The sequence below is a fragment of the Adiantum capillus-veneris genome, chromosome 24, assembly GCF_014529385.1.
Source record: "Adiantum capillus-veneris isolate H3 chromosome 24, ASM1452938v2, whole genome shotgun sequence".
In the NCBI taxonomy this organism is placed as follows: Eukaryota; Viridiplantae; Streptophyta; class Polypodiopsida; order Polypodiales; family Pteridaceae; genus Adiantum; species Adiantum capillus-veneris.
Window position 1 is genome coordinate 74,125,056 of NC_140954.1, and position 72,089 is coordinate 74,197,144.

At 42.1% G+C, this 72,089-nt stretch overlaps 1 protein-coding gene across 2 annotated transcripts; it reads left to right on the forward strand.

Moving 5' to 3' along the window:
* Window positions 1–23,025: 23,025 nt before the first annotated feature.
* On the forward strand, window positions 23,026–49,302 carry LOC147426591 (chromatin remodeling protein EBS-like). Of its 2 annotated transcripts, none has more exons than XM_086498434.1 (5): window positions 23,026–23,409; window positions 24,390–24,732; window positions 24,829–24,897; window positions 47,838–48,069; window positions 49,103–49,302. In XM_086498434.1, the coding sequence occupies exons 1-5, from the start codon at window positions 23,337–23,339 to the stop codon at window positions 49,133–49,135; spliced, it is 750 nt and encodes a 249-aa protein (XP_086354560.1). In that variant the 5' UTR covers window positions 23,026–23,336; the 3' UTR covers window positions 49,136–49,302. The 2 variants fall into 2 exon arrangements, with proteins under 2 accessions (XP_086354560.1, XP_086354561.1); XM_086498435.1 differs by having other exon boundaries at window positions 23,028–23,409; window positions 49,099–49,302.
* The last annotated feature ends 22,787 nt before the right edge of the window (window positions 49,303–72,089 follow it).

The window sequence follows — 72,089 nt, forward strand, 5'->3', positions numbered from 1 at the left end:
GCTAACTAGTGATCCATACCCAGTAGCGAATGTGTCTCCAATGGCACATGCTTATTCTTTTGCACAAGATGAGTATCCACGCATCGCGAGGTTCTTGATTAGCATGCTTGCACAAGAGGATGATGAAGAGGAACTAATAGAGACCGAGGAAGACTATGGCCTCACGGACAACGATTTTATTTATCTAGATGATGAGGATAGAGGCCTAGCCTTAGGGTGGCCACCCGGTTTATATAATATCCTCTTTCCTTGATTCTAAAAGGGGTGACAGATAGGTAGGTTAGGGGTCTAGATTGTGTTTTGAGTTTGTTTTTTAGGAGTTTTAATTTTTCACACTGACATGCCTCCTAGAGGTATAGTGCCTGTTTTTGGATGTGTTAGGTAGGACTTATATGGATCTCCATCCACATGGCTGAGGACATCTGCTTCAACGAAATGAGCCACTCCATACCTCCAGGTGTACTACTTTTCATGATTCATGTTGGTGGATATGTGTAATTGCTAATAATGATTTTTCATTCTTTGTTTGAGTGCAATAGTTATGATTGTTATCTGCCATTATAGATGTATAAATTTGTCTTTGCTTAAGTTGATTGAACTCCAGTTTAATCTTATGGATGAGCCTGGAGATTAGGAGACCGTGCCTTTAGGTTAACTCATTTACTTGACCACTAGGCCTAGCTAATAAAATTATCCGAGTATTTGAGACCTTAGGAATGTTTTAGGCAGAGAAAGGCTTGCTCACTCAAACAACAAAAAACACTAGTGTGAATACCAAGGAAATGGAAGCAAAAAAAAAAAAACATAAGTGCCACAAATAAAAAATCTTACGCTGGAAGAGAAATCCTGGCTTGAATTGGTACTTCACTCCATGTATTGTCTATGGTACTAGAGCCCTAGAGGTTCCCAGTGTGGGCGCTTTTCCTTGAGAAGCAAAAAACCCCGGACATACAAAATAAGCACACACGTCACATGATTGTGACCCGAAGTAAAAAAGTATTAAAAAATAATAATAATAATAATAATAAATTAAAAGACTTCCATTGAGCTTACAGTTAACATTTCAAGCTTTTGTTTGCAGTTGTGAGACCGAGTTGGCTAATCAAAGCTGAAAAGCATAATTAGGGAATCTTGCATTTAGATAATCTTCTTAGCTTAGCTAGTACTAGAGTAGTTGTTTTAACCTTAGTCATAGCTAACTAATTGATAGACTCACCCATAAGCTCAAAACTCTTGATTAATTAATTTACTCAAAGTGCAATTTATTTGTCCTTAATGGCAGTCCAACATTTCATAAATCTTGCATTTACTCATTTCCACATGTACTTTACATTCCCCTCATGATTTATGGCAATATAATTCCGCTTGCTAAAACAGTGACTTTGCCTTGCAGATTCAAATCTAGATGCTCTACAACATGGACATACCAAGCTTCAACTCAATAGCTTCCGAGGACGGAATCTACATCAGGAAGGGGGGCAATGTTAACCCTCGTGGCTCACGGACACCCTATCGCCTACGACAGACACTGTAACCATATATTTATTTAAGTAGAGTCAGGCACCGGGCTTGTCGGTCCAATAGGGAAAGGTAGAGTGATCGCCGATGAGAGGCGCACTCTAACACGAACATGCTAGGGTTAGTTGGCTAAGCATGGGCGCCCAAGTGTCAATGGGGTGAGCTCACATAAAAGCCAATTAAACCTAAAATTGAGTCATTCTCTCATTGTGCAATAGAAGCTGCTCTTGCTCCATCTCCACCTTCTCCTTCACCATCTCCTTGTGTGTGTGCGTGTGAGAGAGAGAGAGAGAGAGAGAGAGAGAGAGAGAGTGTGTGAGAGTGTGTGTGCGATCGAGCGTTGCGGCGGCACGACGGCGGCGAGGCGGTTGAGCGCGGCGTAGCGGCGTCTCCCTCTTCTTCGCGGCGAGGAATCCTCTACGGCAGGAGCATAAGGCGGTGAGTGACACACCATTGCCCTCTTTGAGCTTACTAGTTAAACTAGTTGTGTGCTTGGAGCCGTCTGCGGCTCGTACACGGTGTATCGGCAAGTCCCTTGCTTCGACAGTGCGGCAAGGAGCGCACAATACATCATAGTGGCCACGGATTACATGACCAAATGGATGGAAGCAAAAGCCACAACGAAAGCAAACGCTAGAACCACGGCACAATTCTTATATGAATATGTGTTTACACGTTATGCCCTTCCAATCGAGCTGGTGAGCGATAGAGGGACACACTTTGTAAATGAAGTTATCGAACATCTCTTAAATGAGTTTATGGTAATTCATCGCAAATCTGCACCCTACCATCCACAAGCCAATGGCCAAGCAAAAGCGAACAACAAAATATTATGCACAGTTCTTACGAAACTGGTTAGTGAAACAAGAACGGACTGGGATCAAATGCTATATTCAGCATTGTGGGCTTATCGAGTTGCATATAAAACAACACTCAATGCTACACCATTTAATATGGTATATGGGTTAAATGCAATATTGCCTATTGAATTTTTGATTCCCACACTAAGGGTAGCCAAACAGTTGGACTGGACGGAGCATGAGCTTTCAGAACGGTTAGAGGACCTTGAAAAATTAGATGAGTTACGACTCAATGCTGTAGCAGCCATTTATGCAAAAAAAAGACAACATAAAGAGTTTTTTGACAAACGTGTCAAAAACAAGGACTTTAAAACGGGTGACTATGTCTTAGTATACACCCTTAAACAGCATGCCAAGAAGCTAAAGAAAAGAGGAATGGGGCCTTATTTGATCCAAGAAATATCGTCCAGCGAAGCAGTAAAACTGTCGACACTAGATGGAAAAGAAATGCTGAATTGGATTAGTGGGTGTCGTTTGAAAAAGTATCATCTACCTTTAACTCCGGGAATGTTGTTTCAATTGCATTATGGAAAAGCCTATAGACAGGAACAACAACGAATTCAGGACCAAGCACAACAAGAAGCCAAGGAACGCATTGCTAAGCGAAAGCAGTTTCTAAGGACAATAAACATGGTCACACCAATGATGACTGACGAATATCCTCTCTCGACATTAGGAACAATCGAAGTGGATATACAAAGCGAAGAATTAGCAAAGACAATAACAGACTTTATGGCTCAGGACGAAAGCACTATTGACAACTTGGAAAATACGTGGTGTAGTCCTTACATAAAAGCTTATGCAGGCACAGAACAAGTTGAAATCTATGCATTGCTTGACATTGGGGCAAAATTGAGTGTCATCAGCTTTGAGCTCTTTCAGAACTTGGACCAATGAAGAAATTCCCAGAGACACACAGGTTGAAAGTAGCATCGGGTGATGAGGTGACCACGTTGTGGTCTATTATGTTACCAATCACAATGCAGGGACACACGTACACTAGCAAGTTCCATGTACTGCCACCAATTAGATTAGCAACGCTGTGTATCTTAGCAGTGTCATGGATGAAAGCTAACAGGGTATTCATTGATTTGGATACTAATGAGGCACTGTTCAGAAATGAAAACTTTTAAGAACCCTTCTTATCATATAATAAATACACGTCAATGTGGAGACAGGAGTCAATACATCCGCAAAGCATTGACCAACAAAAAACAAAGTTTACATGTCAAGAAATGTATTATAAAAAATCAACAATCATGCAGGGAACCAGGCAAGTTTGGGTACGACGTACAGATCTGGCCGAGGCACAATTTCATCAAGGGCGGAAATATCAAGTTTGGCTTAAGCAAGACAGCTTAATTCCTGTAAAAAAGTGGACAGAAGAACAGACAAAACACCCAAAGCCAGCAAAGCTTCAAAGAACAATTATCAAACAGTCGAATCCGCAACAGACTATATTGGTATGGCATCCAAAATTACCAATTCAGAATGAGCCAAAAACACAGGTATGGATACCGAAGAAAACCAACGATCAGTTGTCTACAACTGTCAATGACAAGCTAGGTCATACAACCAGCACGCGGAAACACACAACGTCCACAACAACAACCACGAGGATCTGTACAACCAAAGTCATCAAATGGAAACGAAAAAATGTTCAGCAAGAACATGCAACAAAGAATACAACAATATCGACTTCAACGGAGCCACAAACACAAATTCAAAAACCGTGGAAAACCATCAAACAAAGAGCGGCAGATTTACAACTTCTTCTCGCAAAGAAAATCTGCCAGCCAGCTCAGGCTACCACAGGAAACCTCAACGACAAATGCCAATAAGCGAATCACTTATACCTTCCTCTTACACCGCATAAATTTTTTCTAAATGCATTGACTGTGCATGCATATAGGGCTACATTACAAGGCCTGCATTAGCACGAGTTCACGCCCATGCACAACACATACCCTTGATGATACCCTGTCATCCGGGAGGACTCCAACTAGGAGGGAGGGAGGCATTCCAAATGCGGACTCACGTCATATATTAGAGGGCAATGTTTGTGATTAATTTTTCAACCATTTTTGCATTTTATTGTGTGAATTTTGGGAAAAGAATATGCCCTCGTAATTAATCAGAATTGGGGACCCAATGATCATATATGAGCCCCTAGGGATGTGTATATACTATAAAGCGAGTCAAAACCGGCCAAAAATCGTCGAAAAACAGTAAAAAATAGGCCAAGGTTGACGATTAAAAGTGAGAATGTACATAGACGAGAGAAAAGTGAGCTACAAAGTGTTTTGCTTTTCATTGATATTTTTATAGGTTAGAATTGCTATTTTCAGGTTATTTTGGGATTTATTTGCTTTATTTTAGCCATTTTCTAGAAAAAAAAATATAGAAAAAAATCCATAATCCAGATGGAAACACAACAGAAGAGACGCCTGATCAGAGCAAAGTAAAGAAGACACAGAAAAAATAGGGACTGCGAAGGTGACACGGCAAAATGACCACCGTCATGACGGGACCTCCAAAAGGAGAAATTTGCAAAAAACTGTAGAACTAGAGCAAACGAGGTCTAAATCAGGAAATTTGCGAGCCTAAACCGCATCTCGCAAAAAGTTATGGCCACAAGTAAAAGATGGGAAAATTTCGTCTCGGAGTCTCGATTACATATAGAGGGGCTAGGCTAGAAATCTCTCATTTGAGTCATTTTCCATTGTGAGAGAGAGAGAGAGAGATCCCTACAGCAGTTGAGACTTCGAGGAGCTCATCCATCGCGCACGGTCACTAGATCGACATCAGATATGAGAGGTATGCTCGTCAACACTGACTCTAAGTGTTGTTTACTTCAGTTAGTCGCAAAACCTCGCCAGCACCACCATCACAACCTGTGCACACATACAGTAGACCGGTTGTTAGGAAGACCTAGAGGCCACCAAATGGAACCAAAATTGAAAGGCACAATGCCTATAGCTTAGGGATCAAGCCAATGACCTCGGAAAGCGTGAAGGAAGCCGCCCAGAAAACACTAATTTCACAAGGCCTGCAGAAGGGCAGCTAACCCAAAGTGATCGAAAATGAGCCAAAACTCATAGGCAGCAAGCCAATAACCTCGACAAACCAATTGAATGGTTAGACCATGAAAAAGTTCTTCAAAACAGAGCTTAAAGTCCCTATCTGACGAAAACTGCGCAAAGCGTCACGATACTCTAACGGGCCGACCAAGTGACCAAATGACACCAAATTTGACAGGGTACATCCAAAAGAGGTCAACTACGAGTTGGAATGTGTCCACTCAAGAAAAAGCTCTTTCACTAGGGCAAACGCCAGCAACAGGCCAAAAAGACTTCCAAATGGTCGTTCTTGGTGATGTAAGCACCAAAAGAACAACCGACTGCTTTGATGGAAGGTCAAAAGGAAATTAACACTAAATTGGTAACCTAACAGGACATAAAAGTGTCCTTTCAGGGTTTTGAAAAAAACCTCCAAAACCATAGTAGATCCACTCATTTTGTAAAATCCTTTCATGAGGTTATAGTTAAAGGCCTACTACACATGGAAAAAATAAGAAAGTTGTAAAATTTCTCATCTTTTGGTCACACCAAGCCTCCAAAGTTGATGGACCAGTACATTTTCATCAAAACAGTCATTTCTTACGTTTTGTTGCATCAAAATAAGATTAGGGATTTTTGTAGGACTTGAGATAAATTCCCTAGTTAACTTCAATGGGTTGGTGATCAGAACATATGATTGCTTCTCACTCACTATTTTTTGTTTTGCCAAAAGAAATAGGTACAAAAAAGTTGGATTTTTACCATTTTGCAAACCTATCATCAAAGTTTCTATAGCCACGCTCAATACAAATAATATATGCATGTTTTCTTAGTTCCCTATTGTCCTTTAGGTTTATAAGGAGCCATGGAGCATGTCAAAAGAATAATACATCTCTTACCAAGGGGAATCTTGGGGACAAAGATGAAGTGCTAAATACAGCAAACATAAAAAAACTGGGTTCAACATTATGAGTTGTAGAATCCCATAGAAACTATTCAATATCTAGCCAAATTTGATCCTTATGACTAGATATGGTTACTACCTACAAAATGCATGTAGTTGTCACAAGAAACTAACAATATTGAAAAAGTTATACTTGTATACTAGAATGTTTCGTTTTCTTCTATAATTGTAAAAATCAACCATCGTTGTCTACTATGCAAAATAGGGTATTAGGTGCCCCAAAACTCAAGGAATATTAGCTTTATGTTACAATATGCGACATAGAAAATCAAAACTGCATTTGGATATCATGAAAGCCACCAAAAAAATCATAGAAGAGCTAAAATTGGCTAAAAAACAGGATTTGACAATTTTTGTAATTTGGTCATAACTTACAACTTTAACATTTATTTCTCCCTAGAAGCATCAGGACATGTTGAGGACTACTAAAGATAGTTCTCTAGCATTATAGACCTCACAAACATGAATTCTAGAGTGGTATAGTTGCAAAAAGTTGAAAAAAGCCAAAAATAGGACCCGTTTTTTCACACAATTTAGGTTGTGAAATGTTGTGCAAGGACAAGGTTAAAGATGGAATTGATATTCCAAAAAAATGTCGAGTTTTTTTCAGCTTATGAGACAACTTTCTAGACATATAGAACCTCAAAATCCATTTTGAAACTCTTGACATAATTCAAGGAAAATGGTCACTTAACAGGACATAAAAGTGTCCCAGGTCATAAAAGTGTCCCATTACCAACTTAGTGTTAAAGTCAGCCTGAGTCATACGATGACCAAAAAGAATGGCGACCATCACCTAAGTGGTCTACTCCAACTCCAGAAACAGCTAAGTGCTGCAAACAGGGAGTACACTTTTCCAAATTGATTAAAACTTAATGTGTGTGTCTAGGAGAGCCTACTAACACCATTGTGGTCAACTAACATCAAAAAACTTGTAAAAATGACTAGATGTCGAGTCTATCACGATAGACTAGCTCATACACTTAGACAAGTAAAATTTTGATTGTGACTTCATAAAGGGTACTAACAAGGAATAATGACCCCAAATATCAAATCAAAGTGCAAAATTGCTCTCTTGACCAAGTAACCGAGTCTATCGCGATAGACAAACTATTTTTATCTTTGGGGGGAGGCTTTTCAAAATTTTCACAAGGATAGACTTGGGGAAGCATATGGAGGCAGTACACCAAATTTTGAGACAAGATGGACTCGTATGGCAAGCCAAGATAGACTTGACAACAACTGAGAGTCAGAACAACACACCTCAATGGACAGTTAAAATTCACATGTGAGAGGTCAAGAAACCTTACATCAACTAGGAGAAGGCAGACAGATGATTACAGAGCCAAAATATAACAAAACAACACTTAGTCTATCACGATAGACTAAGCAGAATGACAAAGAGGCATCTAATCAAAAATTGGAATCAACAATTGGCTTCAGCATGATGCAAGAGGACTACCCACTAAGTTTGAGCCCAAAACAACACAAAATGAGGGAGATAGACCAACATCTCCTTGGAGGGAATCTGAAAAAATGGAAGTTGATCCAAAAAGGGGACACTTGACATCCACTTGAGATGGAAATGGGATCATATAATGTACAAGACATGAGGAACCAACTGGTAAAGTAACATGTGGAAAATATATCTCCTTTCAAAAGATAGCCTGTCTATCGCGATAGACTGGGCAGAAGTTGCAAATGAGCTGATTTTCAGTTTGTGACTATAGGGTGACCTTACATGCCCTATGCACATACACCACACAAAATTTCAAGGCATTTGGACTTGTTCTCCTTCATCAACAACATTAATTTGAAGCCGTCAGAGTCAGACAATGAAAGAGCTTGTCTATCTACTTAATCATGCTCACCTAGATGTATGATTAAGTGGTAATAAATTTAGAAAAGAAGTACTATGTTTGTACATCAAAGTTACTTGTGAATACAGGATCCATGGACCCTTCTCCGGGAAAAAGAAAAGACAAGAACCTGGCAACGGAAGGTGCAATACCCTATGCACTTCTACCCAATTCATTAAAGCCAACAGCCACATGGATACCTGCAGACGTGCAACAGGCAGCAACCTTCCAAATCTACCAAGGTTCCTATGTGGATGACAAAGGAAATTTAGTGGATACAGTAATGATCCCCAAGGAGGCAGAAAATTACCTGAAAAGATCCCCGCAAAGGTCATGGCTGAAAAAAGTTGGCTTGTGGAACTTTGTTTCACTACCACCAGTGAGGATAGACTTCAAGAGGGTACAACAGCTAATTAAGACTATCCAAGAAGACGGAACTTGTAGGGTTGCAGGCATGGATAATGAGGTGATGGAGATTCAGATCACCAAGGAAATCATCCAAGAAGCATTAAAATTGTCTGATCAGGGAGCCAACATGAGAGAAAGAAGGAAGAATCTCACAGTCTACCTGCAAAGATCCAAACTGCCTTCTTTTGAACTCATAGCAAACCCGTAAGTAAGAGAACTGACACAGGTATACAATCAATTTTTGTTGAGCTAGAGCAAGAGACCGCCTAGATACACTACACCACACGGGGTCATCTCAACAACAATGACCTGGGCTATGGGAATGACACAAGAGTTCTATATAGATCATGCATCATATCTGTTTGAGGAAGTGACAAAGCTACGGCAGGACAAGCCAAATTACATTGCAAGAGGAGAAGTCCTCACCAGAATAATATATCAAGCCATAGGCGCGACAAATCAGCTACCACCTGCTCCTCATCAAAACGACTGGCTGGTGTTAAGAGAGAATATTGAAGACAGATCACAAAGGTGAGTACCGGCCTCTACTAACACCATTGGAGGATGCAGGCTGGAAAGAGTCACCAGAAGTACACAGGAAAAGATGGAAGAAGAAAGAAAAGCTGAAGAAGATTTGAGACTAAAGAAGCGGAAAGCGGAAATGGAAAACAACACCAAATTGCAGAAGGTAGCAAAAATGGAAAGAATGCTAGCTAGAAGGCTTTGTACTCGAGAGATCTCTACAAGGCGATGTAGGCGCCACTTGGAGACCCTCTAGTAGCACTTACACATTGAGAACAAAGAATAAACACAATCCAGCTTTTGAGTTGGACTGGTTTGAGAGGTACATCCAAGAGAGGAATGCTATGGATGAACCAGAACTGCTACTTGAAGACAAGGATCTCCAAACCTTGAGAGATCAGTTGAGGCCAACTTCACGAGATCAGGAACACCACCTCTATCTCCAAGGCCAGAGACAAGTGAAAGGCAATCAACCCCACCTGTTGACTCTCCTCCTCATTCAAAGAGCTCACATCGTGATGAGAGGGTTCCTACACCACCCAATGAAGAAGAAGAAAGGACAGATGGCCACCCAAACACTGGAACAATATCAAACATTGATAAAGGCAAGCACATAGAGGTAGATCTGACAAGAGAAAAAGCTTCCTCCTCGCAAGAAATTGAGTTGGAAGCTACTATAAACCTGGATTTTTACAATCATTGGAGACTCTACTAAACCAAACGAGACTGCACAGTCAGTTGTTAGCCGATCAGAACAGGGCAAACAAAAGGAAATTAGAAACAGCCCATCAAGAAGTTCTGAAGTTGCAGGAGCAAAGGGATGACAACCTTAAATTGATCAGCATTAAAGATGCTGAGATCTTGGGGCTCAAAAGCAGAGTAAACCTCCTCAAGGAAAATTTACAGGAGTTAGAAAATTTCATTGCCATTTGTGAAGATACAATCAATGTATTTCTTGAAGACGTCAATGACAAAGATGAACAAATCCAAAGGTTGGTGACAGAAAAGCAAGATGCCCTGGAGACAGTCAAAAGTTTGCAAGTCGTAATCGATGACTTACAAATTGAAGCGAAGGATTTGAGAGCAGTAAACAGACATACATGCAAGGGAGATAGAAAGAGCAAAGAAACAAAAAACGTTGCTACCAGCAACACCGGTGGTCCAACCGCAAGAAGAAGTGGCGGCATTGAAGAGAGAGCTAGAATTGGAAAGAAAACAATGATTAATGATAGCCGAAAGTGCGCTTAGAGTTGAGGATCAATTGCAAAGGCAAATCTCGAACTTACAAAGTGAACAACAACAAGGACCAACTCATGACAGTGAAATAGAAAGCATTGTTTCCAAGTCCCTCAGGGAAGAAAATGAAAATTTGCACATCAGGGTAAAAGAGTTAGAAGAGTCTGTAGCCCAAAAGGAGATGGAATTTCAATTACTCCAAATCAATAATCGAGCAATGGCTGCACAAATAGCAAGTCTCCAAACTGCAAGGCAACACCAAGGGCAGGTATTGGTGCACCTGGAGCAAGCAACCACGGATTTGGCTGGACTCGTAGAACTATATGGGGGTGATGATGACTATGAGGAAGAATCAGAGGAACATGGGGCCCCAGATACACAGACTGATCAACCTGGCTCCAATAACCAAGAAGAAGACGAAGATTCAGTCACAAAATTTGAAGAGCAAAAGCTGGCCGAACAAATGGAAAAGCAATCATAGATGATATGGTACAAGGCCATGCAACTAGAGAAGGAGATGCTACAAGCGCTCTCCAGATCAGGCAAGACAACAGTAGCAGAGCTACGGGAAGAGTGGAATGCCCCGATGTTACCCTGTGCTCTGCTGAAATATGAAACACTGACACATCAACGACAGCTCGCAAAGGAAGAACAAGTGCCAGTATTTGAAGGAGAATTACAGGATCGGGAACAGCAAAGTAGAATAGTAGATAGCCAGCCAAAGTGGAGGCGTCAATGGCTTTTGGATCATCCTAACAACCTGATCCACTTAGTCAATGCACCACCTGGGCTAAGAAATGATAGGACTTTTTGCCCAACGCCCCGAACTTATACTTACAACCAACATAAAGCCTTACAAAGCAGAAATCCTACATGGCTGAACTATCCAGAAGAAGAGAGAATATCTGGTTCTTACATGGTGAAAACCCTTCAGGGCGCCATCGCAGAATTCGGAGGCTCTCCCGACCTATCCTGCAAGATGCTTTGTAAAATAGCTCGGACTTTTTTGGCCTGTCTCACAGTGTTCTCAGAAAGCTGGAGTTCAGAGTACATGAATACAGAAAGAAGCATATCAGAGCTATCATATGATCTAAGTGGGCCACCTACAGAGCCAGTTTTGTATGCCTACTTCAGAAGGCTCATGTTTTTGCCCAACTACCATCTCCAAACTTTCGAAGAAGCATTTTACACCGGCTTCTTCATGTATAAATCAAAAGTTTTTGGCCCATTAATAGCGAGCGAATCTATGCGATATGATGCGTTTCTACATCAAATAAACCAGGAAGAAAGACAACGACATTGAAAACAAAGACACTCATGTCGTGGTAGACATGAACTAAGAGGGGGGGAGTGTTGGAGCCCAACTTGTCCAACTGTTGTAATGAGCCCACCTTGTAAAGCCTATCAAATTCCCATTTTATGTCAAAGACGTCTTATCATTTTGATCCACTTGTCTGGGTTATGTAAAGATTAATCAGTCAGTCAGAACCCAGATGTGTTTCCACTTTGTAATTATGATGAATAGAACCCCATGTACATTTTTGAGCTAAGGTGACTAAAGTATAAAAGTCACCTTAGAACCATTTTTGAATAATTAATCCTGTGTCGTACGAGTCTGAGAGAGAGAGAGAGAGTGTGTGTCTTGTCCTCTTCGCTACGCTCATCTCCCTCACCGGATTCACAACGCAACCACACCATCGCGGTAGCCTCTCCGAGAGCTACGCGCCCACGCCACGCATTCACATTTTCGAGCTGTTCACGAGCGATCTTTCCTCGAGCTTGTTTTGCTTGTAAGTAGCACAAACAGTGTCTGTTTTCAACAATCAAGTACTTTATGGAATGAGTGAGAGATTAGCTACACATAGATACTCATAGACTTAGGTTTCGCACACTTTTAGATTATGACCTATGAGTCTATCGCGACTGTATTCGAGATAACTAGGGTTAAAATCTGGTGAGATTAGACTTATAGGTAAGTATATCCTATTGAGAGGATGGTGCCTAGCAAGTTTGATGCGATTCTAAGTTCATTTGATGTGTAAACGGTGTTGTGAGCGTTTAGGGATAGAGTGGGTTGCATTCAACAAGGGTTAATGATTGATGCATAATAGAAGTGATTATGTGTAGATTGGTCTCAGCCTAACAATCCAACGAGATTGCCTCTGTGCACCTACGGGTTAGTTGTGTCATCGGATGATAAGTATGTTGTCTGTGTCGTGCTTGTGAGCATGAACAGGGGAGTAGTTTGCCCTAAAATTGTGTGTGTGTGTGTGTATGTGTGTGTGTGTGTGTGTGTGTGTGTGTGTGAGAGAGAGAGAGAGAGAGAGAGAGAGAGAGAGAGAGAGAGAGAGAGAGAGAGATCTCAACTTATGCGTGTCGTCTCTGTATCATTTCAATTTAACAAATGCTTCAACTCTTTGAATCATCACATATTTTTTTTATGACATTAGAATATTCTATAACTTATTTATTGGCATTAAAAGTTTCATAAACTCTTTACCTATCCATTTGTAACCCTCCCCTTCTATCTCTGCATAGCGACGACGAGAGAGGATGCTTACAGCCCAACATATCAACAAAGAGTGACGGCCTTGTGTGTGTCTTCCTTGATTGGGTGATGTGCCTCTCTCTCTCTGCCCAAGCCCTTAAGACCTTCTTGCACCTGCCCTTTGTAGCCAAAATGGCCTTAACTTTGTTGATGTATATGAAATTTACATCCCCCCCCCCGTTGAGATGTCGAGCTCTACACCTTGAGATGGCATCCACTACGGGTCTTGGCCGCTTACGGCATTTACTCACTGGCGCGTTAGGTGACCGACACGGAGGATCTCTGCCAGTGATTCTACAGCTGGACTACACTTATAGTGCCAGCCTAGTACGCTTCTAGCGAGTTCACACTTAGTGACCGCATGTACATATGTGCTACTTTTCAACTTTAGCACTTAGTCATTTTGTACTCTCTTTTCTGTGAAGAAGAAGAAGAAGCTTTCCATCTCTGTGTGCTTTGTGCTTGTCTTGTGTATCTCTCTTGCATCCTCATTCTTTACATGGTATCAGAGCCTGGTGCAGGCAAGAGAGGCTAAGAGAGCAAGAGATTCACAATCCCTTCGTTCGCAATCCACGACCAGATACCAAGTTTCTGAACAGGTCTCCAAAGTGCAGTACCCAGAGATTTACTGTACAAGTACAGTGGTTGTATATACGTTTGATTGTGGACACTCGTTGAGTGTAGGAAGCGTTATAGGTACCACGATAGCAGGTTCAGCAGATTTGCAGGTTTTTGCAGATTGCAGCTATTTTGTCTTAGTGCTTCAAGATGTCTAACGGTTTCAGTCAGATTGTTACTGAGAAGCTTGAGAAAAATAACTACCTTGCATGGAAGTTCAGAATAACAAATTTCCTAAAAGGAAAAGGTTATTGGGACTATGTAGAAGGAGACAATGAAAAAGAACCAAAGATTCCTGAGGCAAATGCTACAACATAACAAAGGAAAGCTTTGAGGGACTGGCAACAAGGCCAGAGCAAAGTGATGTATTGGCTTTCTATGAGCATCACAAATGGCATGATGGGCTATCTACAGGATGCTGAAACCCCTACCATTGCATGGAAAAACTTAGGCAGAGTGTTCGAGGTGAACACCAAGGCCTGGAAGCTTCAACTAAAGTCGGAGCTAAATCAGGTTACGAGGAACAACCTCTCCATCAATGATTATGCTTTGAAGATCAAGAGTATCATTGAGGCTCTTGGATCTATTAAAGTTTCAGTGGAAGATGATGACATTGTCCGTGCATGCTTGGATGGTCTAGGAGATGAGTATGTACATTTCAGGTCTTCCATGAATACAAGAGACGACATCCCCGTGTTCCAAGATTTGATTTCTATGCTTATTCTGGAGGAGAAGAACCTTGACACATCTTCTTCTCATGGCAGAATTAATTCTGAACAGGCCTTCTATTCTAACTCCAACAGAGGTAGAGGTAGAGGTCGTGGTCGAGGCCCAAGGGGTTGCAGGGGCCAATTTCTGGAAGGTCAATCAAATCAAAACAATACAGGTGGCAGGGGAAACCAGTCTCAAGGCAGGGGGAGTCAAAGAGGTCGTGGTGCAGGATCAAGCAGGCAGCAATATACTCCAGATAGCAGAGAATGTTGGACTTGTGGTGAAAGAGGTCACATGTCACGTGACTGTCCAAAGGGAAAAGCAAGTGGAAAGAGAGAACAGGGCAACTATGCATCTACTAGCAGAGATGTAGATGACAGCAAAAACGAGCGCATGTTTGTTATGCAGCATGTAATGAATACAATGACTGCAGAGAATTCCACCCAAGATGATGTTTGGTATGTGGATTCAGGTGCCTCTAATCACATGACGTCTCGTGGAGAGTGGTTTAGAGATATGCGCAAACCAGATGTGTCATGCTATGTGCAGACAGGAGATGACACAGCTCACCCCATTGCTCATGTAGGGGACATACCTCTAAATACGAAGAGTGGGAAATCAAAGTACTTAGCAGATGTACTTCATGTCCCAAACATTACAAAGAATCTTGTTTCTGTTGGACAAATGGTTGAGAAGGGTTTGTAGGTTCGCTTCAATCCGAATGGCTGTTATGTAGAAGATTTCCAGAATGGCTGTAAGCTGATCACAGAGGGCAAATGTGTGGGCAGAATGTTTATGCTGAATGTAGACATGCCTGAGGTAAAAGCTGCATTATTTGCACAGGGCACAGGTGTTGTGGCTGATGTTGACATTTGGCACAAACGCATTGGCCATGTCAATGAGCAGAGATTGCGCAGCATGCAATCAAAACAGATTGTAAAAGGTTTGCCCAAATTCAAGGTGGATAGTATGCATAAAGTGTGTGCAGCATGCCAGTTTGGAAAACAGTCAAAGGGATCATTTCCACATGAGCGCAATGTATGTAAAAAGCCACTTGAGGTGGTGCACACAGATGTTTGGGGTCCAACCGATACTGCAAGTATACATGGTTGCAGGTATTATGTCTCTTTCATCGATGACCATACAAGGAAAGTATGGGTCTACTTCATGCGTAACAAAAGTGAAGTGTTTGGTCACTTTCAGGACTACACAGTCATGATTGAGAAGGAGACAAATATGCAAATCAAGACATTGAGGTTAGATGGAGGGGGAGAGTACTTCTCCAATGATTTTTCAGATTTTCTGCGAATGCATGGTATACGCAGGCAGTTTACATGCAGATATACATACTCCACAGCAGAATGGGGTCGCAAAAAGGAAAAACAGGCACATTGCAGAGGTTGCACGTGCATTGATGAATGAGAAGAACATGCCTCATCATTTCTGGGCTGAAGCTGTAAATACAGCTGTGTACATTATGAACAGGACACCTACAGCTGCGGTGCATGATGTAACACCTGAGGAAAAGTTTACAGGTACAAAGCCTGATTTGGCACACTTGAAAGTGTTTGGCTGCATAGCTTATGTGCATGTACCAGATGAGTTGCGTAGGAAATTGGATCCTAAAGCAGAGAAATGTATTCTTGTGGGATATTTACTTGAACAAAAGGGGTACAGGTGCTACAATCCTACTACACGAGAATTACGAGTGAGCAGAGATGTAGTCTTTGATGAGATGAGCAGCTAGTACAGTAATGCATATGGCACTATTGGGGCTGATGTAAAAGATGATGTGGTTGTACAAAATGTGAGGCCACAGTCACAGGTTTTGAGTGGACCACAAGAGTCCTCTTCTCGTGGCTCTATTGAGAAGCCATGGAATGGTAGACTACGTACACAGGTTACTCCACCAGCAGGTACAGGGAATGTATCACGAAAAGGAAAGGAAAAGGTTGATGAACCTCCCCTTATTGTTGATGCATCATCAGGTTTTTCACATGTAAACATGGATTCAGATGGTTCTGAACAAAGTCTTGATGAGGAATTTGGAATTCCAGCTGTCAGGACATCTGGTGTAAGGAAAGTACAAGAAGATGCTAGAGGGCAAAGGAGTGACCCAGGACCGCGCAGATCTAACAGAGTCAAAAATCCAGTTCAAAAATTGACTTATGATGGGTATCTAGCGCATCACCAAGCCTACATGGCTAAGGTGATACAGGATATGGAGCCCACATGTTTTGAGGATGCACTTGGAAATGTGCATTGGGATGATGCAATGAATGAAGAGATGGCTGCATTGGAAGCAAACGACACATGGGAGTGCAGGTGGACCAGCAGATTGTCATTCATTGTGACAACCTCAGCAGCATGCAGTTGGCTAGGAACCCAGTGTTCCATCCTAGGACCAAACACATAGAGGTCCATTACCACTACGTTCGAGAGCGAGTGTTGGCGGGGCGACATCGACTTGGTCTACGTCAGCACAGAGGAGCAGATAGCGGATATCTTTACCAAGGCCCTCGGAGATGAGAAGCTTCGACGTTTCCAGACTATGCTTGGACTCTGCGACATGCAGAGCTCGAGGGGGAGTGTTGAGATGTCGAGCTCTACACCTTTAGCTGACATCCACTACGGGTCTGAAGGGGATCGGGGAGCACCAAAGACGGAGAGTGAGAGAGAGAGAAGGAGACACACAACACAGATATGGGTGGGGAGACTCAAAGAGTGAGCAGCCCCCTATACACTTATGCTATGTATAAGGTATACAAGTCAGTGGGCGCCCAGACTCTGGGCGGCCGGGCAAGGCACAGGCGCCTATACCCCAACAACCTCCCACTTAAAGGCGACTGTGCCTTTAAGCAAGGGAACCTAGTCTAAAGACTACAAAAGGTGAGAGAAAACCGCTCTCAACCGATGCCCACTGGCTGGCTGTGATCGTGTGCATCGGACTGTCCTGCTCCTGTGTAAGTCCATACACCACCAGACGTACCGCACACGTACTGCAAGTATGTATGCAATACCTGCATATCTCCCTCGTGCACTATGCCATCATCAGTCAACAGATGACTGACAACCCCAACTGCAAATGCTCCCACTGCAGCTGCGATATCTGGTCTCAAGATCAACATCTCATACATGAGACCACTGAATGCCGATGCAATGCTAGCGGGCCCTGCTAGCTCTACGGAGCATGCATCAACATATATATCCCTGGCAATAGGCATCTCTGACTGACAAGGCGTGTCAGCCACATGCATCTCCTGACTGTCCGCAAAAGACGCATCAACCTGTCGTGCAACCTCAGAGCAAACCAGCTGCTCTAGGTGTCTGCTGGAAGACATATCCTGCACAACTATATCCCCATGCTCACTGTCGAGCATAGAAAGGAATGACTGCATAATCACTGACATCTCAGCCTCCTCTGCAATCATCCACTGCAAACATGACCACTCAATCTGCTGTGACTCACTAGAGCTCTCATGCTCTAACTCCGTATGCATAGACTCTTGCACAACGTCCTCCTGTCATGACTCACTAGAGCAAGACCGCTCTACCTGTCTATCCTGCATAGAAGTATCTCGCACAACTGACTCTTTGCTTTGCTCAGTCACTAGCAAAGCATGCATGTCTGACTCTGTCACCTCTCTGTGTGACTGCTCAAGTCGTGCCCCAACTGTGTGCACAACGAGCTCACTACTCTGCACTCCATGCAAAGCATCCTGCAACCCACAAGCAAAAGAGACTCGCCTGCTCTCTCGCTCTCTACCTGGCTGCGTGATCACAGAGACAACACCGTCTCTCGCGTGATCCACATGCAATGGGTAACCTGTACCACTCCTGGCACCTCTCGCAATCACTAGCGAACCCAAATGCATCACAAAATCTCGCTCTCGTAGCGAAATCTTACATCCACTATCCCGTAACTGTCTGACTGAGATCAAATCCCGTCTCAGATCTGGCACATAACGCACATGACGCAGGGTAAATCTCATACCACTGGGCAAGGACAAACATACATCTCCTGTACCCTCAATGTCATACATAGCACCATCAGCCATGTGCACACAACCAAGTCTCCCACTAGAAAACGTGCTAAACCACTCACGATGCGACGTGACATGGAAAGTAGCATCTGAATCTAGTAACCAATGTGAAGACAATGTGCAATCCGATATGCAATCCGTAGACATAAGATCGTCTGAAGACAAGCTAGATGTAAATGTGACATCGCCGTCACAAGCATACTCAGTAACCACCGTACTGATCTCACTAGCATCTGTCATGCCCAAATCTGCATCACGCATCTGTCGCCTCCGTTGTCTCAAACGCCTGAAACATCGACGCCTAATGTGCCCTCTATGTCCACAATGCCAACATGTCAAGTCTCTATGCCGTCGAGACTTGCGTGTGGGACCAATCTCTCCCATGGACATAGAAGTGGGACTATACTCCCCTGTAGACATGGATGTCGCATACATAGCATGTAAACTCTGCCATAAAGCATGAGTTGTAGTCTCCCTCGAGACCTGCCAGTAAACAGACTCAACCAGATGCAAATGAATTGTAGACATGGCTAACTCATCAAGATCTTGCCAATCATCATCACGCATAGAATTGGGCTTCGCCGATAAACCACGCAAGGGTTTATCCTGCCCCAAATCCGCCAATGCAACAAGCATATGCTCCTTCCAAGCAACAAAATCTGTACCATCAAACTGTGTCAGACCATAACGCTGGAAGTCAAATGAAAAATCAGCCATAATGCTCGCAAAAGAGCAACCAACAATGAGTAGCAAATGTCAACCAAATCAGCCCTAAACTGGCTCGAATTGCATCAACAAAAGTCTGCAAATATGGCTGCAAATCAGCCCCAAAACAGCCCCAAAATTCAGCTCTTAAACATCTGCATAAACAAGTCACAAATGTGTCCCAAATCAGCCTACAACTGAGCCATACATGGACACCTGCAAAGAGGAAACAATGGCTGAAAATTCAGCACTCAAATAAGCCCTCAAACCTGCCTGTAAACTTGTAAACCTGTAGCTGAAACCTGTTGAAAAACCTCAAGCCATTAGTGCTCGAATCCGGCTACCTAGCTCGTAGCCACACAAGCATACATCACAATACTCACTCCTGTGAGTGTGCCAAGATAACTGTACGCCTGTCAAACCCGTGAGCTAATCACCAAGCCCACACTGTGCGGTATCGATGCATACACACGCACAAATCTCCCACCTGCAGAGAACACCGCACACAAATGCTGAGTGCAACCCGCAATCTCTACCTAGATCGCATAAATGATGCGCATAAAACTCCTGGGAAAATTTCGCCAGAGTTTCGTCAGTAAAACGGCCACAAAACCAGTAACCAAACTGACTGCACGCTCAAAACCATGAGCAACCAAAGCGCGTCAAATCACACTCCAAATGCATGCACCAATCTCCACATTTTGCATACATCATTGCAAACACCTGCAAATCTAGTACACAAATATCTGCTCTACTTGTGACTGCCAAAAAAAGATGCTCGAGGCATACATTGCCGAGCTCAAAATGCAATCACATTAGTCTCCCTGAGCATCAAACCACATAAGGCATACATCGTATCCTCCCACCTGTGAGGAAACTTGCAGCAAATGTCACTCTCACATCTGAGAGCAAACCATGTGTGGAATCCTCGACACACAATAAACAATTGCTGTTGCTACAGAAAATTCAACGTTCAGAATTTTAAAATTTTGATATGACGAGCGCGTCCGGAGCATGCCAAAACCCCAAGGTAGACTCCTGGATCATATGTATCCGAGTCCGGGTGTGAAAGCTATGCCAAAAACAGTGTTTTTGGGACCCGAAAGTGCACAAATAAACTTGCTGCTGTACCTGCTGTAATTCAAAGAATAATTTCAGCAAATAGACATCACCATCGCGTCCGGAGCGTGCCAAAACCCTGACCAAGACTCCTGGATCATGTAGATCTGACTCTGTATGACGGAGCTACGCAAAAAAACTGCGTTTTAGAGCCCGAAAATGGCAAAAACGAGCTGCACACAGTCTTGAACCTGCTCCTGCTCCACTCTGCGTGATGCAATGTCCTCTCGATGCAAGCTCCAACACAAGAGCTCTGCCACAACAGCATCCAAGCACTCGAATGTCAAGCTCTCCTCCGCCGAGCACTTCTCTAACGAGCTCCACTGAGCTCAAAAGCTCCTCTCACCAAGGAAGCCGCAACCGCCTCCTCGACCAAGCTTGACCACACCAAGCTCCTATTGCATTCTCACAGCAAGTCTTCTGCTTTCTTAATCTCTCTACCGTCGAGAGAGAGCGAGCTATCGCCTCGAAGCTCTCAAAGCTGTCGTGCTCTCCGCGGTCACCATAGCTCTGATACCAATTGAAGGGGATCGGGGAGCACCACAGACGGAGAGTGAGAGAGAGAGAAGGAGACACACAACACAGATATGGGTGGGGAGACTCAAAGAGTGAGCAGCCCCCTATACACTTATGCTATGTATAAGGTATACAAGTCAGTGGGCGCCCAGACTCTGGGCGGCCGGGCAAGGCACAGGCGCCTATACCCCAACAGGGTCTTGGCCGCTTACGGCATTTACTCACTGGCGCGTTAGGTGACCGACACGGAGGATCTCTGCTAGTGATTCTACAGCTGGACTACACTTATAGTGCCAGCCTAGTACGCTTCTAGCGAGTTCACACTTAGTGACCGCATGTACATATGTGCTACTTTTCAGCTTTAGCACTTAGTCATTTTGTACTCTCTTTTCTGTGAAGAAGAAGAAGAAGCTTTCCATCTCTGTGTGCTTTGTGCTTGTCTTGTGTATCTCTCTTGCATCCTCATTCTTTACACCCCCCCCCCACCACCACCATTAAGATGCACACCAAAAATTCTTTTTAAGCTATTTTCTCCCTCTAGAGTCCTATTGACCCGATTTGAGACAGATTAATCTAGACTCTCAACCATAAGCTTAGAAAAACCTTCTCAAAACATTGTTGGCAAAGATTCGTCCTGTTGCATAGCTTAAACGTGTGTGTGTGTGAGTGTGTGTGTGTGTGTGTGTGTGTGAGAGAGAGAGAGAGAGAGAGAGAGAGAGAGAGAGAGAGAGAGAGAGAGAGAGAGAGAACGTGTAATGTCATTAAAATAAATAATTGAGTGACAAATACTATCTAATGAGTTCTGAGAAGAGGAGAGTAGAGACACAAAGAGAGAGAGAGAGAGAGGAGGAGGAGGAGGAGGAAGAAGAAGAAATACACATGAGACCTACAAAAGGTAGTCGATGAGTCTTGATTATTGAATGCAAGTGCTTACATGCTTGCATGCTTTCTCACAGAGGGAGAGAGAGAAGGGATTTTTTATACAATGACCTGAGAGAGAGAGAGAGAGAGAGAGAGAGAGAGAGAGAGAGAGATTCATTGTCCTTAAAGGCTAGATTGGCCTATGGGACCAAACACAACATGTAGCATGCTTAAAGACTATGGATATAATGGTGGCATTTGACAAATTGAATTGATGAAGTTTCTAGGAGAGAAAGAAATGTAGGCCATGGTCCATACTAAGATGTAAGAAAAGCAAGTTTGATGTGATCAAAAGCTAAGAACTTAAGTAGGGTATGATGCTCATACTCTCAAATTTTCAAGGGACATATATTGTATACAAAAAGAGGCTCTTCTACACTACCTCAATGTCTGGTCTCACACTTAATGGAGTAGGAACCAAGCCAAATGGTTGGTATGGTTTAGATTGTGCATAAGGGAATATGCTCAAGCATTTAAACGGTTGAATACAGTCTGCTCTCTCAAAGAGGAACATTCTTTTCTAATTTGGGGACATCGAGAATGACATATATGATTTCAAGTCACAACTTGAATTTTGCACCACGTCTTCGATTTAACATAATGACCAAAACTCTTCCAAAAATAAACAACTAAGCGACCTTATTTTGCTTTCATTTCTATCACATTGTAAGGTGAAAATGACATGAAATTGTGATGAACAAATAGTGTGCACCTTATTGTACTAAACTGCTTATGGGTTTTTTTGATCAGGTGATGCTGTACACTATTACCAAGCACAAGACATAGAAAGAGATGTAAGCAAGTGAGGCATCTATAGAGCAAGATAGATGGAAGGGTCAATCACATTCTTGATATTAAAGAAAGCCAACTCACATATTTGAAAGTTTAAGCTCTCTTGGTACATTGGAAATTATAAGACCTAATTTTTTCACAACTCCACTCTTAGACATGAAAAGTTTTATGATTACAAAGTGTAACACTTATGGGCTTTCATCTTTCAAAATTTGTTGACTTACCCACTTTGTACTTCTAAACTTGGTAGCACTTTTGTCAACCTTAGGTAGACCTAGGGAAAGACGTCCTTCTTATTATATAGGAGGTTATGATGTGCACTACTACCATGCCTTGCTCACAAGAAAGATGCAAGGATAGAAGCAAGTAAGAGAGTGGAGCATATACATTGAATCCAATTGTGTTACCATTGTTGAAACCAATTATATAATCCACTTCATTTTCAAAAGAAGTTATGCATTACTTTTAAAAATGCAATAGACTATACATATAGAAAGAGAGCATTCATTAATAGTGTTTTACTTGGAAGAGAAGATAGCCCTATGAAAATAGAGGTGATGTTTCCTTGGCCGAAGCAGCAACTCACACAAGTCACATATTAGTGTCCTCAAATGCTAGAACTGAGAACAAGGTAAGGAGGAAGCACACTGGCTGTCTTTTACAAAGCTGAACGAGTAGCTGCATTTTTTGAAAAATCGGGGAGAGTGCCCGCCTTTCCCCCCCAATTTGCACGTTCGAGCCTGTTCTTTCATTTTACTCACTCACTCACTCACTCCTCTCTCTTTCTCTCTCTCTCTCTCCCCCTCCCTCCCCCATCCTGTGCCAAACCCTAAGTACACTGGGATTGCTAATCTTCTCCCGTTCTCTGTCGAGCAATTTGGGTACCTGTTCTGTTTAATGTTTCTCCTCAGTAACGGTTAGCTAGGGTTCTTTCCGCATGGCTAAGTCGAAGGCTGCAAGGAAGGTGCTGGATTCGTATGTTATCAAAGGAACCCACAAAGTCGTTAAAGGTAAGCTCTTCTCTGTTGCTATTACACAAGAAATTCGCAGTTTTAGGGCTGTCCATTGCAGATTTATCTTGGCTTCATTCCGGGCAGTACACTTGGTTTGCGATCTACCGTTCAAAAACAAAAAATGAGCTGTCCAAAAACACAGCATGGAAACAAAAAATTAGCTGTCCAAAACACAGCAAGGCTCTCACGTTGAACACCCCCAGCAAAAACCATATCGCAACGCAGTGTCAGTTATCGTCATCAATTTGGCCTCTATTGTGCTAAATAAAGCTTCCCACACAATCACAATTCAGAATATTCCTGCAACTTGTGGCAATATCAAACGCATAGTTAGGCTGTCATGCTGATCAACACTATTTGAACTTTTTTGTTCTCCAATATGTAATGCAGGGCCCTCATCTTTGCTAGCAGGTGCATGATATATACTCGAACCCGTCTTTTGGTCTTAGTGAATCAGTATCATAGTTCTTGCTACAAGCCTGAGTTTTTGTGGAAAATGTACCTGTATTTCAGTGTGCAAGGTTTATTCCCATTTCTCTCTGCCCGAGGAAAAAAGCAATATTTCAAGAGAAAAACCTCTTTTACGAGCAGAGGCTTCCTTGTGAAATCACATGCTCAATTTGGCTTGGTAGTTTCAGTAACATTTGCTAGAAACCCGTCGCTCATCAACAAATTGTTCTTGCTTTATCAACAAATAGTTCAAGATTCTACAGTAGATGTATGCTAAAGGGTCTCATTCCCATCGATTAGGTATTGCCCATCATCTGAAGTGCTTGATACAAAAAGAGAACAGATAACTATGTTCTTAGTTTACCAAGGAAACTTCAATTTTTTCTTCTCAGCCATCAGGGGCACCATTCAGGGGTGACGTGTCTCCTAAATCAGTTTTTAGTGCATTTTTATTCTCTACTTGTAATATAATTTGTACTTAAGATGAAAAGCGGAGCTTCTGATATCGTGTATGATGTTGAATGCAGCTGGTGATTGCGTTCTTTTGCGTGCCTCTGATCCTGGAAATCCTCCCTATGTTGCAAGGCTGGAGAAAATTGAAGTAGATGGTCGCAACAATGTAAAGGTTTACGTACGATGGTATTACAGGCCAGAAGAGTCGATGGGGGGACGAAGACAGTTTCATGGAGCCAAAGAGCTTTTCTTGTCTGATCATTATGATATTCAAAGTGGCGATACGATTGAAGGAAAGTGCACCGTGCATACTTTTAAAAGCTACACCAAACTGGAAAGCGTCTCTGCTGAAGATTACTTTTGTAGGTTTGAGTACAAAGCAAGTACTGGTGGGTTTACTCCAGATCGAGTTGCTGTGTAATGATCCTCCTTAACTCAACGAATTAAAAGCTTGTTGAGTTGTTATGGATGCATCGAAACTATAATTATTGCTCCTATTCTTTCTTGCTTTAGGTATTGCAAATGTGAAATGCCATACAATCCAGATGACCTAATGGTGCAGTGTGAAGCATGTAAAGACTGGTAAGTGTGAAGTCTTATGATCAAGAATATCCGTCTTAACACCAATCATGTTATACCTGTTTGGTCGATTGTTCTTATAGATGTGTGCGTGCTCACATTATTGGGGGGTAGGGTCAGTTTGACAATTAGTTTAATTAATGGACCCATAAGGTGGAGATGGCCTATTAGATGAAAATGTTGAGGATGGATTGCCAATTTATAACAAGCACAACCTAATCTAGATCCTAGAGGTTTGCTATGTGCTAAAGGTAGTTGAGAGCCATTAGAAGTGAGCAAGGGTAGATGAAGATGCACAAAAAAATGATTGGTCACATGGAGAAATTGCTTAAGCATAACACCCAGGTCAAACATTAAAATGTATACGGGGGTCTCCATACAAGCTGTTTGTGTGTGATCATAACTCTATTGCTCGCCAGCCATCATCATCTGTGTCAAGGAGATCTTTTATTCCCTCCACCGGGTAAATGGTAATCCTTTTGATGGTATGTTATGAATCATTATCTTAGCTGGTGTTAGAGGTGTGAGATTTATCCCTTGTATGTGTATGGGTGTGAGCGGTGGCCCTTGATTGTAGGGAAGTCACCCATGTAGATTGGCATCCAGCCTTTATTTGAAGGGGGGTGACTTGTCATCTCCCTATCTTCATTTCACATTTATATGATATTCTGGAAGACTCCATTCTGCTTTACCATTGAGGACAGCTAGGTACATCTTTGGAATAGGCCTTGAGCCATTGCATCCTCTCTCTCTCTCTCTCTCTCTCTCTCTCTCTCTCTCTCTCTCTCCACTCTTGCTCACTCTGTCTCCCTCTCTTCGACTCCATTTTCTGTGTTTTTTGTTGCCACCTGACAAGGTATTAAAGCTTTGACTTGACAATGCCGGATGAGAGCTTGAAGTGCATGAGAATATGATTGTTTCAACTGCAAAGGAAGGCTTGGTGCTACACTTTTAGACAAAATTCAAAGAGCTCTTGTTGTTGCATTTTCAGTCTCTTGGATGTTGAAACACTTGCATTTTCCTCTTATGTAAGAGGAGTTGTAGGCTTTGGTTTTGGTGGCAGAGGGGGGCATTTTTCCTGCAGTTTTTTCATGGACAGCCCTTCGAGCCTTCATCTTCGTGATTGGTGGAATTAAATCAAGTGGTGGTGGTTTTTGGTCACATTGGAGGAGTGCTCGGTGGTTGTAGTATTAGTCATAGAAATAGGGAACACCGTTCCAAGCCCTTGCTGTGCTTGGACGGGGCTGCTTGTCAAGTGGCATTTGGAAATGTTGTTTCAGTCACGTGTTGTTTCTATTGGAATTTAAAACACTCCTGTTTGTTCTGGTTATCAAAGGCCTCTTTGACACAAGAAAGTGGAAAACAAAGAGATGGGTTTTGTATAGGTAATATTTGTCACCAGCGTGTTACTACTATCTATCCTTTTTGTTGATTTCTTTCTTATTATCTATTTACTTTCACTTTTTGGAAACACCCCTCGGGAAATCTAACTGCCCTGCATTGCATAGCTAGTGTGGAACTGTCCAGAGGGAGTCCAGGCCCGAGGGCAAGAGAGCACTAAGGTTGGACAAGGACTATGGTTAGCCAAGTGGGGTCATTGACTAGCCAAAGTGGAATCCTTTGCTACAGAGTCTACATTTCAGTTCTGGATGTGGCCACAGTGTACAAAGAGGGTCGGATGACCTAGAAAGATACAATGGCAGCATCTCCTAAAATTTAGGGAACTGCTATTTTGGGACCTGAAAATGTGTTGACGTCATTACCTCCGGAATGACAAGGGGAACATTTTCTTACTCTGCCGTGAAGTCAACTGGGCAACCGGTTGGGATATTTTTAGGCGGCAACCCCGAAACGGGAAAATGCTTATAAATGTGCCAAGTGGCACCTTCTGGTGCACTTGCCTCATGCAACAAGAAGTGGCGCTGAATTTGAAGGAGGGAGAGCCTCATTTTCAGATTTGTCACAGGTTAAGAGCTATGGAGTGCTTGCTTTCCCTCTTATGCACAGTGCGGTGCCAGGAGTGATGCCCTGCACGCTACGCACTGCCCTCTCTCTCCCCTTTGGCAGTATGTTATGCCCCACTAGTGGGCTCTTCATTTGACCAATGTACAGTTGTGTGGGTTCATGCGCGATTGCCGAGGCAAGAGCCTCTTGCACAGGTACTGGATTAGCTAGCGGCTAATCCCCCCGCAGGTACAGGTGAATTCGGAGAGGTTTCACGCCAGAAATCTTGTCCGATTCAAAGGGCAAGTAGCCCTACAGGTGCGGGAGCTCGAGGACATGCTACGGATGCAACCGGCACGCGAAACGGAGCCCGAAACAGTGAATTACAGCCTGCTGTGTATTTTTGCAGGTTTAGGGTTTTGGCCCTAAACGGACCCTAATACCCCCAGGAGGTTCGGGGACACAAGGGGACCGCTGTACAGGTGATCTGGCGCATTTTCAGGGCTGAAAACAGAGAATTCAGCGTGCTGCAGATTCTCGCCAGGTTTTGCAAAGTGCCCGTATGCGTCGGGAAAGTCATTCAATGCGTGGGAATACTGTCTATGAAGGGTTCTAGTACAGTTATGCTGCCGAAATCGGGCCGGAACAGTGGAAATTCAGTCGAGTTTGTGCGGGGCAGCTTGTAGGGAACCACAGCGTTTATTCCCTCTTTTGAACAATAAAGAAATACCGAAAGGGGCGCCTAAGTTAGGGGCTAATCTGGTGTCCGTCTACTCATACAGGTGCAATCTAGCAGCCTGTATCCCTCTCCCCTTTGTTGTGTCTTGAAAGTACAGGTAAAATAGACGACTAATAATGGGTGAAATCTAAATCAAGGTTTAAAGTAAAGTCTACCGTCCTTTTTGGATTGAACAGGCCGGTTTCATGGTTCCATCGACGGGATTAAATCACTTTTTCCCATAGAAGTGAGCCTTGGTCAGTTTTGGGCTTGAAGACACAGGGGATCATAGACCAGACACAGGGAATTGCAATTATGGCTGACAGACCAGATGATGTGACTGAAGAGGTTTCCTCTTCACAGGGTCAACAGACTCATGAAGTGGGTGAGTCGTCAAGACCACCACAGACAGATGACGATATATTCAGGACCCAGTTGGCTACTGCTGTGGCTATGTTCACACAAGTAATGCAGAACCCGAGGTTTTTAGCCTTTCTGCAACCTCCTGTTCCGTCTCAGCAAGTTGGGTCACTGGATCATATTCAAAAGCCAATTAAGGCTCGAGCACAGGTGATTCATACCGCACAGTCAATGGAAACACCTGTATACTTGACGGAGAACATGCAGTCTCCACAACCTATGCCTAAGGTGCAAGAACAGGTGGCTGAAATGCCAGTTTTTCAAGCTGTACCAATTCAGCCCGCCACCTTTCAGCAGCCTATAGCTGGTTCTAATGGGCAGGGAAGCAACCTACAGGCTATGCAACAGGTCTTCCCACCACCTTCAGTACACCCTGGCTATTTTGGAGGTGGATCGGTATTCCAGAGCATGGCTGGTCATGCACCTGGAAATCAGTTTTACACGCCAGGAACAGTGTTTGGGGGTGCTCAAACGATGATGCCTAACCCCATGTATGGTGTCACGGGCATGCTACCAGGTTTTCAGAGCACTCAGGGCCAATTTGGGATGCCACAGGCAAATTTTGGTATGGCTGGAATTACAAATCAGCAGCCAAATATGGCATTTCCAGGTCAAGTTAATAGCGGCCAAGGAACACAGATGAACCCTAATAGTGTTCCTATGTTTCAGTCACTTCCATATTGCAATTTAACGCCGCTGGAGAGGCCAACTCCGTACAAAGAAGGTGGCAAAGGTGTGTCATTCACGACCTTTACAGGGTTTGATGACAGAAAGAAGGCTCTTTCATTCCTCCAGCAGTTTGACAAGGCCTATGCAGGGGGAAACTTTACAGAGGCTTCAAAGGTCCGCAAGGCAGCCACTTTCTTGACAGGGAATGCGGGACAATGGTGAACAACTTTATTGCTTCAAGGGCAAGCTCCGTCCACATGGATTTACTTCAAGCAGATTTTTGCAGCAGCATGGTTATCTGATGACTTTGAAGCAGATGTCATGACAGAATGGCACCAGCTAAATGCTGCCACTTGCAGAAATCTGGATGATTACAATCGGAAGTTTTGGAAAGCTCTACTTCCAGTAACTTCCTATAGGTTTGTGCCATTGATAGAACAGATTGAAAAATATGTTAGTACCTAGTTTCACACCCACTATTGGGCACTGAGGGTGTTAGTGGGGATGTCGTGGTATTCAATCAACACTATGCATGATGGAGCTGATGGCTATATTGTCTTGTAGGTGACTATCATCGGTTTATACCTTGCACTTTCCTTCAAGGGTGAATCTGGGCTTATCGTGGATTCATCTAGGTAAATCCTCCGATTTGCTCTCAAAGCAATGAGCTTTGTAAACCGTTTCGGATCTCATTTTTGGAATTCCTCGAGCATAGGCCAAAGCCTCCTTGCTTAAATCGCAACGGTATAGTATGTGCAAAACACAATCACAACAACAAACTCTGGTAACACTTAAATATAGATCATTACTTGTTGCTTCCGGCATGAAAAGCAACCTCCGATCGCAAATGTGGGAGGTAGAAATTTAGAATCTCCTCTGCGTTTTCTCACAACGTGGGCGCGTTGACTCTAGGATAACAAATGCAAGAAGGGGGGGTGCAAGCTTGCTTTTATAGACTCCAAGAGCCAGCAAGAATAGAGCTAGTAGGGGGACGTCTCTTTTCGGCCCCTGAAAAGAGGGAAAGAAGGGTCGCTTGCTGCCATAATAGCAACCAAGAGTTACGCATCTTATGCGTAACTCATACTTTCCTCCTTAGACAATAGAAAATTTCCTAATTGATGCTCTTGTTACCCATCCTCTGATGCATCACGGGGACGGGCACCATGTGCCAATGGAAAAGAACAGACTGAACAACTTTAAGCACTTCAAATAACAATTGATGAAGATGCACGACATACGAGATGAGGAGTGGCGGAGTTCCACCCAAGAGAGCATTGGCCCCAAACCTTGGCACCCCTTTCAATATTTCTTTATATTGAATTGAGTACAATGCTTGTACTCGCGCTCTGCACCTTCACGCGGAAGAGTGCTAGAGTATGAGCCCTTTGTACATATTTAAAGGTTCTTGGTCTATGAAAAGCAGTTACATGAAAAGCATCAAACTCTAAAAGCATATGGATCAAAAGTTGGTGTGAAAATCTTCTAGCGTGAATTACGGGAATCCGTACAGTTGCCACATCATTATTGTAAAATGCAAAAATTCGTACAGTCTTGCTACGTCAGCATGTGAGCGTAATTTTTGGGTGTCCGTACAATTGCCACGTCATCAGCTCTTACATATCCTCCGTGTATGTGCGCGCACGTAAGTGGGTCCTACTTTACTTAAATCTCTTTATGTCACCTGGGCCTTATCGGACGAGGTCCCATAAGTTGGTGGGAACTCCTCTTTAAAAATAGGCCACTTGGCAAGACTTTGCAAGTTGGTAAAACTTCTTCTTTTGCTACTTCTTCACTTAGGATTTAGGCACCTCGGTCAGGCTTTGTAGATTGGCTCCGTTCTTTAGTGGCTTGACAAGTCAATAGTTTGTGACATCCCTCCTTGAAAGAAAGTAATTGTCTGCGATTATTGTAGATCTACAAAACAACTCAATTTAGCTCAAAAATTTCTGAGGGACATTCCGAGAGACAATCAATTTTCTCATTCCAAATCGGAGCTCTTGATATCTTGGGTCGTTGGCTTTTGAGAAAAATCTCATCCAATAAGGAGTATATTTACATCCGGATTGAAGCTCTTGATATTCTGGCGTAGTCAAATTAGTCACCTAGACCGTGCTGATCTTCAACACGTGTCTTGATGTACTAAAATAACTTACGCAAGCAATTTCATCCAGTTAGGAATATTTAGTGGTTGGCACATCGCAATGCAACACAAATGCTCACATATGCATGTTACAGGACTCAACAAATAGCGTCGTTGCACTTCCTCGAGACAGACGGTCTACGGTATAAAGCTACTCAACGACTATCTCGTCACTTCCTCCGCAAATAACCTAAGAAGGTTCTAGCCATGAGCTTAGAGGATTGATACAACCAAACGCTTTCCAGACCGCAACCTGTGTCGCTTGGAGGTTCAAGCAGACAATCAAACGCTCCCTAGACATCCGTCTACGTCGTTTGGAGGTTTTCCAACATACAATGAAATGCTCCCTAGACATCCCATCTATGTCATTCAGAGGTTTTCCAGCACGTAATGAAACGCTTCCGTTTTGAGGGTCATACAATACCAAAACAACATTTCTCACTACTCCACCCGAAAGTAAATCACCAAGCATTAAAACCAATATTAAAACTAAAGTCAAAACCATTCAAATCAGCACCAATTGTCAAACTTCATAATGTGAAAATCAACTTTTTCATGATAGCCTCGGATAGTCATTGGAAGAGCACCAATGAGCGGTACCACTTTTTGAGTTTGCCTAGTGGCTAGCTCGACTTCAATTTCTCCACCCTCTACATCATAATCAAAGTGCATGTGCTTAAAGAATCTTGGATGCTCCGGGGTCAAAGAAAATAAGGGCTTTCAAGCTGTTGACTTTGCCATATGCTCCACACAACTCATTTGTACTTTCAAGGTGTATGCGACGGATATCAGGGACTAGTCCAATAGCGGGTTTAGCTCTCTTATTTGGAGGTGGATCTTTCTGTCGTGCATGTAGTGAATGTATGCCCTGTTTGAAAACATTCGAAGCATCCGCCTTCTTGTAAGAGGGGTTTCTCGTTGACGATGTGTCAAACAAGGCCTTTAGGTTGGGTTTAATGAGACTCTTCAGAATTTGTTCGTTGTTGCCGAGAGTTTTGGTTGGTGGTCGGAGTTGGTTCTGTGGTAAACTCCAGCTTTCCCTTCACCAGTTTGAACTTTGTAGCCAACCGCGGCATTGTCCATAAGAAAAGAGCCCATTTGGTGTCAAGTGCAGTGGAATTGAAATGGTGAAGATCTAGGTTTGACACTTCCATATATCTTTAGTCCTTTCCTTGCGTTAATGATTGCTTTTTAGTTGGAGGATGATTCCCTTTTATTTCCTTGACGAGAGAGAGAGAGAGAGAGAGAGAGAGAGAGAGAGAGAGAGAGAGAGAGAGAGAGAGAGAGAGAGAGAGAGAGAGAGAGAGAGAGAGAGAGAGAGAGAGAGAGAGAGAATGAAATAATATTTTAACGTCTTCAAAAAGACCAAATTGACCTATGAGACAAAACAGTTTACAATTGGTGAATCTGATACAATGTCTGTGTGAAAGACTGAAAACTGAAACTGAACTGAGATAAGTGAAATAAAATGAAATGAAAGGTTGAAATGCTTGAATCAAGATCCTATCTTATGATATCCAGCATCGGCCTTTGGCAAAGCTCATGTGAGTACTCTGAGTGTGCGTCTCCCATGTTGTGCCAGAACAGTCCGGACCCTCTGATGCAGCTTCCACCGATGTCTCGATGACCCTCGCAATCGTGGGCGTCTGGATCTCCCAAGCTTAGTGGCCCTGTCAGTCAGTGTACCCCTAGTACAGGTAAACTTTGAAGTCTGTTGTGATGCCTGCTCATCTGAATGTCGCGTATGTAGTCTGAAGAAATCAGTGATCTCCCTTTGTGAGTATCTCCTACTGTCTGGTACCCTCAAGAGGCTCTCCCCGTGTTTGCGTAGCTTCAATAAAAGTAGCCCAAGGCATCTCTGATCCTGAGAGAGAGAGAAGAAGAAGAAGAAGAAGAAGAAGAAGAAGAAGAGAATTTTAATGTTGTAGGAAACTATCCCAAGAGACCTTAAAGATCTATTCGACGAGGAGAGTTGAACTCAAGACGTGTTATTCAAGATGAGAGAGAGAGAGAGAGAGAGAGAGAGAGAGAGAGAGAGAGAGAGAGAGAGAGAGAGAGAGAGAGGAAAAAGCACTGATTTAATGCACCTTTGGATCTTGTCTCAATGTGGGATTGCTGATGGCCACCAAGGGGTAGATCAAGGGCTGATTTGCGCTTCCGATGTGAGGAATGAAGGGCTGAAAACGCAGATCTTGATGATGTCGATGATGGGCAGCAATGGGAGCATTCGATGCAGCGAGGGAATGGCCGAGAACAGGTTCAATGGGCTATCGAAGTACCGGATTGCATCTGGATGGCTGGCATTAACAGATTTCACGCACCTGCGGCAAGGAATGGGCTGAAATTTGAAAATGCTAGCTGATTTGCTAAGATTTCGCTAGCGCGCCAGGATTGAATTTGCATATTGCTGGCTGATCTGCTCTCAAAATGCTATGGTTGGTTTGGAGTAAAAACACTAGGCTAGGTTGCCTTTTGCAGAAACGCTAGGGCTGAACTGTAGCGCTTGATCTATTTGATCCAATCGGTGGAGGACTTGCTCTCTTTATAGGTGAAATCTGTAGGTTATACACCTCTCAAGGTCTAGGTAGTGCTTGATCAATTTGATACAGTTGGTGGAGGACTCTCTCCCTATATAGGTGAAATCTGTAGGTTATAAACCTCTTAAGGTCTAGGCAGGACAAAATCTCGGTCAAATTCTTATAAAATAAAGAGAAAATTACCAAAATACTCCTCTAATTTGTGGAAATTCCCAAAATACTCCTCTTATTTGTGATAAAATATTGGGGATATTATGGGAATTTGAAATCTGTAGGTTATAAACCTCTTAAGGGTCTAGGTAGGACAAAATCTCGGTCAAATTCTTATAAAATAAAGAGAAAATTACCAAAATACTCCTCTAATTTGTGGAAATTCCCAAAATACTCCTCAAATTTCAAAAATTCCCATAATATCCCCAATATTTTATCACAAATTCTCAAAATGCCCTTCAAATTCTCCAAAATTCCCAAAATACCCTTGGTTTTGTAGCTTTCATAAGAAGATTGATTGTCTATCAATACAAGATGCTAAAACTAGAATTTGAGTTGATAATGTATGCTTTGGAGATGAATTGCTTCATTATTTTTAGGCCTAATTGCCTTTTTTACGAGGTGATTTGTGACAAATTACATGCTAAGCACTCTCAATTGTAAAAAAGGAATGAAGATTAGAAAATCTTGAATAATCTAACCAAAATAGATACAAGGGTATTTTGGGAATTGTTGAAATTTGAGGGGTATTTTCGGAATTTTCACAAATTAGAGGGGTATTTTGGTAATTTTTCCTAAAATAAATCATTAAAGGAATAATTAATAAGTTTGACCGGGGTTAAGTTTCTGGGTGAAATTGTTGCACATCTACCCACCCGGGAATCTGATTGATGCGAGGAATGGCTCGTTGGATTCTTGAAACCTAAAACTACATGCACATTATATCTGATACCCATCGTAGTGTAATAGCATTTTGTCAAAATGCGTGTACAATCCATTTATGCAAGAGGGTTTCAAAACTGGAAAACCGAGAGAAGATCGACACCAGATGGGGTCCCTCCAAGGGCCCCCCTCTCTATTGCTACAGAGGTATTTGCTTTAGATCGCACAAAGTCTTGTACAATGGTTCTAGATGCTGAGGTGCTTGATGATGACGACGACGACGACAAAGACGACGACAATGATGATACTGTGGTAGGTGCTGAGACTGTGAGGCTAAAGGGCTGAAATCTGAAATTGCTAGGGATATTGCTGAGGTCTATGATTGTGGCGAGACTATGGGCTAATCTGCTTGCAGCAATAGGTTGAAAACTGAAAAACGCTGATGATATGAGGGCTGATGTCACAAACGGGAGCGCATAGCAATATAAAATATACTCGGATAAATAAAATTTATCACTTAATATTGAAGCCAGAGGATATAGAGAGAAATAGATAGAGAGAGAGATAAAGTGAGAAGATCGACACAGTACTGGGGACCAGAAGATGGGCTGGTCCCCCTCGGTAATAGTATCTTTATTATTGAGGAGAAGTCTATACAAGGACTTGAACCGAACGTATTACCACGTTCGTTCTAGAATAAGACTTGATGGTTCCCGGAAGCCTCAGCTTCCGATTTCTAGGGCAAAACCCTATTCCAAGGAACTTCCGTTCCTTATTCCAATTCCTCGAGAATCAAGGTTCTCGCCTGTGGATCTCACCTTCCAGACTCAGGGCATGACATCCTTGCAACTCTCTTTTAGAACTCTATTTCCAGAGTCCTCTTCCCGCAAAACAACTCTGCTTTTCCGGACACGAAGTCCTTACTTGGGAATCCCAACTTCCGGATCGCAACTTGAGAGACTACCTCTCTCCGATCCGTGGATCTACTTCCCAAACTCGGGTACGAAACCCCTGGGCTGATCTGGCTCTAGTTCCTCAGAGCGCTTTTCTCTTGCAGAGGCTCATACCTTCCTCTGCTCCTACTCCCTCACTAAGAGGAAGTACACCTGCAAACAAATACTTAGAGTTCATAACATGAAAATCGTTACCTTCAAAGTCTCGACGCTCGAAACGCAACTCGGTTCTCGAAAAGCAATTCCCCGGAAGAGATCTCTTCATAGAAAATCCTCTCTTCCAATCCTACACACAAAAGAGGGGTGTTCTGCGGTTCCTTCTCATAAATCAGCCCCGTCTACGACATATAGGGGCTGAAATCAGAGAAAAACAGCAGCTTGTCGCGATGGAAACACCCTCCGTAGGCACTTCTTCGCGAGGGAACTTGCGCACTGGGTCTTGGCGACATCTGGTACACTTGGGGCAGCCATGGGCATCACCTGCAACGTCTTCTTTACGGCTGAAATTTGCAGCAGCATCTCCTCCTTGCAAAGATTGGTCCTCCCCTCTCTGAGTAAGGGCATGTGATGCTTTTATAGCTCCTAGCCACGGGCACGAATAGCTGCTCGCGTAGAGATCGCGGCTGTTTTTTTTTTTTTTGTTGCTATGCTAGAAAAAGAGAGAGAGAAAACGTTGGCTGATCTGTTGCCTTATTTATCAGATAGCTGTCCACTTATTAAATGGGTGACCGGCGTATTTTAAAAATAGTCTGAATCTGCCCAAAAACTCAATAAAACCTTTAAGTTAAAAACAATGCTTTCACAGCACTTCCCAGGCGTCCCTGGATGCAATCACATGCACAGTTGCAATGCAGACATAGACTTCCTCGTTGGAAAGCATCTGCTTTCTCGGAAAGCAATCCCGCTTTCTTAGAAAGCATCTGTTTTTCCTCAAAGTTTCCTCTGAACCCATCTTCATTCAAGTGCTTGCTTTTTCTTGTGCACAATTCTAACACAGTTCGGAATTTCTTCCCGACTATGGATATTCCCTTTTCGATGCACCCGTCACCCACCTTGTGACGCATCAGGAATACCCATCACCTAGTCCTTTCCTACCGAACTTACGGTACAATCTCCTTCACGATGCTCTATGTCACCCATTCTATGACGCATCAGAGATGTCCGTTCCTGGATGGCCGGATACTTCTTTCCGATGCTCCTTGTCACCCATCCGATGTGACGCATCAGAAGTACTTGTTCTTGGTGGCCTTATAGATATTCCTGTTCTCAGTGTTCCCGTCATTACTTTAAATGACGCACTAGGAATACTCTGTACTCCGATGTCTCCAGTGAGAAAAGCCCTCTCACTTAAAATTCCAATAATTCATTTAGAATTATTTTTCCTTGGTGTTCCAAGCGAGAAAACCCTCTCACTTATAAATCCAATAATTTATTTAGAATTATTTTTTTGTAAGATAAAGCCAATTTAGCAACGTGCACCCCAAGGCATGCATAAATAGGTGCAAAAAGCGGGGTCGAGCAACATCCCAAACAGCCCCACGATTCAGAAAACCAAAAGTCACTTATTTATTAAGTGACTAATAAGAGTTAGTTCACGTGCGGACAAGAGGTGGCTCGTATGCGATGAATTGCTTATGTTGGGTTAAAGGCTTATGCTTAGCTACTAATGGGTTGTGCAATGAGAGGGTATGCAACCACTCTGGGTGCCTAGACATGCACGTCTTGCGTACTCCGGCAAAGGTCGAAGCTATTAAGACATGGCCAGACTTGAAGACTGTGCACGATGTCAAAAGCTTCTTGGGATTGTGTTCCTACTACAGAAGGTTTATCATGAATTTTGTAGAGATAGCATCACCTCTTCACGCTTTGCAAAAGAAAGAGGTCACTTTCAGATGGACCCAAAAAGAGATTTCAACTTTAGTCTCTTAAAGGAAAAGTTGACTTCAGATCCAGTAATTGTTTTGCTAGATCTCAGAAGGTCATTTGTGGTCCAGTGTGACGCGTGTGGCAGTAGCATCGGAGCAGTGCTAATGCAGGATAGACGGGTAGTAGCTTATGAAAGCCGAATTTTGCAAGGGCTAGAGAAGACCATGTAAGTCTATGAGAATGAGCTCTTGGCCGTGATTCATGCGCTTTCTAGCTGGAAGCACTACCTCTTAGGTGCTGATTTTGTTGTCCAAACAAACCATCAGACCTTGCGATACTTCTTGACACAGTCGAAGTTATCCAAAAAGCACATGCGATGGGCAAACATTCTTTTTATGTTCCACTTTCAGATTATGCATGTGGAAGGCAAGAAGAATGTTGTGGTTGATGCGTTATCAAGGAAGCCACAAATTTTAGCTGTGTCAATTCCGTATCATCATGAGTTAGATAACATGAAGGAAAAGTATGCTATTGATGAAGATTTTGCAAGGATCTTTGAACAATTGCAAGAGGGGCAACATCATGAGCACTACCTCCTCAGAGATGGTTTTATGATGATGCATGGCAGACTTTGTGTCACTAGGCCATTGCGACATAAGGTCATGGAAGAGAGTCATGTCCCACCGTATGTAGGGCATCGTGGTATTGATGCGACAATTAAAGTGGTAGAGACATTCTTCTATTGGCCTACCTTGAGGAGAGATGTGGATGCCTTTGTGCAAGCATGTGTGATTTGCCAAAAGGTAAAGTTTGAGAGGCAAAAGGCAATGTCACAAACGGGAGCGCATAACAATATAAAATACATTTAGATAAATAGGATTTATCACTTATTACTGAAGCCAGAGGATATAGAGAGAAATAGATAGAGAGAGACATAGAGAGGGAGAAGATCAACACAGTATTGGGGACCAGAAGATGGGATGGTCCCCCCCCCCCTCGTAATAGTATCTTTATTATTGAGGAGAAGTCTATACAAGTACTTGAACCGAACGTATTACCACGTTCGTTCTAGAATAAGACTTGATGGTTCTTGGAAGCCTCAGCTTTCGATTCCTAGGGCAAACCCTATTCCAAGGAACTTCTGTTCCTTATTCCAAATCCTTGAGAACCAAGGTTCTCGCCTTTGGATCTCACCTTCCAGACTTAGGGCATGACTTCCTTGCAACTCTCTTTTCCAACTCTGTTTTCAGAGTCCTCTTCCCGCAGAACAACTCTGCTTTCCCGGACCCGAAGTCCTTACTTGGGAATCCCAACTTTTGGATCACAAACTTGAGAGACTACACCTCTCCGATCCGTGGATCTACTTTCCAAACTCGGGTATGAAATCCTTGGGCTGATCTGGCTCTAGTTCCTCAGAGCGCTTTTCTCCTGTAGAGGCTCATGCCTTCCTTTGCTCCTACTCCCTCACGAAGAGGAAGTACACCTGCAATCAAATACTTAGAGATCATAACATGAAAATCGTACCTTCAAAGTCTTGACGCTCGTCACGCAACTCGGTTCTCGAAAAGCAATTCCTCGGAAGAGATCTCTACGTAGAAAATCCTCTCTTCCAATCCTACACACAAAAGAGGTGTGTTCTCGGGTTCCTTCTCGTAAATCAGCCCTGTTTGTGACGTTTATGGGTTGAAAACAGAGAAAAACAGCAGCTTGTCGCGATGGAAACACGCTCTGTAGGCACTTCTTCGCGAGGGAACTCGCGCATTGGGTCTTTGCGACATCGGGTACACTTGGGACAGTCATGGGCACCATCGGCAAACGTCTTCTTTGTGGGTGAACTTTGCAGCACCATCTCCTTCTTGCAAAAACTGATCCTCCTCTCTGAGTGAGGGCATATGATGCTTTTATAGCTCCTGACCACGGGCATGAATAGCTTCTCGCTTAGAGATCGAGGCCGTTTTTTTTTTGGCACCAGGGTTGTTACAACCACTGCCGATTCCGGATAAGCCATGGGAAAGCATTGCTATGGACTTTATCTTTAATCTTCCAAGAACGCCAACATGGAATGATGGTATACGGACCATTATCTGCAGGTTCAGCAAGCAGGCCCATTTTATCCTTGTCAAGAAGAAGATAAAATCTGATCAGATGCACGCTTGTTCATGTACAATGTGTTTAAGTACCACGGTATGCCACAATCGATTGTGATCCTCGCATGACGAGTTTGTTCTGGAGAGGATTGTTTGAGAACATGGGCACTATGCTCAAATTCTCGTCTTCATTTCATCCACAAACTGATGGACAATGAGAAGAGGCTAATTGTACTGTTTTAAATCTGCTGAAATGCTACATGTCAAATAATAAGGGCAAGTGGGAACAATATTTGCCTATGCTTGAATATGCGTACAATAATACGGTGCATTCGTCGACTGGCAAAGCACCTTTTGAGATTGTTGAAGGCGGCAAAAAGGTTCCTCTCATTTTGCATAGAAAGGACAAGATCTTTGAGGCAAATTGATATATTGAGAACATGGATGAAATGTATAAGAAAATTAAAGTTGCCTTGGAGAAGACTCAGGCAAACATTCGCATCACTATTCGTGTTGAGATCTTAGACGTGAATCATGATCATTATGACTTATTTAGCTATCACATCCAGATCGTATTATCCTTTATAGATGTCTTTATGTACAAAATCTGGTCACTGTGGATTCACAACAACAAGATAAAATGTTGCAGTCATTTCATCATTACCACATACTCAAACAAAAACAACAATAGAAAAAGAGTAGATGTTTCATTCAATCCTTAAGCATTCCAACCACAACCCCATAACTTTCGACAACTGTTTATGTACATATCATAAAGTCTCTAGGCAAAGTATTGTTAGCCTGTCAGCACCTCTAAAATCTCATAGCGAAGTTCGCTGGCTCTATTCTCTTGTGGATAATTTATGACAAAGGAGTGGGGTGGCTCCCCTCGTGCAGCACGCATCACACCAAACTCAGTCTCTTCATTCTACGTGCACTCTTGGAATAGTTGGTGTTAAACCAAAAGCCTCAAGGTAAAGCTCTAACAATTGTGGAGTATTTGCCAATTCCTCCCTCCTTAATCTACTTTGCATTAAGAGTTGGATAGTTCTTGAACTTGACCAAATACTTGTAGACCAGCTTACCCTTCGCTTTCCTTTCCTTGTGTGCTAGGACTTGCTGTGGTATAAGAAGCTCATTTGTTTCTTCTACCTTTGGTTGCTCCTCACACTCCTTGTTTGGTGTCGATTGTAATTGTTTGATATTGGTTGCAACATTGGCTTCAATGTGGTTTGATGAGCGTTTGAATGGCACAGAGTGTGGTTTGGGGATCATTTAGTTGTTCTTGGAACCTCTAGACTGGGCAAGTTGCGATTTTGGCGTGGTTTAGTTGTATATGGAAACCTTTGAACGACGCATTTTGTGGTTTGGGGATCCTATAGTTGTATATGGAAGCCTCTAAACGGCGTAAACTATGGTCTGGGGATTGTTTAGTTGTACTTGGAACCTCTAGATGGGGTAGGTTGTGGTTTGGACATCGTTTTTTTTGTATATGGAAATCTTTGAACGAGGCAGATAGTGGTCTGGGGATGGTTGAGTTGTAAATGGAAGCCTTTGAATGGTGCAGAGTGTAGTCTAGGGATCATTTAGTTGTACTTGGAACCTTCTAAATGGGCAAGGTTGTGTGCAATCTGGGGAACATTTAGTTGTATATGGAGTCCTTTAATTGCCATAGGTTGCGGTTTCGGCATCGTTTAGCTGTATATGGAATCCTCTGAACAATAAAGGTTGTGGTATGGGGATCGTTTGGTTGTAATTGGACTTTAACTCTAATTGGATAGATTGTGGTCTGAGATGGGCCAAGTTTATGTCTTTTATGTTTTGTGATTGCATTTGTGTCATTTGCATATCAGTTTGTGAATCATTTGAATCTTGTGCATCAACAACTCCCAACTTGGAAGAGATAGATTGGGTATTTGTGTTGGTGCATCAAGACATGGGTAAAATGGATCAGTACAATCTGAGTGATGGCTAACATCGCTATGCTAGGATATTGACAATTTCGACGTGGAGGAGATCGTTGGATATAAATCTGATTGTGGACTTGTCTTGGTAATATCTAGACAAGGTGATCCACAGTCCAAAGACTAGATATTTTGCATGATTGTCAGCATTACCTTGTGGAATGTTTGGAAGACTTGTTGCCTCTACGTTCTCAGTGCGGCACCATCGGGCTTTCAGGAGATGCTCACCATTACTTGACTCTAGCCACTTCCTTCCGAGTTGGTGGAATACATGAATTGGTTCTTGTTGGGAACGGGGGAGGCATGACATACTTTTCATTGGTGCAGGTGTATATTAGATTTGTTTTTTACTTTCGGCAAAGGTCAGATACAATGTTTGTAAGGTCCACTTGGGTGGTTTCTACTCCGTTCATCACATGAGCCACCGTAATGTATGATTTGATTGTGAATTGTGTTATAGGCCTTCTATTTTTCTATGGTCATGTATGCAGTTTTGTACACCCTGGAGACAGGCTTGAGAGTCCAGTTGGATGGTTTCTACTCCATTTATCACATGAGTAATGTATGACTTGATTGTGATTTGTGTCATAGGTCTTCTATTTTTCTATCATCTTTGTCATCAGTTCCTCTTTCCCTTGTGTTGTTCCCGTGACTTTGTCAAATAGTACCAGTTGGCAGGCGTTGCCTGACATCGAATTACTGCCATTGCAGATCCTTACTCCACATCATGGCTGGTGGCTCTTTGGTGGGAGGCAGAGTTACCGGGGAATGTGGATGCATGGCTTTGGAACTTCGGAAGGGCGTTTTGGGATTGGAAGCCGACGTGGAACATCCTGGAACGGGTAGGCGTTCCGATAGACATGGCCAAACCGGAACGAATCGGAACAATCAAGAACGAACTTCAAATCGGCCGGACGGTCGGATTCAAGTCAATGGCCATATTTCCGGCCAAGAGTAAAAACGAGCAAATTTTTTGAACTTGGGGTTTTTTTTGAAAGTGAGCAAAGAACTATATAATGCAAACCCCCTCACCCCTTCCCTTCACAACTTACAAGTGAATGCATCATTGCATTGTTTGTAGCCTCTACCCTATCAAGCTCTAGTCTCTTGAGGCTCTCTCTCTCTCTCTCTCTCTCTCTCTCTCTCTCTCTCTCTCTCTCTCTCTCTCTCTCTGGGCTCAAGCCTACATGACGCACATTCGCCATTGAAGATCTAAGAAGCTCTTAAGTCTCAAGTCTACAAGGCTTGCCGATCAAGCTCTCTCTCTCTCTCTCTCTCTCTCTCTCTCTCTCTCTCTCTCATCATCCATGGCCTCTTCTTCTCGTACAACCCCCTCCATCCATGCGAGCAACACTCAAAAGCCGAAGGATTGGTTGTCGTGGGATAAAGTGACTTCAAAGGGCACCTTGTCGGCGGCGGGAGGTGCTCGAGCATGGGCATGCAAGCTATGCTCTGACCATCGGAAAGGGGACCACGACAAGGTAATGGCACACTTTCTTCGAGTGTCGAGACATGAGGTGAAATTTTGCACCAACGTAAGTGTCGAGAAGAGGAAGGAGCTTGAGGAAAAGGATCGGCAATTCAACACTAAATCCAAGCCCGCATGCAAAGCTATTGACCCAAAGATCCTCATTTTCCTTTTTTCCACTCTACTTGGTGGTCTTCATCCGGCTCGATTCATCGCCAAAGGACCCTTGCCAGCTCTTGGGACCCAAAGAAGAAGGAAGAGGTGGATGTCGTCATTGCCTGCTTCTTTTAACATGACCATATCACATTTGTCGCGGCTAGATAAGCTTTATCAATCTTCTCTCTTATTTCTTCCGTTCTCTTCGTTTGTGCTTGTAACAAACTCTTGACGTGTCAAAGCCTAAAGAATGGAGCCAATTTACAGATGTGATCGAGGGACCTAAACACTAAGAAGAACAAGTAACAGAAGAAGTCCTACCAACTTATGGGGACCCCGTTCGATGGGGTCTAAGTGACATAAAGAATTAAAATAAAGTAGGACCTGCACACATGCAAAAGAGCATATCGGTCCTACAAAAGAGCAGACAGAGCTATTGGAATTTTATTTGAGGTATCTTCGCCCTCCAACGCGGACTTATTAGCCACTCCCACCCTTACTTCATCACGCATCGGGCGCGCTCTCATCTTCACCGCTCATGTCTTACAAGGCATAAGCCATTAAGATCACTTGCAAAAGAAGAATCCAAGATTTGTTTCGAGTCACTGTTTTTCTCAGAGGCAGTGCCATGCAGATGTTGATAGCTACCAAGCAGCAGACTTCCAAGGATATGGCAAGCTTTCAAGAAAATTTTTGCTCTAAGCTATATGGTTTCTGACATCTTTCTTCGGAGTGCAACTTCTGGCAGAGTGGGGTATCTTGAAATGCTTGCCATGGAAACCCTAGCTGATTATATCTTGAAATTTCTCGACATCTCTCAATAGATGTCTCTTCTCGAGTTGATAACCTTGGTGGTTCAATGTGATTGCTATCTTGGGACTACCATCGCCGCCAAAGAAACACTGTCTAACCAAGAGCTGATGGACCATGTTGTGCTCGGCTACGACCTCATGGAAGAAACCTAACCCTAATTTTTGATGCAGGTTTCAGGATGGAAAGTCAGTCCATTGATGTCGAGATTGCTTTTTAAGTTTAAAATCTGTTTGAGAACTTGTTTGGTGATCTTGTTTGAAATGGATGGTATCTGTTTTGAACCTGTCTTGGTGCTTTTTTGAATTGTTTGACTCTGGTTTTAATACTGGTTTCAATGATTGGTGATTTTACTCTCGGGTGGAGAAGTGAGAAATACTGTTTTGATATTGTTTAAACCTCGGAACGACGTAGGCCGATGCTTGGAGAACGTTCCGTTGTATGTTGGAAAACCTCGGAACGACGAAGGCCGATGCTTGGGGAGCGTTTGGTTGTATGCTTGAACCTCCAAGTGACGCAGACTGCGGTCTGGGGAGCGATTGGTTGTACAATCCTCTGAGCTCATGGCTCGGACCTTTTTAGGTTATTTGCGGGGGGAGTGATGAGGTAGTCGTTGAGTAGCGTCATACCGCAAACCGTTTGTCTTGGGGGAGTGCTCAACGGCGTTGTTTGTTGTGTCTTGTAACATGCATATGTAAGCATTTGTGTTGCATTGTGATGTGCCAATTATTGAATATTCCTAATTGGATGAGATTGCCTGGGTATGTAATTTTAGTGCATCAAGACACCGTGGAAGATCAGTATGGTTTGGGTGTGATGGCTAATTTTACTACTCTGTAATATCAAGAGTTTCGATCTGGACAAAAAGAGAAGCTAACTCCTTAATCAAAACAGTCGAGAGGAGAAGCTAACTCCTTGATCAAAAGAGCAAAAAGGAGGAGCTACTTCTTGATCAAAACAGCCGAAAGGAGAAGCTAACTCCTTGATCAAAAGAGCAGAAAGGAGAAGCTAACTCCTTAACAAAAAGAGTAAACCGATTGTCCCTCGGAATTTTTTTTTGAGCTAACTTGAGTTGTTTTGTAGATATGTTGTAATCGTGGACGATTACTCTCTCTCAAGAAGGGGAGATGTAACAAACTGCTGACGTGTCAAAGCCTAAAGAATGGAGCCAACTTACAAATGTGGCCGAGGGGCTTAAACCCTAAGAAGAACAAGTAACAGAAGAAGTCCTACCAACTTATGGGGACCCCGTTCGATGGGGCTCCAAGTGACATAAAAGATTAAAATAAATTAGGACCTGCACACATGCAAAAATTGATGACGTGGCAGATTTTTGAAAATTGCGCTAGCATGATGACATGGTAGGCTATACGGATTTTCGCGTTTTGTGCTAGCTGATGACGTGGCAACTGTATGGATTTTCGTGATTTACGTTGGTAGCTTTTTGGCTTTGCTTTTGCACCTGATGCTTTTGAGTTAAAAGGCTTTTCACTGTAATTGCTTTTTAGGCCAAGGGCCTTTAAATATGAGGTTAGGGCTCATTCTCTGCATGCTTCTTGGAGAAGGTGCAGAGTCTGGAGTACCAGCTTGTACTGTGTTGATGCAATATAAAGAAATACCGAAAGGGGCGCCAAGGTTTGGGGCCAATACTCTGTGGGGTTGAATTCCGCCACTCCGTGTCGCGTGTTGTCTCTCTCTTTCAGTTGAGTTGTTATTGAAGTGCTAGAAAGCGTGTTCAGTCTGTTCTTTTCTATTGGCACGTGGTGTCCGTCTTGTGACACTGTCACTACGATCTCTAGAGTCTAAACTTTAAACTATGAATAATGATACTAACCTCTTTTATGTGTGATCAAATTAGGTCGGAGTATTGGAAAGCTATGGTATAGCGGATAGGAGAGTATGGCACATACTATGTGCCGCCATCTTCGGAAGCTCTCCGAACCACTTTGTTCGATCGTGGAGAAAGCAACGCTCAAGATTCAACGGCTTTAGGCAAAACATGGCGTTTCCCTCATTGTTGACGTGTAAGCGATGGTGAGAAAGAGATCCATTCTTGGCCTTGTCGCATACTCTAGTGGAGAGATGTACTCTGTGCACTCTCATGATGCCACCGAGAGTGGCAAATCTGTCGATGCCCTTGTCTCAGAGTGGACAACAACCATAGAGACGATCGGATTGGAGCATGTGATGGCTTTTGTCATAGACGAGAAGGCATCAAACAAGACAACAACAACTATTGTAGAGGGCCACTATCAACGCGTCACAATGTGCTTTTGCATGACACATTGCATGAAAAACCTTTTAGAAGACATCGGCAAGCTAGAATGGTTCACATCAGTCATTGCAGATGCAGTGAAGATTGTGAATTTCATCAGCAATCACAATTTCATTCGGTGCGAGTACCATAAGAGGTTGGGCAGCAAAGTGTTCCTCAAGTATTCAGACACCCGCTGCGCATTCAACTTTCTCCTTTGCGTTGGTTGTTTGAATGTCAAAATGCGGTCCGACAGGTTTTCATCAGTGTTAAGTTCACCATCTCTCCCTATGCAAAGACTGTTGCAGGTATTGTGTGCAAGGAGAAGGGAGAGGATCTTGAGTTCTGGAAGGAGCTCAAGAGTCTAGACGCATAGGTCAACCTGGTGATTCATTTGCTTTGGGTTGTGGATAACATGGACCCTTGCATTGGCAAGGTCAATGAGGCAATGGATCGCATGATTGAGCAGCTTGCACAACTTGAGCCGGATGCAGCTCGAGGTGGAATTCATATGCCTCTTCTTTACACGAGGCAACCTACATAGTGGATCCAGAGTCCCAAGGTGCAAGGCAAGAGACATATAAAGAAGTCATGAATCAATTTGAAGAGATCTTAAACAAGATGGTTCTAGACAAAGATGAGCGACGCATTGTCATGGATGAGTCGATGCAAGGTCATTCGACAGTCTAGATGCTCAGATTGTTTGCAAGAAGATAGGTTCAGTGCTATGGTGGGAGGACTATGGTTGTGATGGCCTTGAGCTTCCGAGATTGGCAATTATTCTTAGCCAGCCAGTTAGTATCTCATGCTTCAATTGTGGAGTAGTAAGTTTAGCCACATTGCTTCCAAGAAGAGGAATCTGCTTGGAGTAGAGAAGGCAATTGGCTTGGAATAGAGAAGGCAAATGATATTGTCTTTGTTAGTGCAAATTTGAAAATGCTTTGCAAGAGTATAACTAAACATACAGATCCTTTTACACAGTGGGAGATAGAGCAAGAGGTTCCTCAGGCAGGTGGAGATATGAGGCACTGACACAAGGTACTTCCTCCATGGTCGAGGTCGAGCCAAGGCTAGAGCTTGATGATGAGGCATGGGAGGATGTGGATGACATACAACCGACTACTGCTAATTGGGAGGCTTCTCAAGCTAGTGGCTCTTGAGTCTCGAGTCTCGAGTCTCGACTCTTGACACTTAAGACTTTAGGACTTCCGTTGTTCATACCTTTTTGTATTGCGGCTTGCCCCCTTTGTAGCCTCTTTATGTTATATGTCACCTTTGGTTTTTTGGTATTGTGGCTTGCCCCCTTTGTAGTCTCTTTATGGTATATGTCACCTTTGGTTTTTTTGTAGTGCCTTTGCGGGCCTTGTTAGCCAAATTTAAGCAAAAATTAAATTTTGCTCAATGGTATGGCTCAACTGTCAAGTGTTATCTCTTAACTTTTGTTCTTGCTATTATTTGAGAGCTATAATTTGTAATTGCATGTGTTATTGTGTATGGGCATTATGTTTGTCGTGTATGTACTATGACCGCGGCGTCACACATCACAATCAAGTCATAATAAGGTTGAATGATCTTCAAATCGTGTTTTTTGTGAGTATGAGAGTGAAATGACTTTAATACTACTTGTATTCAAACACATAACGCAAAAAAATGCATTATTTGGGTGTTTTTTATGCCTCCTGTTTTGTCGCCGTTTTCGTTTCAGACCCCTTGTCGTTTTTTTTCCCTTGGCTTTTTACAGTTGCAGCCTTATGGCTATTTGTACAACGTTTAGAGATTTTCCAGATATGGCCTTTGGACTTACTGTGTAATCAGCTTTGTACTTGACAGAAAATCTGGAAAATTTTTCACTGCTACGGTTTACCGATTTTCAACCATTATGTCTTGACTCTTGTTGTACTTGTTTAGGCAGTTAAGTCGTACTTGTTTAGGCAGTTAACTGGGCTTTTTTCATCTGTAATCTGTCGTCTAAGATTTTTGTGATTCTTTACTTTTATAACTGTCATCTAGATATAAGCGAGTCTTAACTTTTATGTTTGTGATTTGCATGCTTTACATTGAGCTGTCAGAAGAAACTCATGCAGGTTTCATCCCAGCTGTATGAACTTGAGTCAAGAACAGGTCAAAAAGATGGACCATTATGTTTGCCCAGACTGTGATTCGAGTGGGCAGCAAGAAGGTGATAAGAGGCAGGGAAACGGAGAAGGAGGCTCGCAATTGGAGGATTCTAAAACTTGGCCAACTGATTCTGGATCACAAGATGGTGAAAAGAAATCTCGAAACTCTCACAGAGTATTTCCTCGCTCAGAGCAAAAGGTAGAATCTTTGATGCTCCTTAGCTGTTGTGTTTTATTGTAATGTGCAGTAGTCTCAAGTTTCTTTGTAGACTTATCTCTAGGTGTTTATGGTTCTTGATTATGACTGTTTTCATTTGAGTTACTAGTCGTTCCATTTTTCCATTTTCTTTTTAATGTTGTTTTTTTCTGTTCTGATTGTATGAGGTTAGGAATGAATGGAGCTTCTTTTTGTCAAGTGGAAGAAACATATCTTGTGTCGATGTACTTTGAGAGGTTTGCAGATTTTCCATTGATTGTGAAGGACTACATGACAAGATGAAATAGAAACATATTTTTCTCACCAAAATAAGGAAAGCATATTTTCTGAGTCTCAACATACAAGAGCAAGTGAGGAGCGGAAGGTGTCGTGACAAGGGAACATATGAGAGAGAGAGAGAGAGAGAGAGAGAGAGAGAGAGAGAGAGAGAGAGAGAGGGTTGAGAGGCTATCTGCTAACAAGAGAATACAACGCTCTGCACAATACAATGAAAGAATGAACCCCCCCCCCCCCCCCCCCCCCCCCCCCCCCCCCCCTCTCAACCGACCCCCCCTCCCCCGCCCCACACACACATCCTTCTTATATAGGGAAGTAATAAAAATGCACCACCCACATTTCAATAAACCATGTCAAATGAATGGGAACATGAACGGTCAAAAGCATAAATATAGGGCACCCAACAAAAGGGCCACAAGTGGCACATTGGACAAAGTCTGAGCAAAATTCCCCATGATGCCTGAAAAGCTGGGCACAGTCACAAAGAAGCCCTCACTGACAAGATCTAGACGGGAAAACTAGAAAATGACCTCCAATTACGAAATGTGATGCACATCACTAGGAAGGAAATGGGATCGTGGCTTGCAGAGAACTTATAGACAAGTCTTTTGAACCTATATATTTTCACGAGGTTAAAGTCAGTTATGCGAGGATTGACACCTCAAAACTTAATGAGAACTTTTTTCCAAGCTGCTCTTCATGTCTGCCTACTTACTTTTGCAACCGTTGTTTCAGCCAGAGCCAAAGAAGCGAAAAAGATAAGGCTCAGTGAAGAGATGGGCTTGTACGCATGTACGTATAAAGGGTACACCTTAAACTTGTTGTAACCTATACGATCTTTCTCCAAGGTGTAGATGAGTAAGGAACTTCTTTGCCAGAGTTTAAAGGTTCTAATATACATTCAAAGAGGGGGCTCAATCAATGAAGGTGTTTTATCAATCTTTGTCTTTTCGTTTGTGTTGTACCGTGCTTTTTTTTTTTGGGTTTGTTTTTAGAGTGGTTTGCACAAATGCATCTTTTTCTGATAATTAGCAGGTGAGCATATTGGTAAATAAGGATTGATAATCCTTAATTCTAAACTTTCTTTTACAAGGAATATGCTAGAGTTTCACTCGAGTTAATGATCTATTGATTCTGAGTTATCTGACAAGGCTTGGTTGTTTGCTCAAGTCAATGTGTGCTTTTCCACGAAAAATTGGTGTGTATGTAAGGCTTGTTCCAAGGCGCTTGTGAAAGATGGAGGCAAGACATGGAATTTATTGTTAAATCTACACTACTGTAACATCCATTTCTGTTGTTTGAGATACGAATGAAATTTAAAAGATGCCGTAGGGTATCAAATGTGGGTATCTATGCACCCATACATGCACCTTAACCACTAGGTTATGAGTCATGACCCAGTTGGCAGCTCAACATTGATTTTAGATGTTTAAGTTAGTAGATGCATAGCAGCATGGAGTTCTCAGACATGCTCATATATGACTGTGTACCATTGGAATGAATGTTAGAATTAGGAATAGTAGGCCTTTGCTTTTTTGTTCTGTAATCATTTGGAGTATTCTTGTCTACAATGATGTCTAGTGATCATTTTGATGTATTGTCAGAAACCATATTTGCCTTAACATTCAATTCATTGAATTCAGGGTTTAAATAATTTAAGCTGTGATAGATTGAAGGACTTTCCGGACAAGCCATAAATGGATTTTAATTCGATTTGTGATAAACTGGATGCCATTATGGACAAGGCATATGTGGATTTTAATTACATAGAAAGTCTTCTAATATTTACTTTGTGAAGACCCTCAACCAGTATAATGATACTTGTTCTTCTAATTAAAAATTCCACATGAGCTTTAAAATTGTTAACAATATGGATGGCCTTCAGGAGTTTGAGAAGCCATGATAGTGAGGAGGCGCTAGATTTTTGAAGGCTGTCTCTAAAACTTTGCTTTTCTGAAATCGAGGGATTATTGACTTACATGCACTGTATAAAAAGAGCATGATCCCTGAAATTGGGCCTCAATTGTTGTGATAAGAGGTAGGCCCATTATCATAAGTTCAACCATGGATACATCTTATCCCGAATCGTCTCTGTTCAATGTTAAGGTATTTTCATGTTCTAATGTGATGAAAAGATACATCCAATGTTGAAGACATGTTGCAATGTTATGCTTTGAGTGGGGTTAATTCTTATGTCTTGTGCAAATGGCCCATTTGTGTAACGTTTAATTATGTAAATGAATAATTTAGTTGTGGCAACCACCTTTACTTAGCCTTTTTTGTGCACTCTTTCTGTGGTTGAAAATAATTACTTGTCGGAACGAACCATGAAAAACATATCCAAGAGGAAGATAGAGAAGGCGACTACCCTTGAGGTAGTCCTGCCTCCTGAATAGTTATGCGAGGTTAAAGTCAGTTATGCGAGGATTGACACCTCAAAACTTAATGAGAACTTTTCACGAGGTTAAAGTCAGTTATGCGAGGATTGACACCTCAAAACTTAATGAGAACTTTTTTCCAAGCTGCTCTTCATGTCTGCCTACTTACTTTTGCAACCGTTGTTTCAGCCAGAGCCAAAGAAGCGAAAAAGATAAGGCTCAGTGAAGAGATGGGCTTGTACGCATGTACCTATAAAGGGTACACCTTAAACTTGTTGTAACCTATACGATCTTTCTCCAAGGTGTAGATGAGTAAGGAACTTCTTTGCCAGAGTTTAAAGGTTCTAATATACATTCAAAGAGGGGGCTCAATCAATGAAGGTGTTTTATCAATCTTTGTCTTTTCGTTTGTGTTGTACCGTGCTTTTTTTTTTTGGGTTTGTTTTTAGAGTGGTTTGCACAAATGCATCTTTTTCTGATAATTAGCAGGTGAGCATATTGGTAAATAAGGATTGATAATCCTTAATTCTAAACTTTCTTTTACAAGGAATATGCTAGAGTTTCACTCGAGTTAATGATCTATTGATTCTGAGTTATCTGACAAGGCTTGGTTGTTTGCTCAAGTCAATGTGTGCTTTTCCACGAAAAATTGGTGTGTATGTAAGGCTTGTTCCAAGGCGCTTGTGAAAGATGGAGGCAAGACATGGAATTTATTGTTAAATCTACACTACTGTAACATCCATTTCTGTTGTTTGAGATACGAATGAAATTTAAAAGATGCCGTAGGGTATCAAATGTGGGTATCTATGCACCCATACATGCACCTTAACCACTAGGTTATGAGTCATGACCCAGTTGGCAGCTCAACATTGATTTTAGATGTTTAAGTTAGTAGATGCATAGCAGCATGGAGTTCTTAGACATGCTCATATATGACTGTGTACCATTGGAATGAATGTTAGAATTAGGAATAGTAGGCCTTTGCTTTTTTGTTCTGTAATCATTTGGAGTATTCTTGTCTACAATGATGTCTAGTGATCATTTTGATGTATTGTCAGAAACCATATTTGCCTTAACATTCAATTCATTGAATTCAGGGTTTAAATAATTTAAGCTGTGATAGATTGAAGGACTTTCCGGACAAGCCATAAATGGATTTTAATTCGATTTGTGATAAACTGGATGCCATTATGGACAAGGCATATGTGGATTTTAATTACATAGAAAGTCTTCTAATATTTACTTTGTGAAGACCCTCAACCAGTATAATGATACTTGTTCTTCTAATTAAAAATTCCACATGAGCTTTAAAATTGTTAACAATATGGATGGCCTTCAGGAGTTTGAGAAGCCATGATAGTGAGGAGGCGCTAGATTTTTGAAGGCTGTCTCTAAAACTTTGCTTTTCTGAAATCGAGGGATTATTGACTTACATGCACTGTATAAAAAGAGCATGATCCCTGAAATTGGGCCTCAATTGTTGTGATAAGAGGTAGGCCCATTATCATAAGTTCAACCATGGATACATCTTATCCCGAATCGTCTCTGTTCAATGTTAAGGTATTTTCATGTTCTAATGTGATGAAAAGATACATCCAATGTTGAAGACATGTTGCAATGTTATGCTTTGAGTGGGGTTAATTCTTATGTCTTGTGCAAATGGCCCATTTGTGTAACGTTTAATTATGTAAATGAATAATTTAGTTGTGGCAACCACCTTTACTTAGCCTTTTTTGTGCACTCTTTCTGTGGTTGAAAATAATTACTTGTCGGAACGAACCATGAAAAACATATCCAAGAGGAAGATAGAGAAGGCGACTACCCTTGAGGTAGTCCTGCCTCCTGAATAGTTATGCGAGGTTAAAGTCAGTTATGCGAGGATTGACACCTCAAAACTTAATGAGAACTTTTCACGAGGTTAAAGTCAGTTATGCGAGGATTGACACCTCAAAACTTAATGAGAACTTTTTTCCAAGCTGCTCTTCATGTCTGCCTACTTACTTTTGCAACCGTTGTTTCAGCCAGAGCCAAAGAAGCGAAAAAGATAAGGCTCAGTGAAGAGATGGGCTTGTACGCATGTACGTATAAAGGGTACACCTTAAACTTGTTGTAACCTATACGATCTTTCTCCAAGGTGTAGATGAGTAAGGAACTTCTTTGCCAGAGTTTAAAGGTTCTAATATACATTCAAAGAGGGGGCTCAATCAATGAAGGTGTTTTATCAATCTTTGTCTTTTCGTTTGTGTTGTACCGTGCTTTTTTTTTTTGGGTTTGTTTTTAGAGTGGTTTGCACAAATGCATCTTTTTCTGATAATTAGCAGGTGAGCATATTGGTAAATAAGGATTGATAATCCTTAATTCTAAACTTTCTTTTACAAGGAATATGCTAGAGTTTCACTCGAGTTAATGATCTATTGATTCTGAGTTATCTGACAAGGCTTGGTTGTTTGCTCAAGTCAATGTGTGCTTTTCCACGAAAAATTGGTGTGTATGTAAGGCTTGTTCCAAGGCGCTTGTGAAAGATGGAGGCAAGACATGGAATTTATTGTTAAATCTACACTACTGTAACATCCATTTCTGTTGTTTGAGATACGAATGAAATTTAAAAGATGCCGTAGGGTATCAAATGTGGGTATCTATGCACCCATACATGCACCTTAACCACTAGGTTATGAGTCATGACCCAGTTGGCAGCTCAACATTGATTTTAGATGTTTAAGTTAGTAGATGCATAGCAGCATGGAGTTCTCAGACATGCTCATATATGACTGTGTACCATTGGAATGAATGTTAGAATTAGGAATAGTAGGCCTTTGCTTTTTTGTTCTGTAATCATTTGGAGTATTCTTGTCTACAATGATGTCTAGTGATCATTTTGATGTATTGTCAGAAACCATATTTGCCTTAACATTCAATTCATTGAATTCAGGGTTTAAATAATTTAAGCTGTGATAGATTGAAGGACTTTCCGGACAAGCCATAAATGGATTTTAATTCGATTTGTGATAAACTGGATGCCATTATGGACAAGGCATATGTGGATTTTAATTACATAGAAAGTCTTCTAATATTTACTTTGTGAAGACCCTCAACCAGTATAATGATACTTGTTCTTCTAATTAAAAATTCCACATGAGCTTTAAAATTGTTAACAATATGGATGGCCTTCAGGAGTTTGAGAAGCCATGATAGTGAGGAGGCGCTAGATTTTTGAAGGCTGTCTCTAAAACTTTGCTTTTCTGAAATCGAGGGATTATTGACTTACATGCACTGTATAAAAAGAGCATGATCCCTGAAATTGGGCCTCAATTGTTGTGATAAGAGGTAGGCCCATTATCATAAGTTCAACCATGGATACATCTTATCCCGAATCGTCTCTGTTCAATGTTAAGGTATTTTCATGTTCTAATGTGATGAAAAGATACATCCAATGTTGAAGACATGTTGCAATGTTATGCTTTGAGTGGGGTTAATTCTTATGTCTTCTGCAAATGGCCCATTTGTGTAACGTTTAATTATGTAAATGAATAATTTAGTTGTGGCAACCACCTTTACTTAGCCTTTTTTGTGCACTCTTTCTGTGGTTGAAAATAATTACTTGTCGGAACGAACCATGAAAAACATATCCAAGAGGAAGATAGAGAAGGCGACTACCCTTGAGGTAGTCCTGCCTCCTGAATAGTTTTTCACGAACTTGCAGGTCGTGTGTTTGATGGTATGATCAGGGTTTCCCTGCTTCAAGACCTCTGTTGGCCATGTTAGAAATTTTGCGCAGAATGTGCTCTTGTTCTTTGACCAAGTTCTCTTTGTTTACTTTGATAATGGCACCGTGGATGGTGGATGTCGCTTTATCAGGTATGTAGTTGTGCAATGCCTCTCTGGCCACGCTTGCCGAGGTGGATTAAACCCGAACGATATGAAAATTGAGGTAGAATTAAACCTTGCCATTGCGAAAAACACCAAGCACTGACAACAGGCATCACTTGCTTGGCCATTTTTGCTTGGCTTTTTTTGCAATCTTGGCATACATCGATGTTAAAAATTGACATTTTCCAAAAAATTGCTAACCTCACTGAGGAAATGGCATTACTAACTACATGTATGCTCTCCATTATGTGATAAATGTCGTCTTCTCCCTATCCTTGAGAGCTAAGCCTATCTGATTATACCCACGGTACCCATCCAAGAAACTATACCTCGCATGCCTTGTAACCTCATCCAACACCATGTCTATAAATGGCAAGGGAAAGGGGTCCTTGATAGTTTGGTCATTCAGTTCCTTGAGATCCGCATACATCCATAGCTTCCTAGTCTTCCTTGAAAGCACCAGCAAACACCGATAAAGGTGGGTGCGAGCACCATTTTTTTGGTTATGATTGCTCACACACAAAACACCTCGAGAGCTATAAGAGAGCAACAAAATAGGAGATGCAAGCTCAAGAGAGGGTGGGAAGGGTTGTTTGCCATAGATTTGCAATATCAAGGAAGGGGGAAGTGATGAGGTTGTAGTAGCATTAACTCTTTTCATCATGCATGGCCTATCAACAAAGGCGCACACATTGAGTCATGAATCTTCTTTCAAATTTAAGGGGATGCATCCTTTCATCAGATAGGAATAGAACAAAATGCCATGGAAAACAATGAAAATGATAAGCTACAAGAATAAGATGTATTGATGCTTTACTTCGAGTAATGGGCCCATGTAACTCCCCTTATAAGATTTGAGGCCCAATTTAAGGGAGTCACAACATCCTTGATGGTGTAGGGAATGGTCATGCAATGGTCATGCAGTGACCATTCCCTGAAATAACGGGCGACCACATGGCGACCGACGGAGGCCGGGAGCCATGGTGGGAGCACGTTTTTTAGGGAATGGTCACTGTATGACCATTCTCGACCGTCACAAGTTGGGGGCAGGGGGGCCAGCTAGTGTGCACTGCTTATTCCAACTGCTGAGGTGGTGAGATTGTACAGTAGCGGACAGTGCATACAGTAGCGGAATATTGCAAACAACAGCAAAATGTTCCGTGCGCTGATGTGGCAACAGTTCCGGCCACTGAGTTGTCACACTGTCGTTGGAGCAGTTGGACTTGCATTACGGTTGCTGATGTGTCCGACATCCATCGATTGCAGTAGGTTTTTCCGCAAATTAATCGCCAGTAGATTGACTACCCAAACTGCCAGCTCCCTGACCCCTAACTGTGACGGTAGGGATAATTGTAAACGACAATCAATTATTTGGAATTTTATAAAGTCATAGAATAAATTGAATATGGATTTGCAATGAGGAGTTACACAACCAAAAGCTAGGAGTAGCAGCTTAAGCTTCTAGATGTTTTTCATATATACACACCCACACATTCACACAATACAATAACCCATAATTTTTGGTTTTTTTATAGAAGCACTTGGTGGCCTTCAGGTCTTAGGACACCTATTCTAGACAACGTAAAAGTTTGTTGGAATTGAGAATCTTTCTTAAAAATAGCTTTAAAACCAGCTCACAAGCTTTTCTCTTAGCAAAATCTGACTCAATTTGGAGTTTTGTATCAAACTTTAAAGTAATTTTGGTTAAGACAACTACTTAGGCTTCCAACCAATTGGCATACAAAGGCTTCCTGCAATCTCAAAGGTAATTAAAATCATGATACAAGACATATCCAATCAAAGATTTGGTTAAGACAACTACTCAGGCTTGCAACCAATCGGTATACAAAGGCTTCCTACAACCTCATAGATCTTTGGGGATTTCTTTCACTTCACACAAGACATAGGGCAAGCACCATTGCATGAATTTCATGTTTTCCTCCACCTTGTAGCTCTTGTGATACTTACTTGGAAACCCCAGCCAACGGCCATAGCGATAGAACCAATGGGGTAATTATAATCTATCTCTAGTCCATCTACAAATAAGCTTTCAAGATCATCCATTAAAGGGTTCAAGAAAATGTGAAATAGATTTGAGTTCCCAATTATCTTCTTGCAATTGAAAGGTATCAAGATCACTGGTAGAGCCCGCACATCTGATCTTTTTCCACGATCAAGAATTTTCACCTCAACTACTCCACAATTTTTTAGTGTGGTTTGAGATGATTGGAAACCATCCGAGTGTAGTAGCAAAGAAAAATTGCCCTAAACAACAAGTAAAAGATAGAACTTTAACCATCGTATGTTATGTTTCACAAAATAAGGAATGGTGCTAAAGCCTAAACAACATGAATGTCATGGAGTACCTTACACACTCTCTTCTTGCTAAAAATAGTTTCCCATCAAGACTTGCACAAGACCTTGTACAACTCTTTTCCATCTCTCCACATAGATTGGAGCTCGATATGGGGAAAATACCTAGTGAATTTGCTTATTTTGCTATATAGAGAACAATTAGAAGTTCCTTGTGCACAAACACGTGTGAAAATTCGGCATCTGCCTGCACCTTAACTGATCTTGACGTGATACAACTGCTACCATCCGACGACATCTCCATGTATGCTAAAAAGAAAAAGTTGGTGGAGGTGCTCTTTGTGTTTGGACTTGTGGTCACCTTCAAACTAGTGGTGGAAAAGGCTTCTCATTGCCCCAAAGACTATGGCTTCTATGACCTTCGCAACAACGAGACAATGTAACCAAATGGGTAAAGGCTTAGGCATGTGACTAGACAAGATAGCCAAGCAAAATATCAAAATTCCTATACACAAATGTTACAAACAGGTATGGGTGCCCCTTGGATTTGGTTTCTGATAATGGTTTTGAATTCATCATTGGAGTGATTGAGCAGCTCAATGACGAATTTTCTATCAAGCATCGACCATCCACTACATAATATGCCAAAAGTAATGGCGAGGCTGAAAGCTTCAACAAAATTTTGAAATGCATACTGACAACTATGGTGCAGAAGAAGGGAACCGCCTTGGATACATATCCTGAGACCCCTGGGCTTTAAAGATTGCTTTCAAAGTGACCACACAACATATCCCCTTCAAGTTAGTATATGGCCAAGAAGCCATTGTCCCTTTTGCATTCTATGTGCTCAATTTGAGAGCTTTAATCGAACACAACCTCGTCGATACTCACATGATCAGGGAAGAGACACTCCACAATGCAATTTGGGCAAAGGAAATAATGCAACAAAAGACCAAGAAGCATCATGATCACATGCTGACGAAGGTTTTTGAAAAAGGAGATTTAGTTGTGTGGTACACAAAAAATTGAAGAAACCCAAACTCACAATTGGATGGGAGGTCACTATAGAGTGCATCAAGTGTTCGGTAAACAATGAGTGCATATCTAAGATTTGTCAAGAAATACAGATAGTTCAATGGATGACCCCTTAAAAAATAAAGATAGGTCAAGAATAAAGATAGGTAAAGATCGGCACGTGGAGGTCTAGTAGACCCTTACGATGAGTTATTACACCCTGCACACAAATTATTGCTAATGTAGACTCAACGAGATTCCCGCCCCAAACCTTTGAATCAATAACCTCTCATCAAACATGCAACTGGATAACCATGTCAGCAATCACATTGGCATCAACAAACAATGTGATTGCCAATGCACTCGATTTACTACCATGGCTTGGAGGAAACAAATGAAAGCTTCCTATTATTTAAATGCATAATCTATTTCATTGGCATTGGGATTCTCTCAAGTCAAGGTGCCATTCCTAGAAGTTTCTATTTCATAGGCCACTGCCATGTTGATAACCCCAAGCAATTCTTAGAGCAACAACCAGGGTCAAGCATGATCAACTTGAACAATGTCTTGAACATCTTGAGAGGGACGACCATTGCATTGCAACACCATAGTAAAAAAACTAATAAACATGTCAAGAAGCAGTTGGATTAGACACAAAAATCTCACAAGTGGCTAGAAGCACAACCGGTCACAACTACAACCCAAAAGAAAGAGCGGGCAAGCAAGTCTCTGATCTAGACTCTAGAGAAGCATGTCCAAAGTCTTCAAGCCAACAATTAAGCCCTTCGTGACCAAATAGCATCGCACCATTGTTAATCAGACACCATTGTTAATCAGACGGTATGTGGCATTTCACTCATATGATTAGTATGAGTGAAATAATAATTAATATGATTAATCAGGCGATATGTGGTATTTCAGTCATATGATTAGTATGAAAAGATGTACGCCTATGAATGCCAATATTGTGCACCCACTTCTCAATCTAGAGAGAAGCAATGGAAAGTGGCAAAGGAAGATGAAGATTTGAAGACATGGTGGTTGTGAGTGAGTACTAATGTTAATTGGAAAGTCATAAAGGGAAGAAACATTCTAATTGAGGGATTGACCAAGGCGGTACGTATTAGGTGGGAATCATGACTATCTATGAGGGCCTTAGAATGTTTGTCAAAGTTTGCTCAAATAATTATTAATTTTTCTTAGCTTTATGTGAGTTGAGAGTTATGAGTATATTGTGTGTAAAGCAAGAAATGGATGCAATCAATTTAATGGACGTTGAAACCATCTCAAAAAATCCAAAGCCACTATAGTTTCTAAAGGCCATGGTCTCTAAGGCTAAAGAGGCAAATAAGAAGAGGCAAGGTACAAAGTGTTTAGAATAATTGGGGTCTCTTTTAAAGTACTCCTTCCATCATCTCGAGTAGCTGAATAATTTTATTTTGACTTATTTTCTCTATTTTCATATGTTTCTACGTCTGTTGTAATTGCTAATATCGAAGATAATGTGGAGGTGACTTTCTTAAAATAGAGCTCTACTATATTTAGACTGTTTTGTTGTTTTCTTGCTTTGTTTGGCCTTTAAAGTGAAGATATTTTCTTTTATAGACCAATAAATAATTAATGGAAACGAAAAGGTTTGATGGTTTGCAGCAATATCAAGATGAGGTATGTCGTCATGAAGATTTGTTGAAACGTTAGAATGTATCTCTCTTTTAACATATGTGCTTTCGGAGATAATAGGAGGTAGACATGTTGGATAATGAGCTACCTATATCTTAGAGCCGAGTTGCACCCAGAGGTAGTGAGGAGAAGGTACCCAGATTTAGCAAGATCGAATTTCTCTGCTAGATTCTTGAAGTCCTGTTAACGCAGCCGTAACCCCTTCGTTTTCGTCAGGATTAAGCTATAATTCCGCAAAAGGTATATTGATCATCCCAAAAAAGTACAAGATCTTGCCATGCTCGTGCCGAACCATGACATCATCAAGAGCCCATAGTTACATCGACTAATTGGGGAGCCACCCCTAACGACCCGCCCCCTTGTCCTTGATACCCAAGGTCAATTATCATGTTCTTCAAAGATCTTCTGTTTTCCAATGGCCAAGATTTCTCCCCTTCCTAAGCATTCCATCTGCTGACAACAAGGCACAGGTAAACCTACACCAATCATCCGAGTTTTGCTTGCGCACGAGCGTCCATATTAGCACTTTGCTTTCTTGTATAATTTTTGCAAAGCTTGCCACCTCAAGAACTCCTTCAAACACACGGAGGTTCCTTGTCTACCAAACATTACGTAAGAAGAAGTACCTGACAATTTGAGTGCTGATGAGGAGGGCATGACTACCCAAATTCTTACCTCCAAGGAATAAATCGGTCTTGAGAAAACCAATTTTAAATGTTCTTTGGACCCACTTGCATATTTTCCCTGCGAGGCCTCTCATAGATGGGCATTCCATGAATAGGTGGGCCATATCTTCACTAGCCAATCTGCACCCCAAGCATCGATCTGGCGCAATCCCCCTCTCCTGAATCTTCACCCCCATCTGTAGACCACCCCAAATTACCTCCATAGAAATACCTTCATGTGCTGCAGAACCTTTGGCTTCCAGATGTTCTCCATTACTTGCTACCACCTTTCCTCTGGCCATTGTTTTTTCCATATCTTGTTAAGGGGGCTAGACCAATTCTTCTTCAACATCATTTTATGATAAATGCCTTTAGAATGGGGTTTCCATAAGAGACTGCTTCTGGGCCATTTTCAGGCATTCCAGTCAAACTCCGAATCACAGATTGGCATCACCACATTGTCAAGCTCTTTCATCACTTTGTTGACTAGCAAAACCTCCAAGCTATTAAGTTGGTATTGATCAATTATTTTCTAGCTCTTGCTGTCAATGTCCCATAAGTGCCCAAGTCGATTCATACGCTTATTATTCAGTTTCCTGGCTGGTTCTATCCAATAGGGATTTTGTGGCAGAACTACAACTTTGGAAAGCCATGGGGACCAATGCAAAATGGAGTTCTTGACGTACTTGGTTTCTTCCCCCCACTTTAGGACTCCCGCTGCTCGGTTGCATTTCCTTACCAATTCCCCTGAGCCGCCCCCCAGACTTAGGGTAGACCACGTCAAGCTAATAGTTTGTCATGAGCCTCTACCCCTCTCCACTTTCCACCTTTCGAGCCAAGTTTAGCTGCTTCTGCTCTGCAGCAGCTGGGCCTTGACATAGACATATATAGAAGCAGTCATTTGCCAAAGTTAGTAGAGCTACTGAATGAGAAAATCAAAATGGGAATCTTGGAGCCTTCTTGTGCTCCATACTCAAACAGGTGGTTCACAGTTCCAAAGAAGAATGGTTCTCTACGCTTCATCCAAGATATGCAACCAGTGAACAAGGTGACAATTAGAAATGTAGGAATAGGTCCAATTGTGGATGAATTTGCAGAGGCGTTTGCAGGGAGGGCAATCTACTCAATGGGGGATCTCTACTCAGGGTATGATCAATTTCAGCTTGCAATCGAAAGCAGAGACTTGACAACCATGAGGACACCTTTGGGTTTGGTAAGGATGTGTACCTTGCCACATGGAGCAACCAACTCGGTTGCACATATGATGAATGGGATGAATAAGGTCTTACGTGACTTTATTCTTCAAATCACAATGCCTTTCATTGATGATTTGCCTATCAAAGGATGTGAAGAAAGTGACAAAGATGAAGCTTTGGATCTCAAGGGATGTCGCAGGTTTGTGGTAAATCACATAAATGATTGTGATAAAATTTTGTCTAGGTTGGAAGAAGTGAATCTTACATTGTCAGGGAAAAAGTCTATGTTTGGTGTCAAAGAAGTGCTCATTGTGGGGCACATGTGCGGGCCATATGGTAGGAAACCTTATCCATCAAAGGTAGATGCCATCCAAAGAATGAAAGAAACATGCACTAGCATCACTGAGGTTAGAAGGTTTCTGGGAGCATGTGTCTTCTATGTTATTTGGATTCCACATTATGCACATGTAGCTGATCCTCTTTATCAGCTGCTTAGAAAGAATCAAAAGTTTAAATGGACAGAAGCACATGTAAAATCCATGAAAAAGCTAAAGGAGTTACTCCAGTCAGCAACGACTTTGAGAAAGGTAGACTATGAGTGTCAAAGGCCAGTGATTGTGACAGTAGATACTAGTCCTACAGGGATTGGATGGGCAATAGGGCAAGATGACAAAGAAGGACACAGGTATGTGGTAAGATTTGGAGCAAAGGTACTAAGTGCTCGCCAAAGAAACTATCCACAGATAAAGAGAGAGTTATGGGGTATGGTTACAGCCTTGAAAAGTGGGAAAGAGTACCTAATTGGTGCATGTGTGGTTGTAGAAACAGATTGTCTACCACTTCTTGGGATGATTACAAGCTGCTTAACACCAGGCATTGCTATGTTGCGGTGGATTGCCTACATTAAGTCCTTAAATCCCGAGTTTAAGCACATTGCAGGTAAAGACAATACAGTGGCAGATATGCTATCAAGGGCAAGGTATGAAGATGAGTCACAAATGATTGATGAGGGAGATGATGTAGGCACAAAATTCTATTCTATCTCTCATGTCAAAGGTAACAATGTCTGCATGACTAATTCACTTGAATTGTTCTTGAAAGATCTTTATGAAGGTGATTGGATTTCTATTGGAAGGTACTTGAGTACTCTAACAAAACAGGATGATTGGTCTGGACAAGAATTCAAGAGGATACGCAGGAAAGCATATGGGTACTTTTTAAGGGATGGTTACTTGTGGAAGCATCCTAAACAAAAGGGTGCTACACCACAACGGGTTATATGTAAAAAAGAGACTCAAGTAAAGCTCATGCAAGAGTTTCATGAGAGTCTATGGGCTGGACACAGGGGTGTGTGGGCAACCTTCTCCAAGTTGAAAGAAAAATACTGGTGGAAGGGTATGTATAAAGATGTATCTCAGTTTGTAGAGTCATGTGTAACTTGTCAAATGTATTCAAATGTTCGACATCGTGATGAATTGCACCCTACATATCCACTAGCCATGCACTATAAATGGGTTGTGGATCTAGTCACGATGCCTTTAGGACTCTGGCAGATGAGATACTTGGTTCTTGCACGAGAGGACCTAACTAACCAGGTTGAAGGAAGAGCATTAAGAGCTAAGACCACAGAAGCTGTGTGCAAATCCCTTTTTGATGAGGTGATTTGCCGTTATGGTTGTGTGGGAAAAATCATTGCAGATTGAGGTGAACTGGATGCCGAAGAAGCAAGCGAGTTCTTTTCTAGATTAGGGATCAAGCTTTCTCTTACTACAGCTTACAACCTTGAAGGCAATGGAAAGAGTGAAAGAGGGTATCCTCCTATCATCAAAGCTTTGGCCAAGGCTTGCGAAGGAAGAGTTGGTGAGTGGCCAAAATTGTTACCATATGCTTTATGGGCTGATCGTACAACACATAGCTCAGTAACTGGCTACATGCCTGCGGAGCTAATGCATGGTGAAAAGCCAGTGATGCCGATTGAGGATACAATTCCCACATGGAATGTACTACCTTGGCAAGAGGGGCTTAGTAGGGAAGATCTCCTTGCACTGCGTATAAGGCAGCTAGAGAGAAGACTTGGAGACATTGAAGCTGCAAAAGAACGACTCAAAAATGCAAGGTTGAAAAACAAGGACTATTTTGATAAGCGACATCGACTCAGGAGCAAAGCAATTGACAAAGGTGACTGGGTTTTAGTGTATGATAGTAGCCTTGATAACCAGCACACAGTCATGCGTAAGTTCTCAAAAAGATGGTTTGGACCGTATGTTGTAAAGCATGTGCATGAAAATGCTACTTACAGCTTGTCTGAACTAGATGGTACAGAAGTAAAGATTCCCATTGCAGGAAAAAGGATTAAAATGTTTAAGAGAAGAGGAGACAATGATCTAGAAGATATAGATGAGGAAGAAGAGAAAAACACAGGTGAAGATCAAAGTGAACATGAAGCTCTGGAATCATCCAGTGAAGAAGAAGACAAGGAAGATGTACAAGAGGTCTAATCTTACAAAGAGACAATGTGGCACATACCGGAGGATGTGCAGGTTTAGAGGGGGTGGATGTCGTGCTGTGACACGTACATAGTGGGAACGCATGCTACAAGATCTATCTTGTATTTTTTAAAGATACATAATTATATTTCCTATAGTGTACATATGCATATTTAAGTATAATAATAAGCCTTCTATCTCATCCTATTATTTTTCTCAAGGGTAACATATCCTTACTTTACCATCAGAAAATACTATGGGAAAAGCATCAATAGCTCCGCCTCTTTAACTTGGGGCAAAAAGCATTGATTCTTTATTTCTACTATTTCATTATCATCTCACACCCTAGCTAGATCCTATATTTAGGGTAAACTCCAATATATATATATTCTATGTATTTTTTATACTTTTCTTATATTTCTTTTTAAATAGCTACTAGGAGAGAATCAAATCCTAGTGGGACACTACGTGGCATGATTTCAAAGATACACTTATTTTAATGCATTATTGCAAGCATGATTACAAAACTTTGTCAAGGAGCAATGTCATGCTTTCATATGGCATGAGGTGTCCTTTGGAATTAAATGAAAGTCTAGGCTAAGGAGACCACATGAAGACTTTTGATGCCATAAATGGACCCTATTTTGATGAATTGTTTACACAAGGTTCCAATCCGAATTGGAAAACGATTTTAAAATGAAAATCGTAGCTAATGAGCTGAAGTTTTTGCCCATATTTTTACTTTTTTATTTGGAGCCACGGTTGAGGAGATATGATCAAAATACTGGACCCAAGTCTGCCCACATCATGCAGGGACAGCTCATTTCCAACTTTTCCAATTCCTGTTCACACTGGCTCCTCTCTTCTTGTGTAAACCCTTGTGGGTTCCCTTCACCTATAAAAGGGGACCTCTTCTTCCTTGTAAAGAACTCAAGCATTCAAGCCATTGATGAGAGGAATTCTCTAGGGAGTGAGTAGTAATGCCTAATTGTACTTAGCCATTAACATAAGCCCAAGCCTACACTTTCTCCTAGAGGGAGACTAGCCATTCTTGCAACAAGCTAACCTTGGAAGATCAACTCTAATCAAAGAAGGTCTTACACTTGGTGTATCAATCAAAGTGGAATTCTCCACTCTTCTTCTCTCTCCATCAATAATGGTGTCGAAGGGTTTGTCAAGTAAGATATGTTCTACATTGATGTTTTCTTGATTTCTTGTTGTTTTCTTTTTCATCTCTAATCCAACATATATATATATATATATATATATCTAATGTCATCTCTTTAACCAAATCTATCTCTTTCACTCTTAGTAATTCATCCTCTCTACAAATTTTAGGTTCTCCTTGCTACAGGTACATCTCTCCCCGCAGTATCCTTATTGCCTACGGGCAAGAATAGGGCTTGGGAGGGAAACTTCTCATCTCTTCTCTTCTCTCATATCTACATTTCTCACATACTATCCTAGATGAATAACCCACATGATGATAATTTCTATTGCTTTCACTCTGTACGATCTATTAGAATTAACGTATGGATTAGCCGTAAAATACACTTTCAACAACGTATAGTGTTTCTCTTTGGCCCAGAAAGGCTCAATGAAATACTTCTATCACCGGATCCCATCATACTACCTCTCATAGACTATAACTTTTCTTTTGACGTAAGCGTAGTTATCTTGCTATGAACCAAGAGGATTTGTACACACAATTAATCCCAATCACTAGACAAAATATATATATTATGGTAAGCACAAAACTACAATTCCAAAGAACAATTCGTAGCCTATTTGGCCAGCCAAGATTGAATGCCATTAACTCATCTGTTAACCCTTTCATATTACCCATGATACGTTATGACCATAGCCTTGATGTTTTCATCTTTGTGTTATTTTGACATTTTCTTTTGTGTTCTTTCTTTGTGCGTGTGAGTGCAAGAGAGAATGGGTGGGCTTCTTTGATTGTACTTCTTTCCAAACCCTAGTCTTCATGGCATCTATGGTTTAACTCCTTCATATAGTTTTTGTCGAGTTCTCTCACAAACTCTCACAGCCATAAGCCCGGTGCTTTCCTGGCAAAACCGCAAATTTCTCGACACCGCGTCCTGTTGGGAGCCCTTAAAATGCATCTCAGCTTAATACCGTGCCGGTTTCAATTTCCTGAAGACTTTTGGTTCGTGAAAAATGCGTCTTAGCTTAATACCGTGGCGGTTTCAATAGAGAGAGAGAGAGAGAGAGAGAGAGAGAGAGAGAGAGAGAGAGAGAGAGAGAGAGAGAGAGAGAGAGAGAGAGGCTCAGGGCCTGAAGTCGGACAGCATTCGAGAGTCCTTTGGTTCATGAAAAATGCGTCTTAGCTTAATACCATGGAGGTTGAGAGAGAGAGAGAGAGAGAGAGAGGCTCAGGGCCTGTAGTCGGACAGCATTCAGGAACAATGCCTCAGTTTAATATTGTGCCGTTTTCACCGCTTCAGAGCAAGGAGAAAAGGAGAAATTCCATCCGAAATAGAGAAAAACAATGCAAAAACCCGGAAAAAATATCGTAATTTTGTGCATTTTTCTATTGACAAATTCAGAGCGAGGGAAAAGGAGAAATTCCATCCCGCAATAGAGAAAAACAGTGCAAAAACCCGGAAAAAATATCGTAATTTAATAACTTTTCCTATTGAAAGATTCAAGGGAAAGAATTTTGTATGCTTGAAAAAATGATTGGTCCGGATTGTGTGAGACCATAAGCGAGCCGCAACTATGTTGTGAGTGCGTCTGTGTGGTCCACTGTGGGATCGTGAGTGTGAGGAGGCACGATTGGGCCGTTGAGAGGTGTGGACACTGGACGGTGGCACCCTCATTGCCACAGTGCACATGCATTGAGCAAAGAGCATTGACCCCGTTGTAGACTAGCTCCAATCTAGCCAAGGCCAACTTAGCAACTTCGAGACAAGCGAGTGAGCCATGAGCGTACGCGAGAGAGAGAGAGAGAGAGAGAGAGAGAGAGAGAGAGAGAGAGAGAGAGAGAGAGAGAGAGAGAGAGAGAGAGGGGGGGAGGGAATTCCGCCCCCCCTCTCGACACGTGGCAAGGTTTCCTTCAACCAGCGGGTGTGGTCTATAGCCCAGTCGACTGTGTGTGTGTGTGTGTGTGTGTGTGTGAGTGAGTGAGAGAGAGAGAGAGAGAGAGAGAGAGAGAGAGAGAGAGAGAGAGAGAGAGAGAGAGAGAGAGTTTCATTGCTCATTGTGGCGCCGTTGGCCCGTTGCTCCCACCCCCTAATGCGCCCCAGCTCCCAATATAGCTAGCCGTTACGATTTGTAGCAGACTTCAGGCTTGCTGCTCCAAGCTATTCTCGAGGAACCTTGCAGCATTAGCTTCATGAGAAAGCTCGCGCAATGCACTGCGATGGCAGTCACGCAGGCTTGCATAACCACGTGAAGGCTTGCGACAGTGAGGGCAGCGGCTTCCCTGTCATCGACGTTGGCTTGGCCGCCAGGAAGTTGAACACTCGCAGCTGCAGGCAATGCCCTCCTCCGCTGACTTTGCCTCAGTCCCCTTCTGCCTGTCGTACAGCTCTTGCCTGTCTCTCACTCATCTCCACCTACACCATCACTGACAGCGTGATAGATCGCCACCCTAGCTAGCTCGGCTTTCCTAGCTAGAGAGAGAGAGAGAGAGAGAGAGAGAGAGAGAGAGAGAGAGAGAGAGAGAGAGAGAGAGAGAGAGAGAGAGAGAGAGAGAGAGAGAGAGAGAGAGAGAGAGAGTTTCATTGCTCATTGTGGCGCCGCTGGCCCGTTGCCCCCACCCCCTAATGCGCCCCAGTTCCCAATATAGCTACCCGTTACGATTTGTAGCAGACTTCAGGCTTGCTGCTCCAAGCTATTCTCGGGGAACCTTGCAGCATCAGCTTCATGAGAAAGCTCACGCAATGCAGTGCGATGGTAGTCGCAGGCTTGCATAACTACGTGAAGGCTTGCGACAGTGAGGGCAGCGGCTTCCCTGTCGTCGACGTTGGCCTGGCCGCCAGGAAGTTGAACACGCGCAGCTGCAGGCAATGCCCTCCTCCCCTGACTTTGCTTTAGTCCCCTTCTGCCTGTCGTACAACTCTCACTCATCTCCACCTACACCATTACTGACAGCGTGATAGATCGCCACCCTAGCTAGCTCGGCTTTCCTAGCTAGAGAGAGAGAGAGAGAGAGAGAGAGAGAGAGAGAGAGAGAGAGAGAGAGAGAGAGAGAGAGAGAGAGAGAGAGAGAGAGAGAGAGAGAGAGAGAGAGAGAGAGAGAGAGAGAGATATATAATGGGGGAGGGAATTCCGCCCCCCCTCGACACGTGGCAAGGTTTCCTTCGACCTGCGGGTGTGGTTTGCAGCCCAGTCGATTGTGTGTGTGTGTGTGTGTGTGTGTGTGTGTGTGTGTGTGTGTGAGAGAGAGAGAGAGAGAGAGAGAGAGAGAGAGAGAGAGAGAGAGAGAGAGAGAGAGAGAGAGAGAGAGAGAGAGAGAGAGAGAGAGAGTTTCATTGCTCATTGTGGCACCGCTGGCCCGTTGCCCCCGCCCCCTAATGCGCCCCAGTTCCCAATATAGCTAGCCGTTACGATTTGTAGCAGACTTCAGGCTTGCTGCTCCAAGCTACTCTCGGGGAACCTTGCAGCATCAGCTTCATGAGAAAGCTCGCGCAATGCAGTGCGATGGTAGTTGCAGGCTTGCATAACCACGTGAAGGCTTGCGACAGTGAGGGTAGTGGCTTCCCTATCGTCGACGTTGGCCAGGCCGCCAGGAAGTTGAACACGCGCAGCTGCAAGCAATGCCCTCCTCCCCTGACGTTGCCTCAGTCCCCTTCTGCCTGTCGTATAGCCTCTTGCATGTCTCTCACTCATCTCCACCTACACCATCACTGACAGCGTGATAGATCGCCACCCTAGCTAGCTTTGCTTTCCTCCCCGCCTATCCCTCTCTTTGTCGGGGGCCTGCATAGACAACATCCTCGCCAACTGGCGCCCTTCGGGCATTGTTCTCTGAGCGGACAACAACAACAACACACACACACACACACACACACACACACAGATAGAGAGAGACAGAGAGAGAGAGAGAGAAGGAAGGGGGGGGGGGGGGGGCTGACCCGTTACAACGCCTTGCAACCTGTTAAGAACTCTCTCTCTCTCTCTCTCTCTCTCTCTCTCTCTCTCTCTCTCTCTCTCTCTCTCTCCCTCCCAACAAGGTCGCAAATTTTGCAGACGTAGCTTGCCACCGATTTGAAGGATGGAAGGTAGCCTTTCGCCGGTTCAACAGGAGAAAAGGTGGGGGGCAGCTTACTAAAAGTGATGAGCTGCAGAGCTGGAAAAAAGAATCGCCAGTGCAGAGGAGCCTGTTTTTTAGTAGCCTGGAAGTAGTATTTGGGAGATATCCAAATACTATGATATCCAACATCGGTCTTTGGTTCAGCTCATCAATGTCCTCCTCTGTGAGTACTCTGACTAGGCGTCTCCCATGTTGTGCTAGAACAGTCGGGACCCTTTGATGCAGCTTCTACCGATGTCTCGATGACCCTCATAGTCATGGGCGTCTGGATCTCCCAAGATCAGTGGCCCTATCAGTCAGTGTACCTCTGGTACAGGTGGACTCTGAGGGTTTGTTGTGATGCCTGCTCATCTGAATGCCACGTATGTAGTCTAAAGAAATCAATGATCTCCCTCTGTAAGTGTCTCTTACTGTCTAGTCTCCTCGAGAGGCTCTCCCTACATTTGTGCTGCTCCAATAAAAATAGACTAAGGAATCTCTGATCGTGGTATCTCATAACTTTGTTTAGTGGTCCAAAACCCTCTTTGAATAGGCAGTCGAAGCAAGGGGTTTGAGGGTAAGAGGGACCATGCGGCCGCCGAAGGCGGCGCTGTTTTACTAGTGATGTATTAAACGTCTTTAAAAGGCCTAGGTAGGTGGCCAAAACGTTTTTTTCATTTGTTTTGATAAGAATCTAGCAAAATGCTTAGTTTGCATTCAAGGAAAAAATGTCTTCCCCCACGAACTAAAGACATAGGAAAAGTTGAAATTGAATACTTTGTACATTTGTTTTAGCTCAAGAGTTTGTTTGATTGTTTGAATACTTGCGTGTTGGACAACTGGCACCATGGCACGTGGATGTGACACACACAGAGAGAGAGAGAGAGAGAGAGAGAGAGAGAGAGAGAGAGAGAGAGAGAGAGAGAGAGAGCGCAAAGGGAGTTTTGAAAACAAGGTAAAGATTTACGACGGCCTACAGAAGAGAGAGAGAGAGAGAAAGAGAGAGCTATCTTGACTCCAACGAAGTGAGAGAGTGGGGGTGCACTAACAAAAAATCTTCGCTTTTTCTTATGCCCTTATGTATGAGTGTTATATTAAGTGACCTCATGAAAACATAAAGCATATCAAATTGATCTAATTCTTGTATAAATGTATCAATAAAATAAATTACACAATAAAATGATGCATGCTATTAACTGAAAGAAATCCATAATATCTTTCGGATGAAAATGAATATTGAAAATGTTTAAACCTAATCCCTAATAATAATAATAATACATGTACTAAAGTAACAAGGTGACATTACATATCAAAACAAAATGTTGAAAAAAAAAAATCTTGGTTCTAAAGCTAATCCCTAATAATAATATATGCATTAAAGTAAAATGGCGACATTTGCATATCAAAACCAAAAGTTGAAAAAAAAATCTTAGTGATGAAAGAATTCTTTCATGTAAGGACTATTATAATTTTTTAGTTAAAAATTGTCTGCAAATGAGAAAATTTACAAGGAAAAAAGTATGTTTTAAGTCAAGAAGTTGACAAGAAAGTCATAAGATCCTTAAATGAAGAGACCCATATATAAACAAAACAAAGATTTAAACAAGGTGAGGATGCACGAAGGCCTCTAAGTAAAGGGGATGATAAGATTTATGAAAGTAAATTTAAATGAGTGCTTGCAATCACATGGAATTTTTATTTGTTTTAATTTAAAATTATATTATCTATTATATATAACCACAAATGGTTTATGTATTAGGAAAGGCTCCACTTAAAAACTAAGCTGAAAGTTACACATTGCACATTATCATTTAAAAACAAAATAAAATGAAAAAAATTAAAAACATAAATTTTATTATTTGTTATACATACATAATCACAAATGGTGTATATATTAGAAAAGACTTCACTTAAATAATAAGGTGAAAGGTGCATATTGCACATTATTATTTGAAAACAAAACAAAATAAAAAAGAAAAACAATAAAATATAAAGATACATTGTACAACTAGAACAAAAGAAAGCTAGGGGGCAATCGTCACCGTTAAGAAACAGATGAGCTCTCTTGGGTGGAACAGAGCCTTGGGCGCCAAAATGGTGGAGTTGCTTAGATAAAGATCTGGGCTCTTCCCTGTTTTAAGGGTGGCTCCCCTGACAACCGTTGTATTTAAACCTTCTACAATTGTTAAAGCTCGACACAAGCATGCCAAATATTTGTAATTTTTTGGTTATGTTAATATAATCTACTCACAACTGTCACTTTTGCAAAAAAGGCTAGATTTAATTTTAATGCTTTTATAAAAATATATAAAATTTAATAAACATAGGAAACAATAAAACAATTTGATGAAATAAATCTTTGTTAAGTCCTTAAATGAAAAGACTTTTTACAAATCAAAATGTTAAAAAAATTATTAAATCAATACTTCACATCATGGATCAAACTCTTATAAATACACTCTTTAATCTTTTGTTCTATAAATTTTAAACAAATGAATGCAACTTAGGGAAATAGCAGTTGAAAGGGCACAACAGAAAGACTTTTAAGCATTTTAGAGAGACACATGTCAAACAAGCAAAATTGAACGACCTTCACCCATATGGATACTAAGGCCTTTAGTAGGCCAAAAAATTAAAGTGAGTGCTAAATAAAGAGACCAAATTACAATGATAAAAAGAGACACTTACATTTTAAAAGAAAAATATAACAATTATAAAACTTATAAATTAAACAAAGATCTAAAAAAATAAAAATTTCAAATGAGCATTCAATAAAGGGACCAATTTACAATGATGGAAATATCCATTTACATTATAAAAATAAAATATAACCTTTATAAAACAAGAAATTCAATTGAGCATTAAAA

Coding starts and splice junctions, on each gene's coding strand:
- LOC147426591 (XM_086498434.1), top strand. CDS start 23,337: ATGGCTAAGTCGAAGGCTGCAAGGAAGGTGCTGGATTCGTATGTTATC. Junction 23,410..24,389: donor AACCCACAAAGTCGTTAAAG/GTAAGCTCTTCT, acceptor TGTTGAATGCAG/CTGGTGATTGCGTTCTTTTG. Junction 24,733..24,828: donor ACTCCAGATCGAGTTGCTGT/GTAATGATCCTC, acceptor TTCTTGCTTTAG/GTATTGCAAATGTGAAATGC.